The 65,663-nt window shown below is 39.3% G+C and overlaps 1 protein-coding gene across 1 annotated transcript; it reads left to right on the top strand.

Moving 5' to 3' along the window:
- Nucleotides 1-22,739: 22,739 nt before the first annotated feature.
- mxra5a (matrix-remodelling associated 5a) lies at nucleotides 22,740-38,352 on the top strand. The gene is made up of 8 exons (XM_040123129.1): nucleotides 22,740-22,881; nucleotides 23,188-23,402; nucleotides 23,584-23,713; nucleotides 25,503-25,893; nucleotides 26,080-30,093; nucleotides 31,779-32,697; nucleotides 32,812-33,138; nucleotides 34,666-38,352. The coding sequence occupies exons 2-8, from the start codon at nucleotides 23,212-23,214 to the stop codon at nucleotides 36,254-36,256; spliced, it is 7,563 nt and encodes a 2,520-aa protein (XP_039979063.1). The 5' UTR covers nucleotides 22,740-22,881; nucleotides 23,188-23,211; the 3' UTR covers nucleotides 36,257-38,352.
- Nucleotides 38,353-65,663: the final 27,311 nt, after the last annotated feature.

Raw genomic sequence — 65,663 nt, forward strand, 5'->3', positions numbered from 1 at the left:
TCTACCAAGTAAATTTTTGCTATTTTCTTCATTAAAGTGCCTAATTAAACACTTTACATTTAAACCTACACTAGTTCTGCTTAAGCACTCTTAGTTCTTTCCTTCTTTGGCGATTTTCTCTGTACTTCACAGTTGTTTACACACTATTGAAATCTGCTAGTTACTTTAGCCTAGCAGTTAGCGATGGCTTCTCTCTCTCCTTCTCCCTCTCCGTATCTCTCTTGCTTGGTGTGTCTTATGTTTAGTTACAACTCTGCCTCCTTTAGCGATAATATTACATGTAATAAATATAGTTCATTTGCAGTGATGGAGCTGAAGCTCGGTGAATGGGAAGCATGGCTCCGCACCATGGTAACCAAGTCGTTAGCTGTTGTAAGTAGCCAGCCCCCGGTAGCTGTTGCGAGCCGACCCAGCGTAGCTCCTACTACTAGAGTAGGAGTGACTGTCTGTAACAAGAGGCATAGCCCTAAGCAAAAGCCTGTGGTTCAACACCAACCAATTCATGTTTCAAACAAATACTACCCATTCAATGACACAACCGCTGAGAAACCAACCCTGGTTTCTCGCAGCTCTATCTTGAGAAACGTGAAGTTAGCGATACCAGCGACCATAGTCAAATGTATTCCTGGGGCCAGAGCTGGCAACGTTGAATCCTATTTGCTGTAGTTATATTAATCTATGGAGTGCACTGATTGCTCACTGTTCCATTGACCTTCAGGGGTAAAACGAGCAACCCCTCCCTTTTGCAGTCACTAAGGTGTATAAATGCCTACTAAGTTTTTGTGCTCTTTGTTCATTGTCATTCATTGCTCATTGCTGTGTGACCTTTGATCTGTGCTTGAGACTATCTGCAGATGATGAATTAAACTTGTTGAAGGACGTGTTGATTTAGTCTTACTGGAACCTGGCTGGGTCATGATGAGTACAGATAAAGTAATTATAGTAGGTGATTTCAATATTCATTTGGACGTTGATAATGATGGCTTTAGTAGTGCGTTTATCTCATTATTAGACTCAATTGGCTTCACTCAGAGTGTAAATAAACCCACTCACTGTTAACCAAAACCCTAGACTTTGTTCTGACCTATGCCATCAAAACTGAACATTTAATAGTCTTTCTACAGAATCCTCTTTTATTGGACCATTATTTAATAACCTTTGAATTCCTATTACTGATTACACACCATCTTTACTAGATTTCTATCTGATAGTGATTTAGCTAAATTTAAGGAACTGATTCCATCAGCACTTAATTCACTACCATGTTTCAATATAACAGAGGACTTCTATGCTAAATTTGGTCCCTTCCAAATTGACCATCTTGTTGATTGTGCTGCAGGATCAATGAGAATGACACTCAACTCTATTGCCCCTCTAAAAAAGAAAATAATAAAACAAAAGAGGTTAGCTCCATGATTTAACTCCCAAACCCGCATATTAAAGCAAACTAGGCGAAAACTTGAAAGGATATGGTGTTCTACCAAACTGGTAGAACCCCACTTAGCCTTGCAAGATAGTCTTAGGCTCTATTGACCCATGTTTTCTTATAGCTCTCAGAAGTAACAATTTCATGAGCTTTTTTAATGATAAAGTTCTAAATATTAGAGACAAAATTAATTAAATCCTGCCCGGCACTAATTTATCTTCAAAAACAGGAACCTTAGAAACAGCTGTAAAACCTGAAAATATGTTATAAAATATCAATATTATAAAATTATATAAATATCTCCTATTGACCTTTGCCAGCTAACTAACCAACAGTGTCTTCATCCTAGCCATCAACCGGTCTCTTAGACCCCTTTCCAAGTAGTCTGCTCAATGAAGTTTTACCCTTAGTTAGCACCTCTTTATGAGATATAATCAATCTGTCTTTATTAACAGGCTATGTACTGCAGTCCTTTAAAATAACTGTAATTAAACCTATTCCTAAAAAAACATATCTAACCTTCCCTTTCTCTCTAAGATCCTTGAGAAAGCTGTCACCAATCAGTTGTGTGACTTGCTAAATAATTGTTTTTTTGAGGATTTTCAGTCAGTATTTAGAATGCATCATAACACAGAGTCAGCACTGGTGAAAGTTACAAATTATCTTCTAATTTCATCAGACAAAGGACTTATCTCTGTACTTGTCTTGTTAGATCATAGTGAATCATTTGAGACGATTCAACATCACTATACATCACTATATCTCCCATACAGAGAATGGAAGATTTAATGGGCATTAAAGGAAACGTTCTAAGCTGGTTTAAATCATATTTATCAGATCGATTTCAGTTTGAGAACATTAATGATAAATACTCCCTATACTCAAAAGTTAGCCACAGAGTTCCACTAGGTTCTGTGCTTGAACCAGTTCTATTCACCTTATATATGTTTCCTTTAGGCAATTTTATTATGAAACATTCCATACACTTCCATTGTTATGCAGATGATACACAATTGTACATTTCAATGAAGCCCAATAAAACCAATCAGTTAGCTAAACCTCAAGCATGCCTTAAGGACATAAAAACCTGGATGACCAGCTACTTTCTGCTTTTAAACTCAGGCAGAACTGAAGTTATTGTACTTGGCCCCAAACACCTCAGAAATACATTATCCAATGATATACGTCGTGTAGGCATTGCCCTGGCCTGCAGCACCACCATAAGGAATCTTGGAGTTATCTTTGAACAGTATATATCCTTTAACTCCCACATAAAACAAACTCAACAACCTTTTTTCACCTTCGTAATATTGTAAAAATCAGGCACATCCTGTCTCAAAAAGATACAGAAAAACTAGTCGATGCTTTTGTTACTTCTAGGCTGGCTTATTGTAATTCCTTATTATCAAGCTGTCCCAACAAGTCTGTAAAGACTCTTCAGTTGATCCAGAATGCTGAGGTACAAATACTGACAGGAACTAGGAAAAGAGATCATATTTCTCCTGTGTTAGTATCACTTCATGGGATCACTGTAAAATCCAGAACAGAATTTAAAATCTTCCTCCTCACCTACAAAGCCCTTACTGGTCAGGCACCATCATATGAAGCGCCCTATTATAGAACACTGAGCTCCAAAAACGCAGGTTTGCTTGTGGTTCCTAGAGCCTCCAAAAGTGGAATTGGGGGAAGAGCCTTAAGTTATCAGGCTCCTCTCCTGTGGAACCTTCTTCCAGGGTGAGGGAGGTAGAAACCCTCTCCACATTTAAGAGTAGGCTTAAAACCTTCTTTTTTGGATAAAGTTTACAGTTAGGGCTAGTTTACGCTTGGCTACTACCCCCTAGTTATGCTGCTATAGGCCTAGACTGCCAGGGGACTTCCAATGATGCAACATGCTCCTCTCTCCTCCTCTCCCTCTCCATCTGCACGCATTCATGTGGCATCAATGCTCGTTTTCATTATCATGAAAAGCATTAAAGTGCTCCTAAAAGTATGATCAACTGGACAGGAAACCAAAATTCCTCTCCCTGGCCCATGTTTGTGTGTTCATTTGTGTCGGCATCCTTATACATGCCTGTGTTTGTGTGTGTGTTTAATGTGTATGAACCCTTTCATATTCCTGTAATTAGTGTGTGTTTGTTTAATGATAGCCTGGCTTCCCAACACCTGGCAGCCGGTTGCAAGGCTCCAGTATGACCTGCTGCTCCTCTGTCTCAGTGTTTCTGTGTGTTAGCAGCTGCTTTATGATGGCAGGCAGAGCAATTCCTTTTTTTCTGTCCACCAGCCATTCAACGTGTGGCATCTGTAGGGTGTGAGCACAGCTGCAGCACAGCAGGAAGGGGGAGGCTGTTCATTCTCTGAAGTGAGGCTGCAGGCCAGCAGAATACAAAATGGTGAAAAAGGCTTGCCTTGAATTGAGGAACTGACCTACAAACCTGCGACTGAGCACACACAACTACAGATACATGAGAAGGGAAAATAACTGCCAGCAGCTTCCCCAGGGGTACTGAGCAACATTTACTGATTGTATGTGGCCATATTAAAGTATCGCTCCTCTTTATACAGTTGTGACAGGAATACCTGAGTAAACTAGAAATCTGTCAGGGATCGCACATCTCTGCCAATGCTACACTCTCTTTGCCATTGTAGTATCACTTTCTGATAAAGCAGCCTTTGTAAAGGGCCTGTAAATTGTAACTTTATTAATGGCTAATATACATTTTACAATTTCCTTATAGATTAGTTATAAGCCATTAATAGAACAGGTTTTGGGTTTCTGAGTTGTAAAAAATCCCTGACAGGTATTCATACTCCAGCAGGATACTTGTGTTCTTACCTCTTTATTTCATCAGGACAACCCTGTAATGGACCACTTCTGAAAATTTGGACGAGAATCCATTTATTAACAAATCATTAACATGTATAACTGCAGACTGGTCGGCTTATTAAACAATGTGGAACCCACAAGTATATATTAATGGATGGATACTTATAACTGAATTATTACTATTATTATTTCAAAATGGAAATGATAAATACCATCCTGAGGGATTTGTCCAGGCCTAGAAACCCAAATATTGTTCTTTCAGTTTACAACCGACCTATAAAGCATTTGTGAATCATTTCTTGACGATTAAGTCATCAAATACAACTTATAAGCCCTCAAAGGTGACTTGTCACAATGATTAGTCTGTTTATTTAGCAACTACTGTGTTGTTACTGTTATAGTAGTTGCTAAATAAACAGATAATTCCTTCTCAATAGATATGCCAATATATTTTGAACATATTTGAGCAGTAATTTGAGCCTTAAATGTGAGATACACATATCACAAACAATGCACAACAAATTTAGCAGCATGAAATAACACACTTCAGAACCACTGCTGTGAGCCCAAGGTAAATGAAATTGTCTTCTCAGGCAATCTTCCCAGGTTGTTTATACCTCCCAAAAGCTCAACCCACCCAGACATCAGCACACTATATGTAATTTAATAAGCATGTGATTAATGGATTTATGCAACAAAATTTTCTCCCATTGATGTGTTGAAACTCGGCACCAGTTCAGGGTTGAGTATCAAAACATTAAGTGTGAGCTGGAAGGAACTTTTGACATTTGGGGTGTCTGGGTACTGTTAGACTGTCTACATCTGAACTGTGCATACTGCTGGTTTTGATGCAGACTCACTGCTAGGAAAGCACTATATATTTTTCTTCATGCATCTGATACTGAGGTTAGAGCAGTTCTGTCTCAACATTTTCTGCAAAACCAGAAACTACATGCTTGCACCTTCTTCTCCTGTTGCCTATCCTGTACTAAAGAAATGATGACGTTGGAAAGTTTCTGGCAGTCAAGTTGGGTCTGGAGGCACTGGCTGGAAGATAGAGAACAACTGTTTGTGGTGTGGACTGACCACAAGAACTTTTAACCAGTCAGCAAAATGCTTAAACTACATTGGGCACTGTTCTTCAGCAAGTTCAACTTCACTCTTACTTACCATCCAGGGTCCAAAAATGTGAAACATGTTGTTCTTTCTTGTCAGTATGTAATTGAGGAAAAAAACTCCAGTCTGGATACCATACTTCCTCCTTCCTGTGTTGTGGGAGCAGTAACCTGGGAAATAGAATCTGTCCTGCAGTGGGTCCCAGTGTCCCGGTTCCCTCTGCCACCCAGGAATGAACCAAACCCTCACGCTCCTGAAAAGACACTTTTGGTGGCCCACCATGGAGGCTGACATCCAGGAGTATGTTGCTGCCTGCTCTATGCGTGCTTGAGGTACATCCTCTCATCATCCACCTGCTGGTCTGCTTCGCCCCTTACCTATTCCTAGTCGCTCATGGTCCCATATTGCCTTGGACTTTGTCTCTGGATTACCACCATCCCAATGTAACACTACAATACTCACACGTGTAGATTGTATCTGCAAAGATTGCCCTTCCAAAACTTCTGCCCATGAAACAACTGATCTTTTGATTAACCACGTCTTTCGTCTAGGAAAAGAGATCACATTTCTCCTTTGTTAGCTTCTTTGCATTGGCTCTCCGTAAAATTCAGAATAGAATTTAAAATCCTCCTCCTCTTTTGGTTCTCTGTAAATATAACTATAAAGAATCCGGTCTAGACCTGCTCTACATGAAAAGTGCCCTGAGATAACCTCTGTTATGACTTGGCACTATATAAATAATACTGAATTGAATTGAATTGAATTGAATTTCGTATTCATGGTATCCCAGTTGACATTGTCTCTAATAAAGGTACCTAGTTCATCTCCCAGCTTTGGAAGGCCTTCTGCCAAGCATTACAAGCCATGGTCAGTCTCTCCTCTGGGTTCCATCCCAATACAGTGGGCAAAACTAAGTTTCTTTCTAAGTTCTAGCCTATTGTTCCTTGTATTAGTTTGTAGGTCTCTAATCCTGAGTTTCAACTCCAACTCAGCTTCAACTCAGTTTGAAGGTGTCAGCTACCCTCATCAGTGTAAAAGCATCGCCTTCCAAACTCATCATCCAAGAAAAGAAGGCACTGGCATCGCTACAAAGAGACCAGAACATCACCATCTTGCTGGCCAATAAAGTAAGATGCACAGTGTTGCTAAGCACAGCTGATTACCATGCCAAGGTAACCAATTTACTCAGCAACTCAGCCACCTATGAGACACTGAGATGAGATCCTACCAGCAGCTATAAGAGAAAGGTACCATGTTGCCTACAACATCTGGAAAAGGACAAAGCCATTGACTGACCACTATATGATCGCTTGGGGAAGGCACCCCTTGCATTTATGGACTCCCCAAGATACACAAGGAAGGAGCAGTGCTCAGACCCATCATCAGTAGCATTAACTCGGTTAACTACAACATTGCCAACCACCTAGCCACCGTCCAAGCTCCTCTGTTCACTAACACCACACACAACATCAAAAACGCCTAGGAATTTGCCAACAAGGTTAGAAAAAATAAAACAGGACCTAAATGGGTTTAAACCATGTTACTCTATCCTGCGATTACACTTTACTCTTCACATGCATTCCAAGCAGAAGCAGCAAAGACTGTAAGGAAACGACTGCTACAGGAAAGCACGCTGTACAGCAGAGCCTACCTCACCCCAGACCACATATGTAACCTTCTCAACCCCTGACTGACTACCACCTATTTCTAGTACAATGAGGTTTCCATAGACAAAAGCACGGCTGTGCCATGGGCTTACCAGTGTCTCCAATTAGGGCCAATCTCTATTTGGAATAAGTAAAGAGCAGAGCCCTGATCTCCTTCACAGAAACTGCCCCAGCCACTGGTTTAGGTATGTGGATAAAACCAGTGCAAAATCAAAACACAGGAAGTGGAAGCTTTCACAGAACACATCAATGCAGTAGACAAAAACATCAAGTTAACTCAGGAGGATGTCAGAGGAAATAATCTGGCTTTATTGGAGTGTGAGGTTTACATTAACGACGACAGAAGCCTCAACATTGAAGTATACAGAAAACCCACACACAGATATCCATATTTACTCGTTGATTGTCATCCCCCACTGGAGCACAAGCAGGGGTTATCAGAACCCTGCACCCTGTGCAGAACATGCCCACAAGGACCGAGGAGAAGGAGAAAAAAACACATCAGGGAATTAGCACTAGACACAAAGTACATATGAGGCTGATGGGAATGTCATTAGTTTTGCAGGTATTTGTTAAAAAACCAAAGTACTGGATTAAAATGCTGACCTGAGGATGGTACTAGATGAAAAGTCAGAAGATTGCAATCATCCTTAAGGGAACATGAATGTGTGAACAAATTACATAGCAATTCATCCAATAGTGGCTGTATTATTTCACTCAAAACCACAAATGTCAGCCTCATGGTGATATTAGAGGAAAAGTTAGGGGATCACCAAGGTCAGTAGGATTCATCATCTGGCAATCATGAATGGTAAATGGACTGCACTTATATAGCGCTTTTCTAGTCTTATTAACCACTCAAAGCGCTTTACACTACTTCCACATTCACCCATTGAATACATCACATTCACACATACTGGTGGCACAGCAATCGGGCAACCAGGGTTTAGTTTCTTGCCAAAAGACACTTTGAAATGAGGAATGGAGGAGCTGGAGATTGAACCACCGACCTTTCAGATAGTGGACGACCCACCCTACCCTCTGAGCCTCTCAACAAGTCTTTACTGAATTTTGCACCAATCTATCTGGTATATTTTGAGATATTAGACATATTAAATAAAATTCAGCATAATCCATCCTTTAGAGACCATGAAATCGTGTATATAACAAGAACCAGTAAGTTTGTCATAATATATGGGATTCTATAGTAGTCCATCCATTTTCTACTGCTTATCCGGAGTCAGGTCGCGGTGGGAGCAGGTTAAGCAAGATAGTCCAGACCTCTCCGCAGCAACGCTTTCCAGTTCCTCCTGGGGGACCCGAGGCATTCCCAGACCAGATGAGATATGTAGTCTCTCCAGCGTGTTCTGTGTCTACCACGGGGCCTCCTACCAGCTTGGAAAACCTCCAATGGAAGTCGCCCAGGAGGCATCCGGATTCTGTAACAGTTACAGTGTAAACTGTCACATTAATAGGGTTCAGAGCAACTTGCACCACATCATTTGATGCCTGTTGCACACACTGCTGCTCTTCTGGATCACTGGCACACAGCAATAGTGAAAACTCTTGACATCGTGAGTGTATCAGCTTACACAGAAAACGTTGATGTTTGATGAACATCATGTGTATGTAGATGCAGCATACTGTAAAGATGAGTGTTTTGCTTAAGAAATGAACATTTCTGACCTGTGTGACTTCATAGTTCTTTTGGTAAAATAAACATGTATTATGGTCATGACACATTAATGAAGGGGATATTTAGTTATTTTGGGATGTGAGTGCTTATGTTTTGTCCTGTGTGGTTATGAGGAATGTGCAGCTCTGTGCCTGCTAGGTGCATCTGAATAACAGAAGAACAGATGTTATTCCTGGTCCCTCGGTATACGTGTGTGTGCTTGTGTGTGTGTGTGTGTGTGTGTTTGTGTGTGTGTGTGTTCCTGGTGGAGAGGGTCTGGCCAACTACATAACAAAGCATGGAAACTTAAATGCTTTCTCGCTAGGGCAAGCTCAAGAGCATACTGAGTGCAAGAGGCAGTGCAGGAAATGAGAATACAGCTGGCAGATACCTTCAGACAGTTCTTTAGTGAAAGGACACTGTCTCTTTGTGTGCAAAGTAGACATTTCATCTACTATCCTCTCTGTCTGACGTGGAAGACAGTTGATGATGGTATGATACCTTCAAACTATTCAGAGATTTGAATTTTTGTCCTCCTTTGGAGACAGAATTAATCTAATTAAAATTGGAAGGATTCTCTGAAGCCAAATGAAACAAACCAAGCAAAAACCACAACTGAAAACAAAGCAAGTGTTGAACTGTCTTCAGCAGGCGTCTAATTGCTGAAAGGGACTCGGGGTCATGGCCCCTCCACAATGTATGAAATATGGAAATTGCCCCCCAGCCCCAATATTTGTAATTGACCCAACAAACAATTAGTTCCTCCTAAAGATGATAGAAAGATCATTTGTTCCCCTCAATATTCAGCTTTAAACCAACTCCAAAATATACTGGTTGTTTAGCGTTCACTGAACTCCCCTGCTTCGGGAGTACAACAGCTGTGAGTGGCTCAGCATGTGAGTCTTTCTGTATACTCCGCACACTATGCACAGATCTCTGATCTACACAAGCTGATCACTCACGTAAAGTCTGTTTGAATCACAGCATCAGTGAAATGAAAACTGGAATAAAACTGTAATGATTTTTTGGCCACTTGGGGGCAGTGGAAACAAGCTGTGAACACAACATGTACATATTGTCATTGATTTGGTAAACTTAAGCAAGCAGCTTGTTAGCAAACAGCTGCTTATTTACACATCCAGCTGTTACAGAACAACATGATCATTCATTTGGAGTGGTGTTTGTGTCCACCTAATGAATCTCAGTCCAATACTCCCTCTCTTCTAGCTCTGTTTTTGGTCTCTAACAGCTCCTGAGGGAAACATCTGGCTGTTTAGCTGTTAAATGCTCCACTATGTTCACCAGCTGATCATTGTGTCCCTCTGCTGTTTACTGTTGACCAGGTAGTGGACAGTGGCTTTTTACAGCTTTTTCTCTGAAAAATGATGCCATGAGAGTGCTCAGAGTGAACCGGAACAGTAAAGTTGTGGTCCAAACAGATAAGCAATGAGCTGAAACTCACTACAAAGTTCTGTAAAGTCCAGGGGACCTGCAGATTCAGCTGATAATTCTCTGTAGGTTCATTACCAGAGACACTCTTCCCATCGTCACTTTGTTTTTACAATGTCAGCTGATACATATTTATCATAAAAATATCAATTATAGCGGTTTAACATCTGCTTCCTCTTGGCTGATTAGGAAAATGAGAAAAGATCAAGAAAACATCCAAAAGTTATCGCAGCAAATTGTGAAATGAACGGCTGGAACAAAACCTTTGCCCTTCAAGAATCCTGTGTGGTAAGGAAAAAATATCACAACTTGAGTTTGAGTGACATACATCAACCACCCCTGATGTCATCTTCTGTGGGTCAGACTTGTACATGAGGACATGTTGTTCCAGTGAGGAGACCACGGGGAAAATCAGTTGAGGTCGTTTTTAACATTTTTTCCTCTCTTTTCCTCGACTGTAAAGCTCCCTTTACTGTATAATGACTTAAAGTGGCAATGTCGAAAATTTTAATTTAAATAAAAGACTGTTAAGTCACTATAAATCGCCAAATGAGGTAAAACACTGGCGACTGAGTGTATGGCCCACTGATGAACTTATTGCAATATTTAAATATTTGCAGTTTTATGAACTGTGTGCCTGTGGCAACATTACCAGAAAAATTACTTTATTACTGTTATTGCTAATGCAAACCGAACATTTCCTACTGCAGCAGCCTCACATCAAAAGCATTTAACTGGCGAAACATGGGTTGACTTTTATTATGATTTAGTCATGGAAAATGCAAAAATGAAAAAATGAAAAGTGGGAGTATTAGGAACAAGGAGGAACAGCCACAGTGAGTTGTTAGATGAAGAGCTGCAGGTGACAGGATGCGCACCTCTAGCTTCTCAGCGAGGTAACCAACTCATTTTACTTTGCCCCCCTGTTCGCAAGCTCATGCTGTGTGAAGCAGAAAATCAGATTAATAAAATGACAATGGTGTGTTTTGCTACTCCCAGAATTCTGTGACCTGTAGTATACAGCATTTGATGTAACCACCAATAACTACAGGTGTAGCCAAATCAACCAGGACTGAAATTTTCAAGATTGCCACTTTAAAGTTCAGTCAAGCACTGTTACTCATATTTTTACCTACTTCCCAATTTCTGCCTTGGCTGTTGGAGGCGGAAAAGCATGGCTGTGTGAATAAATCTTGAGGAATCCTGCTTAAATTTGCGCTGCCTCTCTCACTAAAAACAGTTTGGAGGGAAGAAGGATGCAGAACTAATCCTTTTACCTTTTGCTGCCTCATCACCTTTGAACCCCCACGATCTAGGATGCATCTGTAGATGTTGAGGATTTCATCTTCTAACTTTCCAGGCATTAGGCTTCCCTTGGTGTTTACGTAATGTCAGAACTGAATCCAGGCGCTCTTTGGCCTGGGCTCTGGGACTATTTTCCAAGCAAATCGTCATTAGATCGCAGAAAGTCACCCTGAGCACATACGAAAGCCATATGTCTGACTCAGAGAGATTTACAGTATGTGTAAAAGCAGGAATACTCTGACTGATTTTTTTCACCCCTTCTCTCCCTCTTTTATTGCCTTTTTCACTCAGTCTGTCTCTCTCACACAGGCACACATTCAGGCTTTAAACTCAGTTTATTTTCAGTTGTGTCATGGTAGCTGGCTGGGTACAGAGGGTCTACTCATCCAGAGGCCATCTCCTCTTCTGGCACAAAGACAACACTGGACTGGTGGAGGCTTTTGATGCATAGTATACAGAACTATAAGATCAACGATATGATCTTTTTACAACCTCATTTGCAAACTGTTTCCATTAGCAAAACACCATCTGAATTGCAATTTTCTGCAACATATCAAACATAATATTTATAATGTACCTACTAGTGCATTGCCCATTCAAAACATGCGGGTTATCTCATTATTAGTTAAATATTTTATTCAATCATCTAATCATCATCACCTAATATCCACGTCACTGCTGTGTTTAATAATTATTAATAATAATAATAGACCCTATTCGTCAGATACCTGATCAGAAAATACTAGAACACAAATTCAAAAAGATTGCCGTGACACATACACTTACTTGCCAGTTTATTAAGTACACCTAAATAAAACTAATGCAATATAATACAACACACCTGAAATAAATCCTCCCTTGATGAGGGTTATAATGTTCAGTTTTGATTGAATCTGTTTGAAAGAGGTGTTGATTGATTTTAATCCAAAGACTCCAAAGTCATTTTGGAGTCTGCAGTTTGTGGCGCTGTTGAACCGTATTGGGTTATACTGAGAGATGTTCCTAATATTTTTTCCATCACATTTATATGAATTAAGGCTGACAAAACTCCTCCCAGTTGTTGGATTTATTTAATGTATTTATTTCATCACTGGAACAATATGAAGTTGAGAAAATCACTGGCAAATATATGTTTGCATCAGCAAGGAAAATATTTGAAAATATTTAACGTTAGTTTAAGCCATTTTTTCACTCACACATGGCTGTTAAAGGACACAGGCAAATGGCCGAATAACAACGTTAGATGACGCACGGTGTAACGTTACCATAAATGCAATCGGTGCATAAATTATTTGTTCAGCCTGTTAATAATGCCAATATATCATGCTTGGGTGGGGATAAAAAGTAAACAAAACAGTGCTGGCTTGCTGTTTCTTAAACAATGCGCTTTCAGGTGGCTTTTGCTTCAGATGACCGTGTATAGCAGTCATACTGCTGTGATAAGCGTTTACAATTTACCGATCTCTGGTCTCCGTCCAAAATAGCCCGACACTTTAAATGATCCTGTGCAAGGTTTTGTAGCTGCAGCTTGTTTTCCGGGGAGTCCATGTTTTGACTGGGCACAGCTATTTTTGCAACGCTCTGTTGTCCGAATTGATTACGTCGACCTTGTCAATGAGTCACCCCAACCCTCACCGACTGTCATTTAATGTTTCTCTTTTTATGTTTCTCGAAAGCCACTCATCCAAAAACATCCACAGTCCACACAGTTCTTCCCTGGGTCCTCAGGGACACATGTGAAGTTTGAAGTTGTTCAGATGAGAAAATCAATGGACAAACAGACAGACAGACAGACACAGAAATTTCTCCATTTATTAGTAGGATATGCACAGGATATGCAAATGACAACTAAAGTATAATAAATATTTAATTGACATGGTTATTCAAAGAAAGATGGGAACAACAAAACTAAAACTGTTGTCTTTGTCAAAAGTTTATATGTCATAGGCATATTCCAAAATGAAGAAAAATGGGCCCACAGCTCATTTTTGCCCCAGGACCACATGGGTTAATGCAACCATGATGGTTAAAGGAATACTTGAGGTAATTTTATGCTATCAATACCGTAGATAAACCATAGTTATGGTGTTGCCTGATGTGAACTCCCTTGAAATGTAACTACACGTCGCAGCGATGCAAACCACAAGAGCTGTGATCAGTACACTTGTCCCTGTCCCACAATGGCTGGACAACCACAGCAAATTCACCCTCCTTCTGCCTCATTCGGTTCAACTGTTGTGCACACCATCTCCTCATCACTCATCTCTTACAGCATCTTCTCTCTTCTCTCAATAATTGCTCTTTTTTTAGCTCTGGTACTGTCTTCACCAAATCCTGAGAAAACTAATCATTGTCTGTCTGCTGTTTGTTGCTAAGCAGACAGTATACATTAGAGTGATACCAATTCAAACATCTTTGGACTGAAAATGAAGAAGAGACCTTTGGTTAAATATATATATATATATATTTTTAAATATCCAACACATAATTCCAAATTTCACAGTTCACAGTTGCATTTTAAACAAAAGAAGCTAACTTGAAGGGCATTTGGGAATTTAGGCCACTATTGGGTGCTATACCAGAATCAGGAAGTGTAATTTTTAAGGTCACTGAATCATAGTGTTTTTTCGAATGTGAAAATAATGGAATTATATAATCAAAAACATCTTGAATCTAACATCATTAAACTGATTACAGAGTAATTACTTGAGATTATGGTTCAGTCATGAAAATGAAAGGATCCACAACATAAGAAGACATGAGCGACTCTCTTTTCTGGTTCATTTTTTTCATTCAAAGTGACCACACTTGCTCTGCTGAAATAAATTCACTGCTGACAGAATTTTCCATCTCTAGTGTTTCTCTCTGGGATTTTATAGATTGGGTCTCAGGCTGTAAGCACTTTTAGCAATTGAAGCAGATGCCTGCGGTCCATGATCCTCTCATCACAAGACCAAGTCTCATGGAATGAATCCCTTATTGTAAATGATGAAACACAGAGAACTCAGCATAAGTAATCGTATTTTGATTAAAAAGAGATAGAAGTCTATTTGATAACTGCACAGCTGTAATTTATATTGATATACGAAACTCTCCTCCCATAAAAAACAGCCCCATAACGTCATTTGTACAAGTAGCTTATAACGACCCAAAGTTACATTTGATTGTTTAGTGACATCTAGCGGTCATGTGAGACAGCATCAGTCTTTCCAGCAAATGAATCAAAACGAGTGGTCAAGCGACGGAGCCGTCTAGTGGTCGCAGTAATTGTGATGGGAGCAAAGGAGGAAGTCAGGTGAAGGTGTTATGTAGCAACAAAGTACAAGTAGGGAGGTCGGGGTGGATGGATGGGTCGACAGAGCATTGGTCTTTAACATGGGGGAGCGTTGTTCATTCAAACAGCAGTCAAGCAGTCAACATTGTTTCTTTTAAACAAGACTTACATACCCTTAACCATGTTTATTATTGTAACCGTGGTGAAGAAGATTTTAACAGTTTACCTGTGGCAAATCTCCTGCCACTGTAGGGATGCTCACTCCGGAAGTGCTCTAAGGGTTTATCCGGGGGTAGGGACAAATCCACCTCTATGGTCATTTAGGTTGGAGGACTTGGTATATTCAGTCCAAGTTGTGATAGGAGTCCTCCGAATTTGGGGATGATGCAGTTTGAAACCCTCAATATATCAATCAGCTTCTCAGGGATTGCTTTGTGCTTGAAATCATAACAGGAAAAAGGGGTTTAGCATGATATTCATTACGACATTTCTATATAATTAAATATCCATTTGTTACTCTCAGTCAGTGATTGATATAACGCAAATGTCAATCAGTTACTGCCCAGTTCACAAAAGCTACAATGTTAGGTCATTTTTGAGGAATTTAGTGCCTGTGCTTTTGTTAAAATATCGTTCGCATTTTTTTAAAAACACCCCCATGTCCCTGGAACCTATGGTTCACATGATCACAAACTTCGTGTCACTACATCTGTGATCATTTGATAACTGTAAATTTGTTTGGGAATAAACGGTACACCACTAGGGCTGGGGTATGTTCTTCACATGCCTGTGTGGGTTTTCTACGGGTAAAATATGTGACTACCACTCTGTACCCTGTCAGGTAAATCTAGCCCTTTGTATCTTCATTCTCCCATTACTCCCACTTCATTCTTTTACTCTTCCTTCTTATCATCATCACCATCATCTTACTCTCCCCTCCTTTAAGTTACATTAAGTATAAAATAAACAAATCTTTGATTTACTGCTTTTCTATTTGTTCCTAGAAAACGCTAGAAGCTCATTATAATGTTTATTATCACCATTTTAAAAATTAAAAGCAATTAACCTTAAAAGTAGTTGAAACTAAATTTTAGGTATAACTCCACCTGAGCAACCTTTAGAAATACACAGCTCTCTTTACAGGATACTTGAACAATGCAGCTACAGAATAAAGGCATGGTTAACTCACACCAAGTTCATAGACAGAAATTGATAAAAAATTTGTAGGAATGACAACAATAAAAATATTAACAAAATTATAAACTAATAAAAATAGCTAAATTTTGCCTTTTGGGGGCCAAAATGATCATAGTTTGGATTTCAAAAGTAGTACACATTTTAACTGATTGTCTCATCATTATTGCTCAGTTTCTCATAATTCTGAAGCAGAACCTTAAATTTTTCTACTATCATAAATGTGTCTTACCATGATTATGTTTTAATTTTTACCATTCCTGACATGTTATCAGTTCATTTATTCGTTTATTCATATCTTAAAAACCTCATAGAACACTATTACCACCCCTGTAGAACACTGTGCTCCAAGAATGTGGTTCCTAGAGTCTCCAAAAGAAGAGTGGGAAGCAAATCATTCAGCTATGAGGCAGTGGAAACTTCTTCCATTTTTGGTCCAGGAGGCACGCCCTCTCCATGTTTAAGAGTAGGCTTAAAACCTTCCTTTTTGATAAAGCTTACAGTTAGGGCTGGCTCTCTGTAAAATTCAGAATAGAATTTAAAATCCTCCTCCTCACCTACAAAGCCCTTAATGGTCGGTACCATCATATCTGAAAGAGCTTATAGTATCCTATTACCCCAGTAGAACAATGCGTTCCCAGAACATATCTTGCTTGTGGTTCCTAGCGTCTCCAAAGGTAGAATAGGAGGCAGATCCTTCAGTTATCAGGCTCCCCTACTGTGGAACCATCTTCCAATTTTGGTCCAGGAGGCACACCCTCTCCACGTTTAAGAGTAGGCTTAAAACCTTCCTTTTTGATAAAGCTTACAGTCGGGGCTGGCTTGTGCTTGGCTTGACCTATCCCCTAGTTATGCTGACATAGGCCTAGACTGCCGGGGGACTTCCCATGATGCACCAAGCTCCTCTCTCTTCCTCTCCCTCTCCATCTGTATGCATTCATGTCCCTTTAATACATGTTACAAACCTGTCTTCTTCTCTCTCCCATAGTTTTGTACTTTCTTGTCTCTCTCCTCTCTCGTCCTGTCGCTTTGTGCAGGTATTTCTGCCCCCGGAGCTACAGAGTCTGGATCTGTGACTGCAGACCACCTACTGCTCCCATGATCCAGCTCAATACCCACTGCTACAATTATTATTATTATTAGTCTTCTTCTTCTTCTTTTTCTTTTTCTTCTCCTTCTTCTTCTTAATATTATTATTACTATACATCTCTATGTGGAACTTTTATTGTTCCATGTTGTTTCCTCCTGATACTATGGATCCCATTACTACCATCAACCGCTTTCTGACTGTGGACAGGAATAACTCTGAGAGCGGTAAGAAAAGAGGCCGCAGGCTTGCCGCTTTTATTATTTTATATTTCTGTAGCTCAGTCATTGAACTGTTTATCACATGTCCATACTTTTTACACAGGGAGTCTTCACATGTCATCTTGATTGCTGTTTACATTGACTCCACAAGGCAAAGGCTGGTGGTCCCGATGGCATCAGCCCAAGGGTGCACAAGGCCTTCCACATCAGCTATGTATCATACTCAAGTATCTCTTTTACCTCAGTTTATGTCGGAGAAGGTCCCTGTGTTGTGGAAGACTGCCTGTTTCTGAAGAGGGCCTGTCTCAGTGCTGCCATTGACTACAGGCCAGTAGCGTTGACCTCACACATCATGAAGGCTTTTGAAAAACTGGTACTGGATTCACTCTGGCCATTGGTTAAGCCTTCACTGGACACCCTAATGAAAGCTTACACACTTTTGGCACATTTGCATTTGGATATTTTTCTCACTTACTTACACTTACTGTGTATTTATTATTATTACTAATTACATGTATTGAAGTTTTTAATTTTTACTTATTTGCTTCCTTTATTAACTGAGTGTTCAGCAATTGTAACAGAGCAATTTCCCTGCAGGGATCAATAAAGGTTGTCTGATTCTGATTCTGATGTTGGATCCCTTGACTACTTTTAATGTCACGTTACCTTCCACTGCTCATTGGAAGTCCTCATGTTCAAAGTCAATCAAATATCCTGGAGCCGGACAGCCATATCAATCCTTAAAGTAATTAATCAAATTGCTTGGTTAGCATTCATTGTCAGATTAACGGCCTCCTTCTTTAAGGCAATAACTTGGAAGAGTGGATGAGTAGTTCCAGGATCAGATATGCTGGAAAATATATTATTGCTTGTATTGGAACTGATGGCTGTAAACTGTTTCACTATTACTTAATTGGATCCTAATTTTGAAATTTGGGGGGTTTTGTTTGCATCGAAGGATAATTAGCAACAATAATTGGATAATTGACCTCCAAAATAAAGTGGTTGAGATCATCTGGATAAACTGCTGGTTTATTTCCAACCTGTCTGATGGTTTGACTGCTCATCTTTCATGACCAGTTGGATCTGTTTTTAGTGACATCACCACATCCTGCATCGAACCTATTACTTTGCTGAGTATAATGTTATAGTCAATAAATCCAATGGCCAGAGCTACGAAGATGAAACCCAAGTTATAAAAAAACCTTACCTTTTCCTTACAGCTGTTTTAGAGCTGACCAAGTTACCCCATTAACATTTAGTATTTAGTAATTAGTAATACCCAGTATCTGGATCAGAATCAGAATACAGTTTGGGGCCTCATTTATAAAACAGTGCATAGGATCCATACTAAAAGGGTACGTGTGCACAAAAGACGAAAATGACGTACGCAAGAAGTTAATCTGACTTATAAAACTGTGTGCATGCATGTCGCAGTTTCCTCTTATAAATTACAATCTACGTGAAAATGTGCACAGTTTAGCAAGCCTCATGCTCCGCCCAAAACACTCCCACAATTAACCATAAACGGTTAATGGAAATCCCTCGTGAATATTGATAGCCTATATATATTGTCCCTGTGGAGAATGGAGGCAGTGTTACAAACAAAACAAAGTTTTAGGGCTGTGGCTCCAACAGCCGTTAATGCAACAAACAGAATGATTAAACAAAGTGATCAAACATGGAGGTGGGTGCCTTGAAGGCTTTGTTGCACACTATCCGAGTATGGGCTGACCAGTAGAGGCACAGAGACACCGAAGCTCAGCTCATGGTATTTGTTAAACATTTATAGGCTGCATACATGTATATAGCTGATAAAATCATGCACTGAATATCTAAAACACACTAATAAACACTCTAATTAACTCCAAAATCCAGCATATAGGTGTTTCTCTCATCGTCACAGTTAACCTAGTTGACGTGGTTGAAGTTAAAAGGACTCAGTATATTCATGCTTAATATGGGGAAAAGGCAAGCCAGAATTTCGTTAATCCTGCCACCTGCCACATCCTGGCATTATCGTAGCATTTCAACAGCTGCTGTGCGCTCCACAACTTACCATGAGTATCAATCGAATAGAGTCTGGCCCTCTCCTCTGAACTCCGTGGTTGGGAAATGTGATGGTGAGACAGCACTGATGAAATACTGAGCTGAATTTGATTTGAGATTTGAGTTGGCTTTTATCTTTTATAGTTCAAGGGTGCTTATGGAATAGTTATGGCTCACCACCATAAGCACAAATAACAAAGATGTCTGAATGTCTATGATAAATTGATCTATAAATAATGTGGGATATGAAGTTAAATTAAATGTGTGAGAGGCATCATTAAACATATAATGATGCCACTCACACATTTAATTTCTTTCACATTTAATTTCTACAATCTGGCTTCAATTCACCACTTTAACATCTGCGTCGCCAATTTCTCCTGTCTCCAAAATGTTCGTACGCATGAGTCAGAGTTTCTGCGCAGGTGCAAATGCAAGTTTTTTTTATAGTTCCCGACTTTTGCATGGGAAGTGGCGTACGCCCCTTTCAGGCCCCGTTCTCTGTATGCACAATGGTTATAAATGAGGCCCCAGATGTGCAGGACTACATCTGGAGGTGGTCTAGCTCACAATGTGATCTGATCCCAGCAAGGTGTAAATGACATCTGTATAGTGTGACCACATTCTTAAAATGTGACCCAGTACACACTTTGAAAAACTAGCTGTAAATACAACAAAGTATTGGTAACAAACAGCTGCCTATTTCAACATCAGCAGTTACAGAGCAAAATGATCATTCATTTGGAGGGGTGTTTGTGTCCACCCGATGAATCTAAGGCCAATATATCCACTCTTTTAGCTCTGTTTTTGGTCTCTACCAACTCCTGAGGGAAATATCTGGCTCTTTAGCTGCTAAATGCTCCACTAGGTTCACCAGCTCATCTCTAACTGTGCCTGTCTTCTATCTACTGCTGAGCAGGTAGTGGACAGTGGGTTTTTACAGCTTTTTCTCTGAAAAAAGCTGCCTGCTGCTAGAAACCAAGTTGATGAGAGCAGAGAGACTAAATCAAAACATTAAACCTGTGAGCTATAAAACCAAAACAATGAGTTGAAAGAGGCTAAAAGGTTCTGTGCATGGGAACTGCAGAGTTGGTGATAATTCTCTTTAGGTTAGTATCACTACTAATGAGCCCTTTCACATTATACATAGTCATGTAGATGAATGGCCCATCAAGCCCTTCCTCTAAAAAAAATTATAGAGCATCTCTCAAGGAGAGACGAACAATGAGCGACAGGGGCAATGAGCGACAGGGGCATGCTGACCTAGCTGAACTTCACCACTGGCACTGTTTACAGTCTTGCAGTTTAAGTGTCACGATATGCTAGAAAAGGACTCGTTCCTACAACATGTTGTCTGACCACGTCAAAGGGCACATAGTTGAATGTGAGGTGAAAAGCTGGCTGTCAAAGATGGGGGGGAGAAGCAACACTTGTTTAAATCTGGGGATAATGGTGTACATGTTCAGACAGTCTCTCTAGGAAGACATTCTTAGTGTTACACTCAGTTTCTCACATGAAAAAGTGACAGAAGTAGTTGTTTAACAAATGAAAAAAGAGAGTTTAAGAGAGAATTTCAAATCCTGGCTTCTTTCTCACCTTGTGAAGTGAATCAATGTCAGATTTTCAGTTTTGGAAAGTTAGAGAAATGGTCAGAACCTTGCCCCCCTAATTCAGTCGTTGGAAAAATGTATATTTGTGTATGGCTGTATTAAGGACGTTTGCATACCATGCTGAAAGCTGGCCCCCCATCCATTCTTAAAAACGCTGCTCGCTGAGCATATATGCTGACGAGATCTCCACGGGCTTCCTTGGCAGCTGCAAATCCAAGACTCCCTCTGGCTGAGCTGGCTGACTTCCTGTTGGCTCTCCACACAAAAATGGAATAAAATTATTTAACCATACTGACAATAAATAAATCCATTTGATTTACTGCCTGCAGTGACAAAGTGATGGATGGAGGCTCTCGGTCCAGCAGCGGAAACAGGAGGCCCTCCTCTAACTGTCGCTCTGTCACCTCTGACCTCCACTTTGCTCCAACTTAAACACTGTCACAAAGTCGGGACTCAGCAGCCACCAGCCTCTGGACTGCAGCACATAGGTGATGGAGACTTCCAAAGTGGAGGAGGGACGTTCAGCAGCCAAAGCTAACACCACAGTTAGTGTTTCAACAAAAACAAACATAAATGATGCTGTTTGAGCTGATATCAGACATTCAGGTTCCAAATGACGCAGTAACAGACTTCTGCCGCTCTCCCTCAGCTTGTCCTAGCACCTTCTGTTTTTATTGTGTGGCACATTTTTGTTAGTGTGGCTGTCTGTGTGTATGTGTCCATATATGTCTCAGTGCATGCTTTTTTTCAATGGGTGTGTGTCTAAGACTGCATGCTCTGCACGTGTGAGTCATTGTTAATGAAGTTTACCTTTAGTACCGATCTGGCCTCTTCCTACAGTCAGAGATGGGGAGAGGGAGAAACCAGCAGTTAAACACCTTTTAGGTTGAGATAACAGTTTATGGTTGAACATGTACTTTACAGCATATATTTACACACAAAGTGTTTGACTCAACGCAATGTTTGTGAAAGGCTACTATCAGCGTATAAAACCTTTGTATATTTAATTTGTTTAGAATCTGATATACTCTCTTTCACACATATGGATATAATCTTTTTTTTGTTTGTTTTCTCTTGTCACTTTATGTAATGTAAGAAGAGTTTTATATGCAAGACTGGATTACAAACCAAACAAAGCAGGGAACTGCCCCTGGACCCCAGAACTCCAGGGGCCCTGCAAGCTCAAGCCTTACAGTGTCACCAGATTTGGTCATTTAATTTAATCAAAAATTTGTATGGGAATATTCACCACTAATGCACAATATCATGCAACATAATCGGAGCTTTAATCATCTTCTATTGCATATTGTTGCCATGAGGCAACAGAAAGTCTTTTTGACCCTTAAACTCTCCCAATCATAAATATGTTATTTTTTACATGTTGTTATATCCTGCCTTGTCAGCAGCAGCACTTGATGCCACAATTTATCATTTATTTAGCTTTAGATATCCTCCTGCTTCTCCCATCCAGCTGGTCTTGAAACTGTTAGCTTTTCAGGTTAATCTAATTTCTCATGGTTTCAATATGACTTAATATATCCAGCGACAGTCATCCGGCATTCATGCACTCGGCAGCATAAGAGTGTGTTTGGCTGTATTACAGTATCATATTCTTAGTCAAGTCCCATTAAAAAACTCCTACTGAAACTCCCCTCAACCTCTTATGTCCTATCGAAAATCTTGTGGCTCCTCCTGCTGCGTCTCAAACGTGTTCGCTCGAGAGTCTCCTACGCTTATTCCTCACCGGAGGTCCAAAGCTCACACTGTCATTTCGGAGTTTTTTTTACATTAAATCTGTGCTGACTCTTTACTTTTCTTTCTTTCTTTCTTTCTTTTTTTTGTAGCACAAAGTTTCTTTCCTTCGTCTTAAAAGTTTTTGATAGTTTTTCTTCTATTGTTACTTCAACTGTGCGGTTTTTTGACTTCATCCATGTTGAAATGGAATATGAGGAGTTCCCTAGAGAGAGGCTATCAATGGTTTGAGGTAAGAGCATCTATATTTCATTAAAATGTAATAAGCTAAGGTTTATAAAATATTTAGGAAGCACTTTGGTTGAAACTCCGCTGCAGCCCAATGTGCGTAATTTACCGGAGTTGATCAGTGATGGAGTCACCCCGAAACTTGAGCCAAACTCGGGTCAGCACTTCAGTAAATTTCGAATTATTATGTCATCTGAGATTGTTTCATGCTCATTCCAACTTTATTTTCACAAGACTATAATAATTACAATAGCAGCAGATTCAGCGTTGGTAACACTTACTGCCGTTATTGTACTGGTTACATGGACAGCTGCTGTGATTGCTCCTCCCGCGGATGAAGATGGACCCCCCCGCCGTGTGCGTCCTCCAGACCCTGCTGGCGCTGATGATCTTGCCCCCTGCTGTCTCCGTCTCCTGCCCCTGGCCCTGTTCCTGCCCCCAGCCCACTGAGCTCCACTGCACCTTCCGCTCCCTTATCACCATCCCAGCCACTGTATCTAAATATGTGGAACGCATGAACCTGGGGTCAGTCCTTGGCATTGACTTGGCATGACTGTTATTTTTTTATACAGCCAGTGATTACATTACAGTCTTAATGTAGTATAAGAAAAAAAAATATGGCAAGTAAATACCCAGGCTAATGTTTTGTATCTCATAAATGGGTTTATTGTTTATCATTCTGCCCATTCTGGTTTTGTTGTTTCAGGTTCAACAGCATTAATGAAATCTCAGAGAAATCACTGGCTGGTCTGAGGAAGCTCGAGCTTCTGATGGTTCATGGAAATGACATCCACACTCTACCTGATGGAGTGTTCAGGGACCTCATGTCACTGCAGGTACACTGGCTGAACACACCATAAAAATGTAACCTGGGAAAGAATGAATGAATGACTGAATGAATGTTGGCTGTAGCTCAGTATCTCAGTGTCCCCTGAGATACACTATGTCTGACATTGAACCCCAGTGAAGCACTACATCAGTTTCTTTGTGTTGGGCTTTATTAAGGCCTCTTGTCATATTTTTGCACAGATATTTGCATGTTTTGTTTATTTTTACCTGATTATGATATTCTATAATTCCAATTGCCCATAATATTATAAGTGCCCCTGTGGAGTCTCCAAATGGCTGACAAAATAGAATGCTAAACTTCAGTGCTAGAATCATCACATTTGGCACAGGATGTGTCAAGCTTTGTGACTATGGCTCTACGGTGTTTCTAGGCTCACCAGGTAAAATTGACCTTTTCAGAGGATACTACCTTCGCATTTTTTAATAAATTAAAAAAAAAAAAAAAGATAAACCTGAAACCTGAACCTGGACCACCCACTCAATTGTAAAAATGTCAAAATATTCTTCAGTTGGAATGTGAATCAAAAGGTGAATCTAAATCATAATTTAAAAAGATCCTTTGGATAATAAAACCTCTAATAATAACTCTTACCTACATAATAACTTAAAAACTGTATGAGAGAAATACAGAAAAACATATTATATAAAAAATATGTAACATTTAAGTCCAGATTTTCCCCTTAAAGTTCGTTTAACAGATAATCACAAACTATTCAAACAGTATGTTTTCTCTATGCAGTGATGGAAGAAGTACTCTGTTTACTTAACTAGAAGTACTAATACCACACTGTCAAAATACTCCACTACAAGTAAAAGTGCTGCATTTAAAATCTTACTTAAGTAAAAGTATGTAAGTATGTAAGTGTAAAAATTTACTTAAAGTATGAAAAGCAAAAACTACTCATTGTGCAGCACAATGGTCCGAGTTAGTCTTTTACTATTATATATGAAGGTTTAAAATTAATATTACTGCTGCATTAATTTGTATGTTGCAATTTACTGATGTAGATGATTAATGTTGAGCTAAATCTAACAACTTTATATACTGTTGGGTAGTTTAATCTACAGCAATGCATCATATCCTATAAGATTATGATGTTGGTAGCATCGCTGACCTATGAGAACCATGTCAACTTTTCATGAGCTCAGAAAAACAGCCGTTTTCAGCTTTCTGACAATTTTCAGTTAATCCGAGGGGGTTCTTAAATAGTTTATTTGTCTTAAGAAGTAGGAGAATTTTCTCAACCCATAAAGGAACACTTCAATTCAAAATCACCACATGTGGAGATACATGGTTTGCACTGGACAGGAAGGGGTATGAAAAAACTGTCATCTGTAAAGTAACTAGTAACTAAAGCTGTCAGACAAATATAGTGAAAGAAAATGAAAATGAAGCGAAAAGTACAATATTTGCTTATAGTGGAGTAGAAGTATAAAGTTACATAGAATAGAAATACTCAAGTATCTCAAATTTGTACTTAAGTACAGAACTTGAGTAAATGTACTTAGTTACATTCCACCACTGTCTATAAGTGCTTGTTCCAGACCCTCACTGTCACTGTATATGAAGCTAAAATTTAGGGAAATATGGCTACATCATTTTATTAAATAGAAATATTCTAAATGTGTTGTTGAATATTTCTCTGTTCATCATAAAATATGGGAAAATCTGGGATCTGATGATTGTCTGTGATTAGGTGTGGTAGGGTTAAAGAGATTCATAATGTCATGATTACTAATGGTGACTTTCTTTCTCCTTGTTGCTCATTGCTTTAGATGTTGAAGATTAGTTACAACAAGCTGAAGGAGATCAACAGACATACCCTTCAGGGTCTGTGGTCTTTGGCCCGGTTACACCTGGATCACAATCGATTAGAGTTCATCCATCCAGATGCCTTCCAGGGCCTCACCTCCCTGCGACTGCTGCAGCTGGAAGGCAACCAACTTCAGCAGCTGCACCCAGCAACGTTCACCACCTTCACTCTAATGAGCCACTTCCACATTTCCACTCTAAGGCACCTCTACCTTTCAGACAATGGACTGACGTCACTGCCCTCCGGGCTGGTGGCAACCATGCCTCAGCTGGAGAATCTGTATCTCCATGGGAACCCATGGAGCTGTGACTGCAACATGAGGTGGCTCAATGTCTGGGATAAAACCTCACCAGGTTAGACATTTAATTTCTGGACTGCAATTTCATGTAGACATTTCTGTATTATTTTGGTAAAGGATTAGTGAAATGAGACTTTAGAGTGTGTCCAATGAATTATAGATTTGGAAATTCAATTATGATAATTCAAGACTGCTTCGTGGTCTTATTTTACAACATTTTTCTTATATTCTTTTGCTCCAGGTGTATTGAAATGTAAAAAGGACAGGGCCCTTCCTGGTGGACAGCTGTGTCCTATGTGTTCCTCTCCCAGGCACCTCCAGAAGAAAGAGCTCCAGGCTTTGGAGAACCTGGTCTGCAGCAGCCCCGTCATCAGCTCTCCTCAGAGGACTTCTCAACCTGAGGACACTGAAAGTGAGGTCATGACCACAGACAACTTCAGGGAACCATTTGGAAGCATCTCCCTGGGCCTGTCTGATGAACATGGGAATGAGGTGGATCTGGAGTGTAGTATTGGCGAGCCAAGAGAGATTACCAAGATCAATTGGGAGCAGGTCAACCAGCTCCAGCTGGCCTCCAACATCACTTTGTCAGTGGATCTCGAATGTCCTGTTGATAGAGAAAAGTATGAACGACTTTGGAGGCTAATTGCTTACTACAGCAATGTGCCAGCCCACTTACAAAGGGAGATTATGCTCAACAAAGAGCCTCATCCAACCTATGTGTATAGACAGGACTCTGAGAAGGATGCCCTTTACTACACTGGTGTTAAAGTTAACGTCATGGCCCAGCCAGCATGGCTGATGCAGACATCTGCAGACCTTCAGCTGAACAGACTTCAATCATCAGCCAAGATGGTAAAATTGATCCTGAGCACGGACCTCTCAGAGACAGTGGAGGCGGACCTGGTACAGAGGCAGAAAAGGACATGGGTCCTGATTGAGTCAACAAACACAACTCATAAAGTGCTGAGTGCTATCCTGGGAAGCCCAAGTCAAATTTACTGTAACGTGCACAGTTCTGGCCAACCAGTAATTCAATGGATGCTGCCAGACGGCTCCAAAGTGGAGGCACCATACAGAAGTCCAGACAACAGGGTGTCTGTGTCCAGTGATGGAAGGCTGGTCATTAAATCCGTCAGCCACACAGACACAGGAATTTACTACTGCATTGCCAAGGTTCATGGAGACCTGGCTGTCCTGCCATTCCATCTGACAGTACAGGAATCTTCCAGCCCTCCCCCAGGAGAGGATGCCTCAATAACACCCACTGAGGGATTTTCAGGGAATCCCATTTCCCTGCCTTGCACAGCATCTGGCTCCCCTGATGCTGAAATTAACTGGATTCTACCAAACAACGACATAGTTAGTTTCCATGCCAAATCCTCCAGAGCTTTGGTCTATTCCAACGGCACTCTACATATCCCACAGACTCAGTTATTTGACAGTGGTTATTATAAATGCATTGCCATGAATCAACATGGTGTGGACACACTTGCTGCAAAAATCTCTGTCATCAGGCGCAAAGGGTTCGTAAGGCCTCTGAGGAAGTTTCTAGAAAGACCTCAGTCAGCCTCAGGGGTCAACACTCAGATTAATGTCCTCACAGAGGATCCAGAGGAGGCATCAGGCGACACTGAAGTAACTCAGGAGGTTTCTCCAATGAACCGGAAGGATCCTTTGAGGAGAAGAAATCCAGGAGTTGTGGCCCCAGGAAGGAGGGGTCTCCATCCATCGAGGAATATGTGGCGGAGGCCACCAGTGATTCGAAAACCAACAAGTCCTGAAGACAGGAAGAATATAGTTGAGAGCAGGAGGAGGATTAATATGACAAAGAGTAAAATAGACCCAGAGAAATGGGCTGATATTTTGGCCAAGATTAGAGATAGAAATGCTCAGAATACTGTGACACCACTCCTGGTTCAGCACACTACGGAGAGGAGACTGACAGAGCAGACAACACAGTCACAAGAAACTATTGAAGGATCATCGGATGGCGTGACTGGGCAGGAGAAAGAGAACCAGGATTACCTAACAACACCACACACTCCAGTACCACATACACAAATGAAAACTAATAAACAAAATACACAAGGCCAGGGAACCCATGTGACATCTAATCATTACAATGCACATAATACACATGATATGACATCAAACAGTCAGCACACACACATCATACACGCTACATCAGAGCCACACACAATGCAGACTACAAACAATGTAAGGTACACAACCCCTGATACAAACGGGGATCTATACATAACTTCAAGCAGTGTATTTTTCCTCCCACAGACCACATCTGTTCCACTACATGCTGTCACTTACTGGCAGGCAAACACAAACAGTGCAAGTAGCAGCAGTACATTTTCTCTACAAAAGAACCATAGCACAAATAAAGATGTTGATGGAGTCAAAACAATTGATTGGTCCAAGGCATTGAAGAAGAGCAGCAAAACAGATAGACCGAATACTGTTGCAATCTCTAATAATGACAGAAAGCTTTCCTCGAACGGAAGTCAAATTATCCTTTCAGTCAACCCAAATGAATCAGAGACAAGCCAAGAAGAAAATGGAAAATATCATAGTGAGACTGCAACAACATCACAGCTGCATACCCAGCCAAAGGACACAATTGATGACTTGGATTCTAAAACAATGATCACAACAGCATCTCCAGCAACTACACTTGTGCCCACCACTACAAGGAGGAGACCTGAAATGCAATTGCCCCCGTTTGTCCGACAGCCTAACTCCAGGAGAAAGAATGGGGATCGGAGGAAAAGACCAAACAGAAAGAAACAAAAGCTGAATGACACCACCCCGTTTATTGCCACCACACCTGCAAATGCTCTGCTAGCAAGCGTCAAGACCACTGCCTCTACACAGCTAAAAATAGAACCATTAGAAGTTACAACAGCCAAATACAATACCACTGTGCCTTTCACCAGTAGCCAAGCAGCGTCATTAGGCAGACTGAGTCATAAAGAAAGCACAGTCTCCAGGCATTATAACAAGGCAGCCACCAAACCCTCTTCACTACCAACTTCTCCCCCCAAATCTAAGGACAGCCTTCTACCCCCAGCCAAACCACTGTTCAAAAGCACATCCGTGGCACCATCATTCCCAACTGCCTCTACAGGAGTGGGTCAAGGAAAGATGAGTCCTCAAACAGCCTTAAGAATCTCAGAGAATGCGTCTCCTCGGGAGTACTTGGATATGCTCACGTCAACCACTCAGCAGAGGTTTATGGGCAGCCCTATTCCAACTCCTTCTACTACAGGAGACCGTGGACCTGTGCCATGTTCTGACAATTCCTCTGGGTGTTTTCACACTGCAACAGTGCAAACAGATGTCAAGGTCAATCAATCAGACTATCAATACACACCAACTGAAAAGGGTGGAGAGATGCTTGTGAAAGAAACTGGGATGCATTTTTCACTGCTGCCGTCCCTATCTGCCTCAGCTACTACATTGATCGAGCATGAAATCAAGACAAGTTCTGGATATGCTTCAGGTGGCAGTATGCATTTTGAGGGTGATTCAGAGACAGAACAGGTTACCACAAAGAAATCTACACAACTTGAAAGATATAATCATAGTTCTAGTCAAAATAACACCACAAGCAGTGAGTCAGAGGTAGATTGGAATCTTAAAGAAACTGTAAACACAGGAGTTATTGTTGATGCTCCTATCACAATTACCACCATAACAACACCTCCACCTGGTACATCATCAAGGCCTGATCCTGTGATCCCATCAAGAGAAGTGCCACATGTCACACTACCCAAAACGTCCTCCACAGGAGCTAAAATGGGACCTTTGCTGAAGTACACTACCCAGGAGGCTCCTAGGATCACAGTCAACCATGGTCAAGAACAAATCAAACCTATAATGACCACATCAGAGTCTAGGAGAATTTCAGACCACCATCCTGCAACCCAGTCACCTGACCATAAACTGACTTCCCCTGCCTTAGAATTGACCAGTGGGCAGACAATCAAGCCGATGGCCAATCCTGCCCCAACAATTACTGCAATCCAAACTAATCCATTCAGAGAGAGACTACTAACATCTATTCCAGATTTGTCCAGAATGCACCAGCTACCTGGACAAGGATCTGTTCCAAGAGGGAAGCCAAAGATAATTGAGAAGAATTTCCAAACTGTCACAGTGAAAGTTGAAACAGATGCTCAGCTTCCCTGTGAGGCTAAGGGAGAGCCAGAGCCCTTTCTGTCATGGACTAAAGTTGCTAGTGGTATGTATGACTCAAACTCAAAACTAAGCTGTACATACATTTTTAGGACAGCCTTGGCACTTCCTTCTTTACAAACACTGTTATGAAAAATTGTATTTTTATTAAATAGAATAATTTAAATATTTAAATAATTAAAAATATATTAGTTATAATCTAAAACCCCCAAAAATATTTTGACCCCGCACAGATGCCAATACAACAGTATGTAATTAAAAACATTGTATCTGTTAGCTGCTTGTTATTGTGACATATATAGATAAAGATATAGATATAGATAGATAAAACAAAAGATGTGTGTATGGACACATATATCACTTAGTAGAATGTCTGCTCAATTTGCAAGGTTTATGTCTTTGTTGTTAGGGGCTCACTGTGGTTGGACAATCATCATATGTAAGATACGTTTTCTATATGTTTATGATAGTACATCTACGGTATACATTACAGCATGATGTTCACAAATGACCTCAAAGAAGGATGAGGATGAAAATGACAAAATGTGACACCACAACAACTTTTCCTTTGTTTCTCCGGTTACTTTATTATTAATTGGAGTAATTCTCAAGGGTGCAAAATTTGTCATGTATGCAAAAGGATACAGTAACAGCTTAAGGTATAGTTTCATTTGGTTCTAGTGTACAGCATTAACAGTACAACCTTAATAAAAACTCCAGATCAAGATAGGATAAGAATGAGAAATACAAACGTGACATATTAGATGTATTATGTATATGATACATAAGGAAGAATCCACCACCAGCTCCTTTGATATTTTTTATAACTGTACAAGTGGGAGTAGATGATCTTGCTTATAAATGGACAATTTGATAGCAATCGAAATTAGCCATATCGTTAGACAGAATGTTGATAGTAATTCATTCTGCAAAACTCTGGATTACGTTCAATTGCGTCATTATTAGAATTTTTTTTCTTCTATCTCTAATATCTGCACAGGGAAACCATAATAGGGGTGAGAAAACATCATTGTTATGGCAAATATACTATGTTTAATGTATCCATAAGGGTAAATCACTTGGGTAAGGTTAGGGAATGATTGTGGTAATAGTTTTAAAATTTTTAACATAAATTGAAGGACACAATATTAATTCTGGTCTCCTCCATGAAAGTGGGACGTCATACACATCCATCCACCAATTCAACCCCACCTCCACACACTTACTTTTCCTTTTCTTTATAAAAAGACACTTTTTCCTGCATTGGCACTCAACTGTGACCACTGGAATTATCCAATTTGAATGCAATGCAAAGGATAAATCGACTTAGCAAAATACAAGCATTATATATTTTAGGACAAGACTGTTTTCATGGAAATACTGTGTTCTCGCTGTTTTTTTCTACTTTGGAACATAGTAGACAAAAGTATAGCTATTTTCCTACTAAATGCTGAGTTAAGTAAGTTAACCTATGAATGAATCTACACCAAAGATTTCCTGCAAGACAGAATTAAGTATTCTCCTTGAACATGGTATACATTTATCTGTAAGATATATGGCGACCACACAAAATGATTATGTTTTTGTACACCCTGTAAATACTACACTCATTTCACCTACAGTATATTGTTTAATTTCTTTTCTAATTCCAATAATTGTTCATCTTAAATTTTAGCCTGTGTGTGAGGAAACACTGTGATATCTGAAACCTCTGTCTTTCCATTCATGCAGGGGCAAGTATTGCTCAGAACACCAGGGTTCAGAGGTTTGAGGTCCATACAAATGGTACATTAATCATCAGAAACACACAGCACATGGACGGGGGCCAGTACCTGTGTATGGTCCAGAACCAGTATGGTACAGACAAAATGGTGGTCAACCTAGTGGTCATGTCTCAGCATCCGCGGCTGCTGCAGCCTCGGAACACAGACATCACAGTGCATCTAGGAGAAAAAGTGGATTTGGAGTGTAAAGTTGAGGGGCACCCTATGCCTAGAGTCACATGGGTGCTCCCTAACCATGTCCACATGGCTGCTACCCCATTTGCTGTGCCCCTTCAGCAGCGTGTGGCTGTCTTGAGTAATGGAACCCTTCGGATCAGACAGGCCAGTTACACGGACAGAGGAATCTATAAGTGCATTGGCAGCAGTGCAGCTGGAACTGACACTGCCTCAGTCCATCTTTATGTTTCAGCATTGCCACCTGTGATTCAACAAACACAAAATGAAAACACCACCCTCCCAGAGGGCAGCCCCGCCTACATCCACTGCACCGCCACAGGTGCCCCTCAGCCTATCATCCGCTGGATCACACCTGATGGCGTACAGCTCACTGCTTCCCAGTTTTTTACTGGAAACAATATTATTGTCTTCCCCAATGGGACCCTCTACATACGGGGATTGGGCCAGGGAAATGCTGGGAGATACGAGTGCTCAGCCAGTAACGTAGTGGCAACCAGCAGGAGAACGGTGATCTTGACCACAAGGAGGTATCCGTCCTCTTCCAAGGCCAGTATCACCTCATCATCCCCCAAGAGAAAAGATGTGATATACGGGAGTAGGCTGCTTCTCAACTGTGTGGCATCCGGAGAGCCAGATCCCTGGATCATCTGGCGGACACCCTCTAAAAAGCTGGTGGATGCTCAGTACAGGTAAAAGAAAATTCACAAGCTAATTAATCATTTTTCTACATCCTCAACTAAATGTTTAAATGAATGCTTATGTTTATTATCCTATGAATGCTATTGTTTCTATTATTTTTGTAGTTTTGACCCCAGGATCAAGGTCTTCCCTAATGGCACTATAACCGTTCATTCTGTGACCGACAAGGACAGTGGTGACTACTTGTGTGTGGCACGTAACAAGATGGGTGATGACTATGTTCTGTTGAGGGTCAACGTGCTGACAAAGCCAGCAAAAATCGAACAGAAGCAGCAGCGATCCAGTCAGCAGGTGGTGTATGGTGGAGACTTTAAGGTGGATTGTGTGGCCTCTGGGCTCCCCGACCCTGAGATTAGCTGGGCACTCCCAGATGGCACCATGGTGAACCCAGTCAAACAGAGAGACCGTGTCAGTGGAGGACGTAGTCGCAGGTATGAGCTGCTGCTGGCCTGTATCTCAAAGGGAGTCCAGCTTAGTCTGGCTCTCTTTGAGCTACCTGTCTACCTGAGCTTAAAAACCAACAGGTTAAACATGTTAAAAGAAATCTAAAATTTCTGCTAACTTTGCAATTAAAAAGACTTTTTTGTAAGAGGAATTGCATTAAAATGTAGGTAACCAACCTTGATGTTTTTGGTCACTTTTGCAACCATTTGAAGATACACACGGATTCTTACATACATTCCCAGTGTCTGATGCTGAACCAGACTCCCTGATACACAAATGAAGAAGATCAGGGTTTGCAGCTCATGACTGATGCTTACAACAATGTAATACAGACAAAGACTGTCATCACCTCATATACCCTCTTGTGTTGATCCAAATGTTGCAGTTTAATAAAATCCATTCAGATCTACTGAATCAACTAAAGGGCTTGTTGTAAAAGTTGTAGTTTGTGGTGACACTGAATGAATGAAAAAAATTACATGTAACAATTTCAGAAATGTTTATAGATTTGGTAATTACATGCATTTTGGAGATCAGCCAGCCATCAGCAAAGTCACTGCAAAGACAAGAAATTCCCAGCTGTCTTTATTGTAAACACTACTGTGTTACAAGCTCTTGTTTGTTCTTGTCTGTGTTTACATCACTTCAGTACAGTCCAACTGTACCATGAAACTGATTTGACGTTTAGATTCATTTCTTTCTCTTAAAAAAAATAGTGTTTCTTAAAAACACAAATCTTTTGTCTTATTTAACAACAGACCTGCAATTATTCAATTAAGACATTTAAAGATTCATTAGAAATGTCCCTATGCCATTACCTCATCAAATGAAAACTGGGCTGATAATTATAATTGGAAAGTACTCCCTGACTCTGTGCTACAGCGGCAGCACACCACCCTAACATTAATGACTTTCACTTCCACATGAATTACTTCATGAACCAATTTTTTCATGTGCTAATACAATACAAAAACTCCTGCTACGACACATGGAAAATACTGTAAATACTACTTGTCAGTCTATTAAAATTGGGTAACGTTTCCCTCTGACACATTATAGCCGTCTGAACACAGAAAATAAGGCTGAAAGAACCACCACTACCAGTACCTTCATTGTGATCTGTCTAAAAAAAAAACTAGATATATACAGAACCTACATGACTAGTATGCAGAAAACACACACTTTCACAGTCAGCTGTCATACATATGGATATAAAATTCTTGTGTTTGATCAGTTGATATTTCTAGAAAAAAAGAACACCATGTAAAAAAAGCATTGTTTTTTATTTTCATCTGTATTTATGCTAGATATTATTTCTTCAGTAAGAAAAGAACTATGCACGACAAAAGTCAGTCATAATGTGTGATGTCTAAATTTTAATAACCACATAATTCCATATAATTACATTTTTTTCCATTAATGCACATAACGTGTAACTGACAGCTTCAGTTGTCAAAGTTTAACAATCTGTATCCCTCTCCTCCTCTTCATTTCCCGGACTGTATGTACTGTAGGTATCTGGTGTTCGACAATGGTACGCTGTATTTCAACGATGTTGGCATGCCAGAAGAAGGTGACTACACCTGCTACGCTGAGAACCAACATGGCAAAGATGAGATGAAGGTCAGAGTCAAGGTCAAGATTGCAACATTCCCACCAAAAATCCAAGATAAAGATCGAAAGATCGTCAGAGTTTTCTACGGTGAGACCATTACACTGAGATGTAACGCCAAAGGGGTACCAATGCCGGTCATTGTATGGATATCCCCTACAAACAGAGTGATCTCCCCTGCATTAGACAAATACCAGGTCCTGGACAATGGGACACTGGTGGTTCAAAAGGTCCAACGTTTTGATGGAGGTAACTACACCTGCATGGCCAGCAACAGTGCGGGACAAGACCATAAAGTCATCATGCTGGAGGTCCTGGTAACACCTCCGATGATCAACGGCCTAAGAGAAACTGCCAGTGCTGTCAAGGTAACCGCAGTCCAGGATCAGCAGAAGCTGGTGGACTGTGTGGCAAAGGGAATCCCCACCCCTCGCATCATGTGGGTTCTACCAGGAAATGTAATCCTCCCCGCACCGTACTACAGCAACAGAATGACAGTTCACCAAAATGGTACCTTAGAAATCCGGTCACCCAAGAGGACAGACTCGGGGCAGCTGGCTTGTATTGCTCGTAATGAAGGAGGGGAGGTCAGGCTGGTAGTTCATTTGGATGTGAAAGAGGTTGTCGAGAGGCCAAAAATTAGAGGCCCAGAAACAGATAGCCGGTCACTGACTGTTGGGAATGCTATGACTTTGAATTGCTCCTCTGAGGGCTCAACACCACCTCATGTCACATGGATCCTACCCAACGGCACACCTTTGCTTAGTGGTGCTCGATTCTCTAAGTTTTTTCATCAGCCTGATGGCTCTTTGATCATCAATAACCCATCTGTTGGTGAAGCTGGTACGTACCGCTGTCTGGGGCGTAATTCTGGAGGGCTTGTAGAAAGTACAATCACTTTGTCCCTGGGGAGAAAGCCTGAGATCAACAACAGATACAACTCTCCTGTTAGCATCATGAATGGGGAAACACTTTTGCTCCATTGTCTAACCAATGGCAAACCCCTCAGACTAACATGGACGCTACCAAGTGGGGTTGTCCTCAACAGGCCACAGAGAGCTGGACGATATTCTATACTGCCCAATGGGACGCTTGCAATCCAACAAGTATCAGTCTTTGATCGGGGATCCTACGTATGCCGAGCTGCAAATGAGTATGGTAGTTCTCTGCTCTCTGTATCGGTAATTGTGATTGCATACCCACCACGAATTACCAACGGCCCTCCCTCTGTTACTTATGCTAAACGTGGAGTTGCTATTCAGTTGAACTGTATAGCAACTGGGATTCCCAGAGTGGAGATAGCATGGGAAACACCTGATAAAACCCGCTTGGCTGTCAGTGCACAGCCACGCCTTTTTGGAAACAAGTACCTCCATCCGCAAGGTTCCCTCATTGTCCAGAACCCAACACAAGGAGATGCTGGCATCTACCGGTGCACAGCTAGGAATGCCATTGGCATAGACACTAAAGCTACATTTCTCAATGTGTTCTAAAGAATTTCACTGTTCATCATGGTCATTGCCATACTGTATGCCCAAGCAACTGCCTAGTTAAAAGCAGCTACTTTCTTAATGATCCAAATGAAAAACCTGCTGTCACCATGAATAAAAAATTAGTTGATTAAAACCAGTAGTGGTGCTTTGAGTGTGTGCTGTATAAAGGTCAAAGGTTGATGGTATTTTGTGTACCATAGCTTACCTTTTCCACCATTTTGTTTATAATCCACTTCACTGGGAAATACTAATGGGCCTCCCTCCTTTGGTTATCTTTCGATCATTTTGTTGTGCAATTTACCTTTAGGCTAATGACTTTTATAATCGCTTTGAACAGTACAGTATATCACCCTTTACCAAATGATTTCCACTTCACTAGTAATAATTGATAACTGGAAAATGATTGGTACCTCAGTTACCTGCAAAGGCCAAAAGTAATAAAGCAAAATTTAAATTAAACCTATGGGCATATTTCTAAACTTTAATTTCAAATTACTAAGGAAGTGGGGCACACAAGTGTACAACAAGTGTCTCTGTATTCTTACCATTCTGGGAAAAAAAATACCAATTAATCAGGGACCAACTTCTGGTCTTCTATGCCATAAATCCGTGGAATCCTGTGACGACTCAGTAAATAGTACTTAAAGTGCATAATTTGCCACAGATAATGTTGATTTCATTTTGTTGAGATAGAAAGTATTCTGAAAGTACTTAACTCCAACAATGTTAAATTCTTAAGGTTAGCATCAATTAACATAAATTGTTCAGATATGTGAATATACTTCATTATCTCGAGCCTCATCAAAATACACTTATTAGCTATTAAAAGAGTTAATTAACACTCATTGGAAATCTTGTCTTTGCTGACCTCCAATGGTTTAACCTCTCATCTTGCTGCTATACTGATCACTGATGGGTGTGGTCTGCTGTTAATCGTGTTGCTGAAGAACCATCTTTAGGTGAAATGTTAGCATTCAGAGTTCATATGTACATGTATCATATACATTTGGTTGCTTAACATGCTCAAAAATCATGGCAAGTTTTTGTATAGGCCACACCTATTTGTCAGCTCTCCATAAGAAAACAGAATATAGCATAGAACAAATTAATTAAGTTTGGGGGAGTAAATCCAAATATGTAATGTAACAACTCCGGTGAAGACTAGATGAGATATGTAGGGGGTTATAAGAAGTGTAAAGCAGAATATGTCAGAAAACCTTGTGTAAGTGAAAATGGGTGTGGCCTAATTAGGTAGATACATGGTGGGCCAAGGAATCTGGGGCAAAAATAAATTACACAAATCCTCCTTCTATGCCAGTTCTGGAGTTATTAATGTAAATACGTGCTTTACAAATGGCCACATAATAGTGCTACAGTATTAAACTATTTTATAACAACCCATAAAGTAGTAAAAAGTGGAATCTGCGTAACCCAAACTTAAAAATTCATGTTTTGTTTTCTTATTTTCTTCAACAACTTTGTCCTACACAGCAAGTGGTAAAGTAACAGTTTATAAATGATCTCAGCCTGTGCCTCTATAAGCTCCACTCAAAGTGTTTCACATTAAAGCAATTGATCCTTTGGCTCTGTAGCATCCTTATTTGTACATGTAGCTCTGCTTTGATGATATAGTACAGTTGCTTCTGACAATGAAAGATTATGTCAAGCTGGAATGAACTGCAAAGCTTCTCATTTTCTTACTAGGAAATATTTTTTAACTTAATAACAGAATTGATTGAAAATATGTTGCTGGCATGATTTGAGACATCTGTTGGTATCTTTTGCCTTTTATAAATGTCGATCTTAACTATTTTCTGTGTTTCCATTATTGGAGTCAGATATTTTAGTAACTTTGTTTCCTGCTCTCAGTGGTGTAAATTTGTAAATTATGTCTTTTAACAGACAGTGATGCCAAGAAATTTCCCCATAGTATAATAAATAATTTCCACTCCTCTCTACTAAGCTCAGAAAGCTCACAAAACAGAGGGAGGAAAAGCAAAAGACTGGGAAAAATGATGACTCAAGAATTTTTGCCACTGTACTATAAATGACATCCACGAGTGAGAATATTTTTTTTTAAATAACTTGAATAAAGCCAAAAAAGGTTCAGGAAACATACAGATGTTTGTGACATATTTCGTTCTTCACAATGCAAATATTCAAAGGTAAACATACTTTTTGTTCAGCCAGCCTTAGAGAGCAGAACCCGGATAAATATCTGTGAAAATACTCAACTTAGCATTTTGGATGAAGGAAGTAGGTCATCATTACACTCGAAGACTAGAAACTTGTAATCATTGCTCTGGGAATGCAGCCGCAGTCTTGTCTTCCAGAAAGAAGAAACATCTGGAGCCATGAGGAAATCCCCCATTAGTTCAGCAGATTCAGCCTGAAAGAGTCACTCTTTGGGAAGTTTTAGTATCTGTGACTCCTTTTGTTAAACCTGGCATTCATCATCAACAGTCCGGGCACTGGGGCTAACCGGCGCTGCACTTTGCTGCCTCTTTTAACGTCCACCGAAATTATCTTTAGCTTTCTTCTTGCAGATGAAGTCAAAATTTCCACCCTGAAAACTAATTAGACTGCAGTGATGAATGTTTTTACCCCATTTGGCTAAAGAAGTCTGACAGCTAAAGCAGACTGCTCACAGCACTCCACTTTGCCATGACCTCTTTTTGTTATAAAGGTCTGTTTGTGACCCAGAATCTGCATTAATACAGTTTGGAAAAGCTTGCATCTTGTGTCTACCTATTTTACCTCATGTATAGCTGTTGTTTACTCTCATTACTGAAAGAGAGAGTCATCAGAGTTAATTGGGCGGCTGAGGCTCAGGAGGTAGAGCAGGTCATCCACTAACTGGAAGGTTGGTGGTTTGATCCCCGGCTCCTCCAGTTCGCATGTCAAAGTGTCCTTGGGTAAGATACTGAACTCCAAATTGCCCCCGATGTATCATGAGTGTGAGCGTGTGTGTAGAAAGCGTAGTATGTATAGAAAAGAGCGCTGTATGAATGTGTGTGTGAATGGGTGAATGTGGCAGTAGTGTAAAGTGCTATATAAGTGCAGTCCATGCAGTCCATAATGCCATGTTTTCGGATGTTTACACTGTTCATATGAAGAGTTACTTTCCTGTGCATATCTGCTCTGACTTCAGATAGTTTACTAAAGAAACTCAAATCATAGGAAACTGAAAAAATATTTAATAGATTAGCTGTAACGAATTTATATCCTCTTCTGCTCAGATGCAACAAATGAAGGGAAGCTTTAGTGAGTGAACCTACTTTGATCTATGAATGACTGGAGATTTTCACATGGTGCTGTAGCTGATTGACGAATCAAAGACAGTACGAGGGAGCTCTGGCTGTGGAGATTTTTTTGTCCTACAGCAACACGATCAATACATCTGAACATCAAGGCACTTCATGCCTGATCAACAGAGAAACTGCATTTGAAGAAAAATTGAAAGGACTGCTCCATCAGAAGACATGGGCTTCTTTCTTCAGTGCATGAGAACAGTGTCGATGCGGAGATTCCTTGGTAATGAAAGCAGCACTGAGCTAATCCATTTCTTCCTCTGTGGCTGTTGTGATGTTGACAGCATTTTCATCAGGCTTAGATTTAGCACTCTGAGCTAACTGTAAGCATGCACATGCGATACACTGCTTGTTTTTCACAGTTTGTTCACATGAGGGCCAAGCTGTCTTCATGAATGCTTGTAGTTGGAGTAAATCATATGATCATCATTCTCAGTTAATAAGCTCTTATTTGGAAAGATGTAACACAAAACTTTAGTTGGCTTGATGGTATTTTGTGTTCAGTCCTCAGTAAATCTAACTGCTGAGATGTCTAACTACTAATAATCAACCAGTTTCATGAGAATTTCTGATTTTCAAGCAGCAATCAGTACAAGTATCTTCAGTTCACCAAATACAACATTTAGCGTTTAATGTTACTAGGGCTGTGTACCAAACCTGAACAGTTTTGATTATCAACCAGAATGTATCTGTAGGATCAGTTATCAGATTGTCAAGCAATGTGAAATTTGTCATTGAATGCTTGGTCAGATTCTCGGTCTTGTGTGTCGTGTGTTCTTTAATGAGATATTTCCTTATCTAAATCGGGCATCAGAAAACTCTGAGAGAAAGAACAGGCCAAAAGTCGTCAACCACCATGACAACTAATTAAGTTGGTAGCTGTTCATGGGAACTCTCAATATGCGATCCAAAGAGGTGTCGATGCAAAATGAAGGAGGCCATCATTAGGCTGAAAAAACAAAACAAACCTATCAGACAGATGGCAGAAACTTTAGGAGTGGCCAAATCAACAATTACGTACATTCCTGAAAAGAAGGAATGCACTGGCAAGATCAGCAACACAAAAAGGCCTAGAAAACCACAGAGAATGACTTAAGTGGATGGTCGTAGAATTAACTGATAACACTCAAGAACAGAAAGGCCAGATTAGACTTTGCCAGAAAACATCTTAAAAAGCCTGCCCAGCTCTGGAACAAGATTCTTTGGACAGATGAAACCTAGATCAAGTCATACCTGAATGATGGAAAGAAAAGAATATGGAGAAGGATAGGAATAGCTCAAGATCCAAAGCATACCACATCATCTGTCAAACATGGTGGAGGCAGTGGCATGGCATGGGCATGATGGCTGCCAATGGAATTGGGTCAGTAGTGTTTATTGATAATGTGACTGCTGATAAAAGTAGCTGATGAATTCTGAAGTTTATAGGGCGTTACTATCTGCTCAGATTCAGCCAAATGCTGCAAGACTGATAGGATAGTGCTTTATAGTACAGATGGATAATGACCCAAAACACACAGCGAAAGCAACCGGAGATTTTCTCAAAGTAATGGAATGGAATATTCTTCAATTGCCAAATCAGCCAACTGACCCAAACCAAATGAGCATGCTGAAGACTAAACTGAAGGCAGAAAGACCCACAAACAAGCAAAAACTGAAGGCGGCTGCAGTTAAGGCCTGACTAAGCATGTCAAGGGAGGAAACTCAGCATTTGGTGATGCCCATGGGTTCCAGACTTCAGGCAGTCATTGACTGCAAAGAATTTCAATCCAAGTATTAAAAATAACCGATATATTTATAATTATGTTGGTTTGTCCAAAATTGTGTCACTGTCCAAATACTGTTTTACCTAACTGTAACTGTATAGGAAAGGATCCTGGGGTACGTATTTACGTATTATTTACTTGAGTCAAAGAGATTTTGGATATCGTTTAGTTACAGTCTGTATAGACCCTTTGGGACTGTTTGTAGAAACATAAACAAATTTGAGTGAAAATTCAATATCTGACATGTTTTTTTAAAATCATTGAAAACTTGACCGTAGATTCTTCAAAAATGAATGTGTGTCATTTGTTTACTCTGTACATGTTGTCAGTGTTTTGAGTTACTGCCTAAAAGACAATCAGCCTGTGAATACCTCATGTGAATTGCAAATATTACACAATGTTATTTGAGAACCAGTTTTCAACTCTTTCTGATTGAAACTTTTAAAATGTTTGGTCTTTTCTTAAACATGTAGTGTCTAATGTTTTTTTTTGCATGTTCAACTGGAAATAAAAAGTTGTAGTGTTTATTGTTGGATTAATCTTTAAACATGTATGCTCTTTGAATTTTAAACATGTAGTGTGTAATGATGGATTAAAACCTGTAGTTTTTTCACATTTTTTTCTGCATGTGCAATCTCCTACTCTTACTTTTAAAATCACGGAGCGAGCCCAGAGGGAGAGATGGCTGAGAAGGATGAACTTTTAATGAACAATGTGTATAATGACCCTTCAAGTCAAGGTAGTTTTAGGGGAGTGGAGCAGCTCCACAAAGCCATAAAGGATGAAACAGGGATCAAAGTAAACGTAGAGTGGGTCAAAGATTTTTTTATCTGAACAGGTTGCTTATACTCTGCAGAAGCCTGCCAGAACACATTTTACCTGAAACAGGATTTTGTGCCACACCGTGAGTTTCAGGGAGATGCTTGTGAGATTCAGGCCTTGGCAAAACGTAAGGAAGGGTTTAATTATTGGTCATCGATGTATTTTCAGAAAAGGCTTATGCGAGAACCTTGATGAAAGAAAAAAAGGTGCAGGAGTCACTAAGGTACTGTGGCCCTGAGGGTCAAAACACAACATTTCAGAAAACACAACATTTTACAAAAACACCGACATTACAGAAAACACGACGACATTTCACTAAACTTTCACAAAACATTTCAGATTACAGACAGGTTAAGACAACAATTCTTGTTTGTGACTGGACAGAACCTAGTCAGTAGTTTGTTTTCTTCATAGGAAGCACTATCACAAGCTCACAAAATGCCTTTGGTTTGCTTTGAATATGGTTGCTCAAATCAATCAATCTGAGAAACCACGAGGAGCTTTTATCGAGTACCAAAAGTTGATTTTTGCCAAAAACACTGGCAAAAATCGCTTGAGGCATTCAGTCAGGATGAGTGGAATTGGATAATGCTTGTGTGAGCTAAGTGCTAAGTGCTAAGTGACTACTTAGTCAAAGGTTACATAATATATGTGACTATGTTTATTTAGCTAACTGTTTCCTTACATTTTTTCTTTTTTTGTTGGAGTTATTACCCCTGTAACTGAACAATATGTACTAATGATAACTAACACTAGCAAACTACAAAGTGTTTTGCTGAGTACAACCTTATTGCTACAAGTGTTTATTATGGGTTTGTTCTCTTAAGGCTGCCCTACTGCTTTAAACGACGTTGTGTCTGTAGACTGGGCTCTTACAGTTAACCTCAGTTATCAGATAGCCTCATGATTGACAAGGTAAATGAACTGTACTGATGAGCGTAGCCAGATTATAGCCAGATTATAGTTGGGTAAAGCAGATGTGATTCTGACAAAAAATAACATGTAAACTTTGAATTACACACAGGCTTACACAATGGAGACAACTAAGTTCTCAACAGTGGTGGGAGAAGTATTCAGATCCTTTACTTGAGTAAAACTAGCAATACAACAATGTAAAAATACCCCATTACAAGTAAAAGTCTTGCATGAGAAATCCTACTTAAGTAAAAGTACATAAAAGTATTAGCAGCTAAATGTAGTTAAAGAACTGGTTTTGTCCCTCTGACTGACATATTATCATATATGACAGCAGCATGTTACTGTTATAGCTGCTGTAGGTGGAGCTGCATTAAGAGCACACTTCACTCATACAGCCATGCTTTGAGAAAAACAGTCCAGGGAGCCCCGGAATCCACAATGCAACAAATTGCTGCATTAAGAACACTTGCTGCAAAATGGGAATTTTTCCTTTTTGGCTTCTGACATCTTACAAATCTATAAGTTGTTAACAGCTCCACCAAATAGTGATATTTCCGTCTAAACTTCTCGCATTGTTTCATTTCAATAAACGTTCAAAATATCCGATACCCAAAGTCCAAAAACTGAAAACAGATTTGTGTATCTGAACTGTAGTTTTTCTTCTTTCCTCTCCCGTTAATCATCTCACAACCCCTCAGATTTATCTGGTAACATGCTGCTAACACATTGAATAACATTTCGCTGCTAATACTTATGCACTTTTACTTAAGTTGGATTTTTCATGCAGGATTTTTCATTTCTCCCTTATGACTAAAAACGGCAAGCAAGCATCTGTAAACAATGTAAACAGTAGGCATTTTGAGAGCTTGTGATAGTGCTTCCTATGTAGAAAATCTCTTCTTGCCCTCTATCTACACTTCATACGCTTGCAAACTATTTACTTGCATTCTGACCAACCACAAACAAAACGTGCTGTCCCACCCTTTCTGTAATCTGAATTTTTTTTTTTTTTTAAATGTTATTGTGTTTTGTGAAATTGTGTGTTTTCTGAAATGTCGTCCTCTCTGAAATGTTGTTGAATTTTGTGAACTGTTGTTTTATGAACTTTTGTATTTTGTAAAATGTTGTGATTTCTGAAATGTTGTGTTTTGTACACCGTACTAAGGCCTTGGCCTCTATTTTAAAAGACAGCTGGAAGCTGGAAAATTTACAAATGGATGCCGGATAACCAAATTTAACAAAAGTTTTGAAGCATTGATAAAGAAATCCTACATTATTAATTTGCAACAGCCAGCAAACTGAAAATATCTGTGATTGAAAGATTTAATCATATGCTGAAAACTAGATTGTGGAGGTATTTTACAGCTAAAAACATCAAGCGTTATGTTGATGTCTTACAGGACTTGGTTGAAAGCTGCAATAACAGTTATCATAAAAGTATAAAAATGTGAGAACACCCCTCATATATTTGAAAACCTGCACGGTACATTTCCCCTCGCCATAAGAGTTAGGAATTTATTTAAAGAAGGGAGATCTGTTAAGAATATCCAAACTAAAAGGGGTGTTTGGTAAAAAATATGACTAAATATGAGTTATCCAAATTAGTTCTTTACAGTGGCTGTATAAACTGAGAGATTATGAAAGTCTATTGAAGAATGTTTTACGAAGCAGGGTTACAGAAAGTGAAGGCTTGTTGCACTGGAAAAATTGGCGGAGAAATTCAATAGACAAATTCGAGAGCTGGATCAGGGCTCACCTTAAAAATGTATAAAAAACCACAACTCCCTCTCACCATCACCATTACAGCACGGAACAAATGCTCGGGGAGGGGTTTTATGTGACCCAACCCTCCAATGCCAGCCTAGATGTTTTAAAACTAACACAAGTTCTAGTTTCCACGTGGATATAGCGGGGTATATCACTTTAGAGGGTCCGTGGCAGATAGCCGTGACAGAAATTTGATACTATTTACCTGTTGCGAAGAAACACATTTAAAACATTCACATTGAGATTAAGACAGATCAAAACATTCCGGTAAACTTTACTTACGGGAAGACTATTATGAAACTGCATTTTACACCTGCAATAAATGCTTGGGCATTAAAATCATTAAAACACTGCAAGCTATGGCGCAGGTGTCATTGGGATTAAATCATTGTTTTGTGAGCTATTATTAAAACCAAGCAGGCGAACGTCTCCCGGGTTTTTATGGAGCCCCTGTAATATAAAGGAGAGGAATAGGTGCTATATTTTCAAAATTATTTAGTTTTGTATCACCCCTGATGAAAAAGGGGTTTGCCATCGTAAAACCACACATAAAAAAAGCGGCCGAAACATCACTTCACACGTAATGGGCCAGACCATCAGTAAAATAACCTGTAATCAAGACCAGGGGTCAGAGGGCCAAGAATGATCAGGTATTATAATTTAATCATGGAAAGCAAGGAAACATTAGCTGGGGCAACGTGTAACAGCATCAAAAAAATGCAGAGGGTCCAAAAAGAAAATCAGTAAAAAGAGAAGGAATCTTTTCGATGGTCCCCTGCTTTTCATGGTTACACTAAATGGGAATGAAGCCAATTATACATATGGGTACTGTCTTTGTATTAAGATGATGCGCTGAAAATAGATGTCATGACATCAGATTTTGTGAAAAGATATAGACGGTGTGCAAGGAATCACTGCGCAGGGTCCTTTAACCACGTCTCCTGCTCTTTAAAAATGTTTGATGAGTGTCATAGTATGTAAGGGGGTTAACTCGATTAGATTGTGATTTTTGATTTGATTGTGTAATGGCTAGACAATAAATAGGAATAGATTTTGGTCCTAATATTTAATCGATAGATGTTACTTTGATTAGATTTTGTTCAAATGTATTAATTAAAAAGTAATTTCTTTAGATTTCGTTCATATGTATTGGTCAGAGGAAAATTCGCTTTTGTTTTTACATGATGTTTATGTTTTGCATGTTTATGTTTTTTTATCATGTGTAAAAAAAATTTACTAATCACAGACACAGACTTTAAATAACAACATGTTCCTAGTAAGAGTAATTTCTCTGGTCTCACCTTCCTTTGTCTTCATTCATCGTTTTTTTTTTTTGGTATTATTTTCATGTTCTTGTCGGTTTATAATCCCTTTTGATTAAGATTTTGATTTTCTCTCATTTTATCATCCAGCTCATTTTTAGCCTTTTGTCTGAAATTTTCTGAAGTCTTGCATTCTCTGTAGATGGTTTAGTTGCTCAGGAGAGATCAGATACATTTTCTGTGAGGCCATTTTATTTATAAAGTATACTTTTCACTTAGAAATGAGCCCACCCATGAGCTGACCCACAAAGGGTAAAACAGAAGTGAACAGAGCCATCAAAATCTTCCCTATGAATAATTAATTTTGTTTTCTTGCTTAGGCTGGTATTTTTATCAGCCATCGGTCTGATGTATTTTTGTGATGTTTTAGTTTTTTTGTATTGCGAGCGGGATTTGGAATGTTTCCTTTCAAAGCATTAAGATTTATTTCACACTAATAGGATGGAACATTAGTATAATACGGCTTTGCAAAGGCGTGGAGACCTGTTCACCAATGTTCTCAGCAGTGGGAGGATTCTTTTCAAACGTACAGACATCCTTTTTTTTAAGGCAAATACATGCAAGATAGTTCTCCGGGTAGTAGTCCTGTTTTTAGTCTAAACTGATCTGGTCAGGCAGGAGTCAAGTTTATCATTAAATAAATGTGAGAGTTTCTGTTAGTGTCGTCATAACTTTACATAGAAAAGGCTTTCTGTTGAGGAAATATCTGATGAGCCAAGTATTTTAAACAAGATTACATAATTACTGTTTAAGGTGATGGTGCAGCTGTACTAACCTCGGTAAAAAGTATTCAGCATCAAAAAGAAGACACTCTTATTTTTGTTATTTCTGAAATGTGTAAAGATTTTTACAATTTCAAGATGGTCAGCCGCTTGAAAAGTAACATCATTCAGAATAATCAAGTGTGTTTGATCAGGAGGAAAAAGGTTTTTATCTTCAAAAGAATCAGGTAGTTTGGGTAAGAACTTTATCTTTTTATTCAGTTTTGTAATTCAACATACATGGGTTGAAACAAAGTATAAATCAAAGAAACGTTCTCAGGTACTAAATGCATCACATATTCCCACTTTTCCAATACACAACCACTGGGTCCCACAATCAGACAGGAAAAAGGCACGCACAGTCTAGGATCAAAATCAGTTTCTTGTATTACACCAAAGTGTGACATTTTTACTTAATTAAAACTTAGGGTACATAGGCTCTTACCCAGCAGTTTAACTGCTGGGTAAGAGCCACCTTTTATCCTAGACCACTCAGTCTATGAAAAAAGTTTTTAAGATAAAACCCCTTATTATCGTACACAATGTTTTGCTGAAGGGCTGCAATGACATAGTCTTCAGAGTTTTCAATCTAGCCCTCCACCAGCTCTTTGATGCTGTTAAAGTTAATCCTTTGACAAAGATTCATGGGTCCTTGTAATCCCCTTTACGTACAGCACTAACCGATTGGTTTTAGTCTGATTGGCATAACCTTCAGGTCCAGCCATAGAAAATTCTTGCATACTGTCATCCGCTAGCTCATACGTCAACCGCCCAAGATAATTGTCCAGTTCAAGACGGGTCTACCCCTCCTTTTTGACATAGATCAGACCATCTGTATAATAGTAGAGAACCCTCTCTTGTAACTGCTCCATAAAACTGTACAGCTTGAGATGGCCATAGACGCTGGTGAAAGCTGCTTTGAATAGATTGTTTACGTTGTTAGAGGGTGCTCTACAGCGATTGCTGTAACCCCACTGAACTTCTCCTTCCTCTGTCTTTGAAGGAGGAGGAGTAATTGCTGCTAAGACATGGTTTACAAACTTGTCTTTTGGCAGGTTTTGATGTAATTTTAGCATTGATTGACCAGATGGTCCCTGATATACTATGCTGTCCTGATTTACTGCTTAACAGGGGTACCCTGATGCTTCCGGCTTTCCCTTGAGAAAAGTGTCAATGTAATCAATAAATATAGAATCACTCTTTCTGTCAAAGTGCCACACCTCTGTGATCTCAACGACCCTATATCTCATCTCCAGAGCCCTGCCCATGTGCGACACTAGTTTACCTAATCTTGAAACACTGGAAAAAATAACCCTCAAGGGGGGTTAAATTTGGCGCTGATCAATCCAAAGTAGCTCTGAGGCACGTCAAACTTTTAGTAAATGATTTTAGGATAGAGGATAAGGATAGTTACAATTTACGTAGGAATAGAAGTCACATCTACATACCGAATACTTTCATGCGGAGCTGCTTTGTACCTTGGCCATACAGCGAACGTCCTACTGCCGTGTAAAGCATCTCAGGTTGACAGAGGTTGAGGAGGATGGGATTGTTTTAGAAAATCCTGCAACCACTGATGAGATTTTTTTCATCTCTATCCATTTATGTTCTCTCATGAATACCACCTTTACAGGCACAGATTGTAGCTTTTGTACTTTGTCCGTGCATGCCTTGTGCAAATCTTCAGAGGTATTACCTGCCAGAGGACAAATGTCATGGGGAGGAAAACAGGACAGACAGCTGTGGAAAAAAAAACCTGGATAGTCCCAGACCCATTTTTCACCATTAATCTCTGTGTAACCGTATACAAAGTAGCACCCTAGCTTTTTTTCTTCCTTGTTCAGTGTACATTGAATGAAGATGTTCTCTGTGAATATGACACACTAACCAAGGAATGCCGTTGCTTGAATACATTTTAAATTGATGCCTGTAGCCTTCGGGTTAGGGTACGGCGAGGTTCTTAGGAGGTGGGAAAATTGTGACAAAAACCTTCATGCACGCTTATGCGATGGTGTCGAAGCTGAAAGGGTTTACCCCCTTTTCTTCAATATACTCTTTCCTAAATATGGAGCAAGCCATCATGAAGATGCCTATGTCATTTTCTGAGAAAAGTTTAGCTTTCTTCTGAAAATCAAAATTCCCAGTACGATACTACAAGCTGTAGTACCACGTGTCAAATTCCTTCTTTTGATTATCATTCATTTGGTCGACAGTGTAAAGCTCACAAGGGGGGTAGGGGGCCTATCTATTTCAAATTGGCCTTTGAACTGAGGCAATGAAGGAAAAAACCCTTAACTTTACTGGTAAAGCCTAAAACTTTAGGCATAATGACTGAAGTCATGAAGAGTAAATACAGCGAGTTTATGTATTGCATTTTTTTTTGTATTGTTGCAATATCAGAAACAGATGACTCTGCTACTTTGCATAATTAAGGAGAGCTTTAAACCCAGCTCAACTATGGTGAGCCTTCTTTTTCAGGATTTCGCCGTCTAATGGCTTTTCGAGCATTTTATACAATAATATATTTATAAAATAATACTATATTATGACACTAGGCTAGGTTTGTGTTATTGTTAAATTGAGCTGATAGTTTATGTAATTACCAAAGAACATATATTTCTGCGGTAATTAGGCCTACATTGTTTGAATGTCATCAGGTCAACCGGTTTTTGTTTATGTTTGAAAAGCACAGGTTCATAATGCTAATCCTATCCTGGGCACAGTGGGCAGTACCTGCCCATCTCCTTCACCATCACTCTTTCATTTTCTTTAAATCGCTTTATCTTGTCCCATATCTCTTCCCTTCCCAAAGCTGAGCTTTGAATGATGCAGTCTTTTCATTTTTGTCTTTGTCAATGAAGAAAGTAAACACAGGGTCACTGATATTCATAAGTAAATGTTACTGGCCTCCGCTAGTATAATCGCGCAATGAAAATAAAAATATATAGGCGTACCTCATTTTAACTTGCATTTCCAACCTTTACAAAAATGAATTGAAAGAAAAGCATTTCAACTTTTGTTGATAGGTTCTGATAGGTGATAGTCTATAGCTTTGTTGATTCAGCTGCCTGTCTGATTTGTTGACATAATCAAAGAACCACCACGCTGAGTAAAGATTTTGTAGTAACGACAAGATCATTCACTCCACCCACCCAAACTCAAGTAATAATAAGATGAGAAAGTCAGTTATCTTGGCGTTGTACACTATCTTTTCAGAACCAAAGTAGTGTTATTTTTTAGGCAATTATTTCATGACTTTCATTATACACACCTCGGAAAAAATACTGAGGTTCTGGACCTCGGTTTCCTCAATGGCCATGAGCATAGAATGCACCATAATCATCAACACCCTAAGAGCATGGGAAATTCAGAAGCAGTTTTATTCCAACGTTATTAATTTATTCTGCCTCTTGTTATAAAAACAATTTCATCACAATTTTGCTTTTGGCTCATGCAAAACATTTGCATAGAAAAAAATAGTTAACTCTTTCTTTTGCATTGCCCTACATCCCATGCCTTCCAAAATGTCTTTTTCGGGCGACCACAATCAATCAAGGCATGACCTTTTGAACCTGGTGGTATTATGGCCATCTCCTATGCATATAAACAACAAAATGTTAAAATAAAAATGATCTTGTTCTATTCACAATTCCGGGTATGAACCTATGGTATTATCTTGCTCTACAAAGCATATTAGCAATAAGTGTTCATGCAATAACCTGAAAACAATACTGGGGATCCTGGGAGCTGGGGAGCCAGGGACCCTGAGAGCCCGGGATGCAGCGCGGTATTGGAGAGCCAAGGATCCATTAATGTTTGTGATATTCAATATGTTATACTGTATATTCTATCTAGACCTGTGAAACTAGGTTGGGATTCCAAACATCCTTGTGACACAATTCAAACTAGGTGTCTGGGACCTACACAAAAAAGTGCATGTTTTGAGTTAACTGCAGTTGGCACAAACACCTTACAGACAGGAGAGAGAGAGAGAGAGAAGGGAGGGTCTAGAAGCTGGCTGGCCTTTGACCTAGACCTGTCAATTTCATTAGTCATCACGGTGGCTGACTACTTGTGGGCTGTTTATTCTCTCTACTCTGCCTAAAAATGCTAAAAATGACCGTTGTCTTGTTTTGTAGACAGATTTTGATAAATGATCGCAGTCACCAGCTAGTCCCCAACTGTGTCCTTTTGCTGTTTGCTGCTGAGCAGCCTTTTTACAGCTTTTTCTCTGAAAAGAGGTGCCTGCTATATCTGGAAATAATGATAGACCATGTTAAGAGGAACTGTGGGCAATCATTTTCTTTGAGTTTGTCACTATGAGCAACACTTTTCACATTACACGTTCAGCTGATCTGTTGTTAATATAGAAATTTTGATTACAGCTGCTTTAAGACTACTCAGGCAAAGTTCTTGATCTGCTGCTTGTATTAAAAACAGTGTTCACTAATGTGTCAAGAATTCGAGAATAAGGCACATTTTGTTGTTGAATAAATGGTTTGTAGAAAAAAACATGATTATTCACAAAACTAAGGAATATAGGAAAATGTATCATTTTAAAGCTCATTTAACATAGAGGGGCCTGTATCTAAACAATTTGAAATGCCATAAATAGTCTCTAAGTACAGAACTACTCCTACACGTGCAAAACTGATTTGGAATATGAATAGCATTACACACGATCTTTTATTTGTTCAGGACCCCTCAGATCCATATCCGTATTATATTTTCAAGCAATGTTGGCCAAGGATTACTTTCTACAGATTACATTCTACAGTTGTGAACCCACATTTTCATCTTTGAATTTTGCTTCATGCTTTTGTGCTACTGTTTTTAAGAAAACTTTTTATACTCACACTTTTAAAAGATAACAGATTGCAACATTTCAAGCAGTATTACCCAAGGAGAAACTTAAGCTCTTTTGTTCTGCTTGTAAAGGAAACTGTCAGAAATCCAATTATTCACGATCTTTGAATAGTGCTTTCTGGTTTTGATTCAAATCTTTCTTGGTAACATATTGTAAAAGATAAAACTGTTTATTACAACCTTAAAGTTCCAATATCACAAAGTATGTTTTTTGAATCTTAATAGGTATGTTGTGAATTTATTTTGTACACAAAAAAAGTTATATTTCACCATCTGCTTTGTGTCAACTGTATAAAAGTCACAAGACCATCCCAAAGAATGTCTTAGGTTCCAGCAGCTGTGGGCCTGCGGATAGTTTCCCAATCTTTGGGCCTGTGGATCATCTCCCATTCTGGGAATTGGTGTCTACGGGCAGATGTGAGCATGCCTGTAGGCCATCATGTGGTCGAATTTTGTTTAATTTATTCTGCTTGGGTTAGACAGGATTTACAGAATTGATGTATAGTTTATAAGTTTTCATGAACCCAGTAGCAGCTCTCTGAAAAATGTATCTCAGCAAGTCAAGAAGTAACAATTTGACCTCAAATTCAAATTATTTATATATATATCACCAAATCATAACAGAGACTATCTTAGGGCACTCAGTGAATTGGAAACACGGCACCACACCATTGAAAGTTAGCCAGCCCCCAGTAGCCAGTGCGAGCCGACCCAGCAAAGCTCCTACTCTCCCGCATGTCATCATTCAATCGCTGGTTGTTGAGGAGGTGATGTCCAGCAGCCAACATGGGCTTTGTAGATGATTGGCGGACTTTTTGGGGAAGATCTGGTCTGATTACGAGAGACGGCATACATCCCACGTTGGATGGAGCATCTCCCATATTTAGAAATCTGACTGAGTTTATTAGTAGACCAAAACCATGACAACCCAGAGCTGAGATCAGGAGGCAGAGTTGCAGACTTAGACGCTTCTCTGTGCTTCCATTGCAGCTGTTACCCAACCAAAACCCCATAGAGACTGTGCCTACCCAGCAACATGTTAAATTATAAGAGAAGCAAGAGAGCAGGAAAGCAAAAATAGGAGAATTAAACGTGGACTATTAAACCTTAGATTGCTCCCATCCAAAGCCTTAGTAGTAAACGATCTAATATTATCATCATCATATTCATTTATTTAGTCTTACTGAAACCTGGCTTTGTCATGATGAATATGTTAGCCTAAATGAATCCATTCCCCACAGTCATAATAATACATTCCCTGAGCCACCGGTCAAAGAGGTGGAGTTGCAGCCATTTTCGACTAAAGCCTATTTATCAAGCATAAAACTCAATCTCATTTGAACTCACTCAAAACTCCTTTGAAAGCTTAGTTCTTAGTCTCTCACATCCAACCTGGAAAACATTAAAGCCTATTCTATCTGTTATAGTGTACTGCACTCCTAGCCAATACTCTGAAATTTTATCTGAATTCTCAGAGTTTTTATCAAGTTTAGTCCTTAGTACAGATAAAGTAATTAGAGTAGGTGATTTCGATATTCACGTGGATGTTGATAATGTTAGCTTTAGCACTGTATTTATCTCATTATTAGACTCGACTGGCTTCACACAGAGTGTAAATGAACCCACTCACCGTTTTAACCACACCCCCGACCTTGTTCTGACTTTGAACATTTAATAGTCTTTCCCTAGAATCTTCTTTTGTCAGACCATTGTGTGTTAACTTTTATTTCCTATTGCTGGACTACACACCATTAGGCAAAATGTATTTACTAGATGTCTATCTGATAGTGCTGTAGCTAAATTTTAGGAAATGATTCAAACAGCATTTAATTCACTACCATATCACAATATAACAGAGGACTTGTATGCTAGTTTTAGTCCCTCCTAAATTGAATAATCACGTTGATAGTGCTGCATGCTCACTGAGAATGACATCAACTGTACCAGTTCTATTCACCTTATATATGCTTCCTTTAGGCAATATTATTAGGAAACACTCCATAAACTTCCATTGTTATGCAGATGATACCAAGTTGTACTTGTCAGTCAAGCCTGATGACACCAGTCAGTTAGTTAAACTTCAAGCATGCCTTAGGGATTTAAAGACCTGGATGACCAGCAACTTACTGCTTTTAAACTCAGACAAAACTGAAGTTATTGTCCTTGGCCCGCAACACCTCAGAAACTCATTATCTAATGATATACTTACTCTAGATGGCATTGCCCTGGCCTGCAGCACCACTGTCAGGAATTTTCTTTTCTTTCATCGCGATATGTACTTTAACTTCCATATAAATTAACAAATGTTCTTCAAGGTGCATCTATCCATTGAATTGCAGGGTGCTTACTTGTCTAATTGTGGGAATCTGGTTTGTTTTGTGGGCCAGTTTCAGTCGGCGGCCTGCCATTGTGGGTACCAACTCCACTCAGCTGCTCGGCCCCATCAGGAGCCTTGAAATGAGCGCATCCCATATTCTTACTCTCACAATTCCCAATTAGCCTGATCGTAGAACTTGTGGGTCATTCGAATCCAAAGACGCTGGTTAAAACCATCAAATTACCTGAGTGGTATTAATAATGAGTCAAAATAGTCATGTGATGGCTAACACACATGCTGAGTGGAGAGGGTGGCAAAAAAGTTAACACAAAACATAGGGAGGTGCTTATGATTCTCTGACATTTATCACATATCCGTCTCGTCCACACTGTGTGTATCTGAAAGCAATCACAGCATGGCTTACATAACAGCTGGAACTGACTGGTATGGGCGTATAGCCTACACCTGCACACACACAATTTCTCTCCTTTTTTTTCTGTTCTCTCTCGCACTCACAGCCTCATCCACAATCATCAACAAATCATAAGTACACCATCAAACAGTTTACTCATCAACCCACAGAAGAGTTCCAGATGGGGACATTAACAGGACTATTTGTTCATCTAAACAGACTCAAAGAAGTGGAAGAGGGAAAAGCATTTTTGTTGAAAATGAAGAATAAACAAGTGAGGGGAGAAACATAATAGAACCCAGGTGCTTCACCAGTCTCGACCAAACAGCCCTTCAAGCTCCTGCTTATTTGACCAAGCTTGGCATTCATTTCCATCTTCCTTGAGATTTGGGTTGATGTGCCCGATACAGGTGGAATTTCTTGGAAGTACATATGGGTGTAAGTCCCACACTGTCAAAACAAATAGATTGCACCAGTATGGTGTAATTCTTTGAGGGGTCAGTGTGGTGTCAGCGCCGGTTACGTAAGTAAGCCTGAAAGCTCGCTGTGAGTGATGTATTTGATTTCATTCAAACAAACAGCAGATTTTTGCTTTCTACCAACTTTTCTTTGTGGTTGAGTTGCTCTGGAGGTACAAAATGTCATTTGTTGATGATTTCAACATCAGTGAGGAGAGTCTGCAAACAGGTTTTTAGCATTTCATTTTTTAACTGGTCATAACTGGTCAAAATATGTATAAATGCCCACTTTTATTAGCCATGCTAGTGCTGGGGCTATGAATGACAATGTCAGTCTCTCTGTCTGTCGGTCCACAGCTTTGGTCCAGACTGAAATATCTAAACAATACATGGTCTCCAGTGGGATATTCCGTCTGACTTTGGTGATCCCCTGACTTTTCATCTAGCACCACAACATAATTTGCTCATGTTTTAAATTTGATTCACGTAGCCCCCGAAAATCAGTTCCCAATAGGCTAGAAACTATTAGCCCAGTAGGTGAGGTGAAATTGGGGCTCATGCAGTTTTCCAATTTTGAACCCATGCAGCCCGCAATTATTCATGTGGAATCAACATGTTGACATGTTGGCTATGACTTTTTTTTATGACCCTTAAATAACCTACAGCAGACTAATCTTGACATTTCTAACTGATTTAAACAGTATTAAAGTGATAATATACTCTATAATATTTTTTTTTCTTTAATTATCTTGCACTGCCATGTTGGTTAATTAATATCTGTATTTGCGGCATGTGTTGACACACTTAGTCAGTCCCTGCTTGTAATTACCACTAGGAGGCGGACATGAATGACTTCTCCCAGTTGGCAGGTCATATTTATGCTAAATCACACACAACATGAATGCAGCTAATCATTACAGCAATTTATTTTACAGATATATACACATTCAACCTGAGAGGAAAGCTAAATGGTAAACTCAGCCTCTGTTTATTTGAGAGAATAAAAACCTGCAGACTCTTTGGCACATATTACACACAGTAGAGCCCCAAATAAAGATATCACTGTTTCTTCTGTTTTTAGTTAACTTGGGTTAGAAGCTGTGTTTAACAGCATTATTTCTAGAATGTTTGTGTCTGCAGGGACTGATTTGTGATTCCTTTTGCCTTTTCAGAGCTTAATGAATGAGGCGGTTATAGGAAACCAGCAATTTATCCCAGATTTGTGCTCGCTCTTTAATCTTTTTGAAACAGAGTCTGCTCTCAGCTGCTCAGCTGAGAGCAGGAGTGTGCCAGGTTGTCTTTCAGAGCAATCATCATAAGGCCTTTTAACTGACAACCTTAGCTCTGCCCGGGGCCTGAGCTCACCTCCTGACATTTTGCTCTGCATTCAGTACACTATCTTCCATCTCTGTGTCACAACATTATGAGAGGAATGCCAATGAAAATGACATGCACCATGTGCCTAGTCGATAAGGATCACACAGCATACTGTTGACTGCAGTCAAACATTTATTAATATGTGTTCCTGCTTCTCTTATTTGCTGCCATGATGGAGAGAGCTCTGATAGAAGAGCCACAGTGCCCCCTGGTGGAGAAATTAACATGTGTGTGAGTGTGTGTGTGTGTGTGTGTATTAGGGAGTTTCTATTTGTCTATGGGAACTCAAATTACATGAGGAACTTGGTAAAAGATGTGTATTATGTTCAGCAAAAGCATCATCTTTAACCCAACTGCTGAAAATAGAAAAAAAAAAAAGTTAAACGTTTTGTTGTGAACATAGATACAACAGTGGAATATTCACAATTTGGAGATGTTGAAACATTAACTCAAGTAATTATTTCGCCTTTGTATATCATACAGGATGAATAGTTTATGAATCCCACAATTTAATCAGGATTTCCTAGAAAGTAAGTAGTTGTAGTAGTTTTAGGCATATTTTCAAAGGAAGTTCCTAATAAGAACTGTTGATATCTTAATGAATGGAAAAACTCTATTTAGAGAACCATTTAAACCAAAGTAAATATTCAGTTATCATTGGAAAGCTTACTCTCCAGATTTGTTGAATTGTATGTTTTTCTTGTAGAAAAATCTTACATTTTTGTATTTTTGAATCCTCCCTAAGTTACATTAGCAATTAATTGGAATCCATTAATTGTTAGTGAAACAATTGGGCACTGTCTCTACGTTCCCCATTATTACTATTACTATTATTACTATTATTGTTAATGACATAGTTCTTTCCAGGAACATTCCTAAGTGAGCGCCATTACATACCAATTCCTTATCAGGAAACTTGTAACCCGGGACCTGTAAAATAAAGCACTAGTGAATGTTTCAGTGTCTTGTTTTTCCATGTAAATGTTATCAAACAGTATTTATTACCATAGAGCATCAGACCACATGTATTACACAGTTTAAATATGAACTACATTGTAGGGAAGAAAAATAAGCAATGTAATAAGAAGTCAGAGTTCAATGTGTCAGTGCTTGAAACTTATGTCCGCCGATGATGTGGAATCAGGGGATGGGTAGTTGAAAATTTTCTTCCATTTGTAGGTGTTATGCATTAAACATGGTGGCATTCAGTTGGCATTCTATGTGCAATTACACAAAAGGTTTTCTGCAACATGGGGTCTTTTTGTTTGATTAAAGATGATTATTCAAACAATTTTCTTGAGGCATATGCAACAGCTAATCAAAATACGGGTATTGATTTCTGTTTGGTATTAATGGAAGCATCAGAGAATAACTGTAATGAGAGTGTAAACAGCAACAGCAGAGGGTAAGAGATGGTAAGAAATTATAACAATTAACCTGGAGTATTTTCAATATGTACAGTTTAACGTTACATATATGTACTTTTCCTGTGAAGTTTAAATTACTCTTCAATAATTCAATATAAATGTAAAAAATAACTGAAGTAATGAGCCACACGGTTACACTGGGTGACATGTTTCTTCATTACCATGAGCTCACACTCTGTAGTTTATTTTGACTCAGTCCCACATAACCGTCCTGCTGCCCCAAATGCTCATTACAGCACCAAATGTGGATTCATCCACTGCTGAAAATAGTCCCCAACAAATGCACTATTTCCTCCCTTTTAACTGATGTCTGTTAAAAACTACAATTAGGAGCTGTTTTACGAAATTATGAAGTCTTTTAAAAAAATATATATATATTTGTAAATAACACCAGCCTTATCCTTTAACTTGTCAATGAGAAAGCTGGTTATAATTTTTAATTGGAAAACGGCTGGTTAATTAAAATTCCTATTGACAAAATAAAACTACAGCTCTGTAAAATCCCTCTCACTGTCTTCTTCCAAGATACAGTATTTTCAGCAGGTGCAGTAGACTGATTTTGTTTGTGTGCTCAGTAGTGGTTTCTAGTGTTTTGATATTCAACCCAGAGTATGTCGACAGTGGCACAAAATATCAGTGTTAAAAAGAAAACATTTTAAGTGATTATATCATCTTTCAGATTATTTGATAGTATAGGTTTTTGTTTGAAGAAAATTAAAACAATCCCAGTAAAATTTGGCGCAGTTTACGTGTTGGTTTTAGTCGTCATGAGGATAGGCTGGAGTGGTACACCTGTTTAGTCACAGAGGTGTTCTTATATGTGGTCTTCTAATCCAGGAAGCGGTCCAGCATCCTCTGGATGTTTTTGAAGGCATCTCTGCCCAGGTAGTCGGCCTGTCCCGCTTCCCACAGTCTGCGATGTTCCAGCTGCTCTCTCTCTCTGTCTGCAGCCCTCTGCCCCAATGACGTGGGAGAATAACAAATCAGTCTTAAAATAGAATTTATCACATGGAACATCAGACACTCTTTTCAGGCTGAATTTTAGGTTCTAGTTTCAAGCTCCCATCTTTATGCACAAACATGTACAGTTAAGCACATAAAACTTTTGTAATTTGTAGATTTTAATTATTTCTTTCATGGTTATCATCTCAACACTTTCAACTAAATGGGGTTTCTTAGTATTACATTTAGTATCATCTTTTCAACCCTGAACTGTGTTGAAATTCAAAACACCATCTTGGAATAAAGATTGAAATTTCTGATTAGGTGCTCTTTATAAAGGCTTTATGACTTCCAACTAAGGCTTTATTAATGGTTAATAAATCATTACCTAATGCTTAATAGATGGTTAAGTTATAAGGCATTAACAAAATGGTATTACATTCATAATTAATGATAATTTGACTTTAATAAAGCCATTACTTACAATTTAAAAACTCTCTACATTTTTGGATTTGGTGTCGCTATTGATGCTATATCAAAATTGAGGAGTGTATCATTGAATACAAATGTAGATATGAAAGACTGCAATATTTCCTTTTTGAAACATTCACATTTTTTAAGAAAAAAACATTGTTCTGTCTACATTGTAGTATTATTGCACTATCCTCAGATGAAGGCGTGTTTGTTATAGAGGCCCGATGTGCATTATGTGGAAAGGCAGTTTGGAGAAAATGGGATTTGACTCTGAGTACTTTAAAGGTAACTCACTTGGTTTAATGCACCTCCAAATCCATAAATATGCTCCCAAGATTTTTTGAAAGCACAATACAGTACAGTTCTGGGGACGGAGCTACCAGAATGTGTGTTTAGATAGAATGCAAAGTAATATTTACGGTCAGCAGGAATGATCACAACATCTGTGCTGTCAGTCAGGGAACTCATTTGATCCCTCATCCGATAATACAATTCACAAAATTTAATACAAATACATGACGATAAAAATTAGCTTGTACTGGAGTACACCTCACACATTCCTGCAGCCCCACCCCCATTGCTATAAGAAATACAGTTGTGAAGAATGAGAGTTCACTGGTTCCTTAAGGATTTTTCTTGTAATGATTTCCTCAATTACCACATCTTAGAGACAGGATTCTCTTTGATAATTTAAATATATTTTTGGTTTATGTTTTGTTCATCAGTTTGAATCGTTTCAACTTTGTTTCTAATATATATCTTTTTTTTTCAGTTAATCAGTCAGTTTGGTATGGTGGGTCGCTCTAAATACTGTGAAACCCATGAACCTTGACCAGTGGTGGAAAGTAACTAACTACATTTACTCAAGTGCAGTACATTAGTACAATTTAAATTCTTGAGTATTTCCTTTTGATACTACTTTACACTTCTACTCCACTACAGTCCGGAGGGAAGTGTTGTACTTTTTACCACACTACAGTTGGTAGTTACTTTTCAGATCATAACTTTGTATGTAAAACATATGATGAATTTATATAATGTACATAAATGTACCTAGTTGGAAACAAAATACAGTGCCATAGTTACTGAATTAATTCAGAAGTGTCGCAGAAAATGAAAGTGAAACAATTTGAGCTGCTATCAGTTTTCTAAACACTGTAATCATCCTCTTCTACTAGTAACAGAATATTAAGTTCTGGATTTGCAAGTTTCATCCTGAATTGCACCTTAGTCATAGTTAACTTCTCTGCTTTTAATTTTACATCCAAGGGTTTCTGCCTTTGACTCTTTAACAAAGAATCAAATATTTTCTAACAGACTTCTTCATCTTTTGTACTTTGTACCAGGAAAGTTTCATGTCTATTCAAGAAATAAATTGTTCCAACTCTCCATCATCTAATATTTTTTATTAGAAAACTAACTGGACCTTTACCCCTAGAACTCCGGTCATCTGAAATAACCTCTCCCACTTTGAAACTGTACTAAATGCACAAATGACTCAAGATATCAATAGTGAGCAGTTGGAATTATGGGGTCTTCTGACCCCATTATGACATAACAAGGACATAACAAAGTAAGGGAGTGTATCTTTAAAAACTGGCTTATATTTTGATCAATATGAGTAGAGGAGTCAGACAGGAAAGGTTTACATACAGGATGTGTTCCAGTTTCTATGGTGTCATCTCTGCCTTCCAACCTCTCTGGAGCCAAAGGTGAGCCCTGGATCTCTGTCCTCTCTGATGATCTTGACTCTTCCTCAAACTGTTCGTTATCTGTGTAGGAACACTACAGACAGAATATTCATGTTACTCATCAATGAACTACAGTACGTGCTGTACACTGATGTAATATTATGTACAGTTAAAGGAGTGAAACCATACAGCAGCAGGGTAATGTTTAAATACAATGTGGTTTTCCTTCAGTTTCACTGTGGAGTGCTTGATAACACTGTTGATTTGTGTTCATGGCTGTTGTCATACTGGAGGGCCTGTGTCTGTTCAGGCTAATCTTACAAGCTTGTATAAACACAATGCATCAAGCTGAAATGAATGAAACAAATGACAGAAAAGCAATAAGAAGCTCAGAGGCCTGTGGCAGATAAGAGGCTCTGTGTCCCTGTGTTTTTCTTTTCTGTTGTAGTCAAATGCAGTCAAGCAGAAATACTCATAAATTAACAGTCTCATCTACTGGAACTAACAAGAGGCATTTGAGCTGCCTAATAACCCACCAGAATAATCACCATGATATATTATAAACACAAGCAGCTACGCTAATATGGTCTTTCATTAAGCTAATTATTGGATTAATTATCAAATATTTCTAATGACTATTTACTTGGCTTCACAGTAAATATGTGACTTTAGTTGAACTGTTCAAAGGAGTTGCATTTTTCTTTTAATGGAACTAAGCAGTTTCCCCCTGTTTCCATCTTTTTTGTGCTAAGCTAGGCTAACATGGTGGATGAATTGTTTGGTGGTATTTATGTCTGACATTTTTCAGCTATATTCATTCAATGTGGTTGTATTGTATTTAAATAAAAATGTAAAACAGTTATTAAAACTAACAGATACTAAAAGTTGTGTGACTTAACTAGATTGTGGTTGTCAAATTATGCAGTCAGCGGGCATCAGAAGTAATGTCCAGAGGCAAACAAGCACTGATTCTACTGTAGGACTCTGGTAGATAAACAAATCCGGGATGAGCCCTGATGCTCCCAGTCGGTCTCTTCAGCATACAGGATACAATTACATATGTAGAGGAAGCGTTGAGGGCAGTCAGTCTGTATGACAGGTAGTATCAGCGGCAGCTGAGTCGAGTCAAGTCGAGTTTGTAGCATGGATGTTTTAAGGTTTGTGTACTCAGTAACAGTGTCAGCAGCAAGTGCATAATATACTAAGCCCTGAGGGGAAAACATTCATGACTATGTCACCGCTTGCACTGCTTAAATCAAGCTAATGTTTCTCACCAAGTACTCAAGTGAGTTTGTAACACTATTTAAGGTTAAAATGCTGTCATCATATGAACTCAGAGCCCAACACACAGTGATTTTGTGTCCTACACTTAATACTGTGACTGAACTCATCCTCTGTAAACAAAGACGTTGGACTGTAGGGTTGCTTAGACATGGTGTAAGGCTATTTCCTATTATAGACCCGGTATGAATTGAAAAAGAATCAGTTCTAAAGAAGCGTCTGTTCATTTTTGCAAGCACTATTTGTATCCAGCTACTTCAGCAAAGGCAAGAGGAAACATTAGCTGACACAATCCTAAACACTTTGTGACTGACACTGTGACTGACACAGCAATAAAAACTAAAAGTAAAAATCAGAAAGTATAAAACAGATGCAATTATTGGCTTCACAGTATGAGAGTACAGAACTGGCCAGTCTCCATTACATTATCAAAATAACAGTGCCTTGCCATGAATTCATAGGATTGCAATGTCTTCTACCTGAACAAAACTACTATGTGTTATGGAATTTTCTACTGGGTTACGCAGGTGAAGCATGGGCCTTGAAGTCTCAGGCGAGACAGCAGTAAATCTTTCTGAAAGGCACACTTTCTTTCCTTGAGACGTTGGGCTTCTGTCTGAGGTTATTTGGGGAAAACAGAGCCATACTGATAAAAGGGAAGCAGCGTTGCTGTAGTAGCCAAGGTCAAAGGAGATGGCTGCTTTTGCCTCCCTAGATGCCACGGATTGGTGTCTGCTAGAGTCCATGGGCACAACCAGATAACAGTGGCTCCAGACCAGGATGGGCTGACATTATACTGATGGCTACATGTAATGTGGGATGAACTTATACGGGTAAAATTATTTCCCTGTTTACAGAATAGAAAAGCAATAGACTAACTCCACATACTGTAAAGGCATTGAGTTTGACTGTTTCTGGGCGTAAAGTATTTGTGGCATAATATGTAGGGGTTAAAAGACTGAGCACAGGGGACAGAGTTTCAGAATGGAAACAGCATCATGCACATAAACTTGTATTTATAATTTCTCCTTGGCCAAGCTTCAATAAATATTTTCAGCATGAGATATCTTGGGCTTCTGAACACTTTCTTCACTGATGAGTTGACCAATAATCAGCAAAATCTCCAAAACAATTTGGTGTTATGAACAGGATTTCAACCGAACAAAAGATGCTGTAAGTGCAAAATGTATTAATTATGCCTTACCATGTCTGTGTTTGAGGAAATCATAAAGAAACTGTGTGATACTTTTTAATTTGCCTGAAATGTTAAGACACCCAAGACTCAATCAGAGGGGTCAGGAGTTTCATGGTCTTGGCTGAAACCTCAGGGTCAAATGTAACATTGATTTGAATTTGGCAAAAACAAAAAGTGAGAAATTTTGAGAGCTGACATGGTTAAAAAGCCATCTACTGTATACATTTAAAGAAAATACAGATGGTGTAACAGATTACATTAAGCTGATAAAAGCTGGTTACAGAGTTGAGTATGTGGTTGTGAAGAAAATAGAGACTGCAAGTTCCATAGTGCCACAGAGTGGCGGTTTTGTTTTCCAGGGGGGTTTAGGGCTGCACTCGACACAGAGAGACCCACCTGAGGTTTAAACTGTAGAAAAAATGTTTTCGGAGTAGTGCAAAGAGGCCTACTGCATTTAAAGCATAAACAGTTCTTATCTACTCCATGTCCTTTGGGAAATATGGAGGCTCCGTTCGGATTTTCTGAGTTTAGGCGCCAATTGTTTGTTTTTAAAACTGCGTACACAAGGCGAAATACTTTCTGAGTTTTCGCCCATTTGACTTCAAACCAACACTACTGTACCAAGGAGAAAAGTTTGGAGACTTCTAATGCTGCTTAAAATGTTGAAATCTGCAATCTGCATGTAAATTCTTAATGTGCGTATAAAAAGGAGTAAAACACCGTCCAAAGCAGTGAGTAGATGTGAATGTACAACCAGACTAATTAACTCACCAAAAGTCAAGAGAAAGACTAACTATTTTTCACTAGAAAAAATAGGTAGTAATGTGGAACAGAAACGTCAACATGTCATTGATAAACAACATGCTGAAGCAAGCACACACACACCAACAGAAAACACCAAATTACTGTATAAAGCAATGTCTTCTCCACAAATGCCGGTTGGAATTGTTGGTAGGCAGAAAGGATGTAAATTTGTTTTTCAGTTCTCTTCCCTTATATGTGAATGGACGGAAAGTTTGTGGTCCTATGAGAGAAAATTTGAAAAAGAGAGGCTGCAAATGGCTGAGATGAATGTTAACCCTGATACTGGTAATCTCTTTTGGGATTTTAGATACATGAAAGAGTGTATGCAGGTGTGGTTAACAGTGGCTCACCAATTGTTGTGGAGATTTTGCTGATTATTGGTCAACTCATCAGTGAAGAAAAGTGTTCAGGAGCCGAAGACTTCTTATGCTGAAAATATTTATTGAAGCTTGGCCAAGGAAAAAATACTTTACGCCCAGAAACGGTCAAACTCAATGCTTCTACAGTATGTGGAGTTTAGTCTACTGGTTCGCTATTCTGTAAACATGGAAATATTTTTACCCGTGTTAGTTCAGATCACATTGCATGTAGCCTTCACTATAATGTTGGCGCATCCTGGTCTGGAGCCACTGTTATCTGGCCATACCCATGGATTCTAGCAAACACCAATCCGTTGCATTTAGGGAGGCAAAAGCAGCCACATGCTTTGACCTTGCTTCACTTTTATCAGAATGGCTCTGTTTTCCCCAAATAACCTGAGACAGCTGCCAAACGTCTCAAGGATCATTTTAACCTAATTATTTTATTAAGAAATGATGACAAGAGACTCATGCATCTCCCCGTATTTTTATGACTTCTGAAAATAGAACTATATGAACTTGTTATCACAGCACAAGAACTCTTGAAGAATCAAAGCATGTTGTCATGTTGTAAAGAGTTTGTTTGGAGACGACTCTGTGTAAAAGTTCAGTAAACATTAAATTAGTTAGACCTAGCATTCTCCAATAGGTTGGCAAGTTCAAATTTGCGAAAACGGTAGTCTGTCCCTCCTGCCGTTAAAAATAATTAACTAACCCTGGAAGGCTATTTCGCTTTTTCTCCTTTTGAAAGTAACACCAGCGATTGTCCGATCAATGAGAACTTGGTTGGACAAGAGCATATCAACCAACCAATCAACCAGTCGACCTGGAGACTACAGCCCTAGTCTCCAGTCTTCTTTGTTAGTGTAAAACATTGTCATTTGTTGACTCCTCTTAGCTCAGGGGTTGCTTATACCAGTTGCTCTTCTTATGTATTTCTGACAGAGTTGCTCTGGTGTGATTTAACTCTGTAGAACCTGTACAATTAAAATACACCCATTGTTCTCACATAAACAAAGCACAACAATGCAGAATGTGTTAGCAAAAAATTGCCTATTTACACAACAGCAGACACAACAGTAACATTAGGATTCATCTTTTGTCATGTCTGTATCCACTTAATGAATCTAAGTCAAA

This window comes from Xiphias gladius, unplaced genomic scaffold (assembly GCF_016859285.1).
Source record: "Xiphias gladius isolate SHS-SW01 ecotype Sanya breed wild unplaced genomic scaffold, ASM1685928v1 HiC_scaffold_1476, whole genome shotgun sequence".
NCBI classification, from domain to species: Eukaryota; Metazoa; Chordata; class Actinopteri; order Istiophoriformes; family Xiphiidae; genus Xiphias; species Xiphias gladius.

Coding starts and splice junctions, on each gene's coding strand:
- mxra5a (XM_040123129.1), top strand. CDS start 23,212: ATGAAGATGGACCCCCCCGCCGTGTGCGTCCTCCAGACCCTGCTGGCG. Junction 23,403..23,583: donor GTGGAACGCATGAACCTGGG/GTCAGTCCTTGG, acceptor TTGTTGTTTCAG/GTTCAACAGCATTAATGAAA. Junction 23,714..25,502: donor GGGACCTCATGTCACTGCAG/GTACACTGGCTG, acceptor TCATTGCTTTAG/ATGTTGAAGATTAGTTACAA.